The sequence below is a fragment of the Aquarana catesbeiana genome, linkage group LG10 (genome assembly GCF_042186555.1).
Source record: "Aquarana catesbeiana isolate 2022-GZ linkage group LG10, ASM4218655v1, whole genome shotgun sequence".
NCBI lineage: Eukaryota > Metazoa > Chordata > Amphibia > Anura > Ranidae > Aquarana > Aquarana catesbeiana.
The window spans coordinates 136,428,051-136,500,139 of NC_133333.1; the positions used below are offsets into that span (position 1 = coordinate 136,428,051).

The 72,089-nt window shown below is 45.0% G+C and overlaps 1 long non-coding RNA gene across 1 annotated transcript; it reads right to left on the reverse strand.

The window, feature by feature from the left end:
- Nucleotides 1–31,653: 31,653 nt before the first annotated feature.
- On the reverse strand, nt 31,654–38,735 carry LOC141110067 (uncharacterized). The gene is made up of 4 exons (XR_012236229.1): nt 38,553–38,735; nt 37,626–37,872; nt 33,724–33,862; nt 31,654–31,936 (listed from the first exon to the last, which is right to left on the reverse strand). It is a non-coding gene; the product is annotated as an uncharacterized lncRNA (long non-coding RNA).
- Nucleotides 38,736–72,089: the final 33,354 nt, after the last annotated feature.

The following is a 72,089-nucleotide window of genomic DNA, read 5'->3' on the forward strand; positions in this document are numbered from 1 at the left end:
GCATTGATGGGCATTTAAATGTAAGTAAGTTTTTTTCTATCTATATATCTATATCTATATATATATATATATTTTATGCACTGCAGCTCACTGAATCACTTGCCTGCCTGACAGTATATTAGAAAATGTACTCCAGTCAGGACTAGCTACACTGGATACAGTGGATATATATATATATATATATATATATATATATATATATATATATATATATATATATATATAATATATATATATATATATATATATATATATATACACACATACATACACACACACACAAGACTGTATATATATATATATCTGTTAAATGCACTGCAGCTAGCTGAATCACCTGCCTGAAGTATATTACAGTACACCAGGAATGGACTGCAGTCAGATCTAGCTAAACTGGATACAGTGGAGAGATATCTATCTATCTATCTATCTATCTATCTATCTATCTATCTATCTATCTATCTATCTATCTATCTATCTATCTATCTATCTATCTATCTATCTATATTTATATATTATATAGATAGATAGATAGATAGATAGATAGATAGATAGATAGATAGATAGATAGATAGATAGATAGATAGATAGATAGATAGATAGATAGATAGATAGATAGATAGACATATACACACATACACACACACGACTGACTAATTATATATATATATTATTAATTATAATTATAATAATAATAGTAATTTTATATATATATATATATATATATATATATATATATATATATATATATATATATATATATATATAAATATAATACACTGCAGCTAACTGAATCGCCTGCCTGCTCAGTCTAAATGAAATGACACTCTCTCGGTCAACGCCAGCAACACACTACACAGGGCTGATGTGCAGGCGGCCTTATATGGTGTGGGGCATGGACTTAACCCCCTGAGCCACAATTGGCCAAAGGCACCCTGCCGTTGGCCAATTATGGCTTTCTTTGCTGACAGCGCTGTGTTTGGCCAATAATGCATGCTTGGCCAATCATCAGACAGCAATGCACTGCGATGTTGCAATGCATTATGGGGCGTCAGGGGCTGCTTGAATTTGGCGCGCCCCATAATGTTCGTATTTTGACAAACGCTTGAACAGCCAATGTTCGAGTCGAACTCATGTTTCTTAAAAATTTCTTAAAAATTAAAAATTAAAAAAGAAAAAATCACATGTACATAAGTATTCACAGCCTTTCCTCAATACTTTGTTAAAGCCCCTTTGCCACCAATTACAGCCTCAAGTACTTTTGAGTATGATGCTACAAGCTTGGCACACCTATTTTTGGGCAGTTTCTCCCATTCTTCTTTGCAGGACCTCTCAACCTCCATCAGGTTAGATTTGAAGCGTTGGTGCACAGCCATTTTCAGATCTCTCCAGAGATATTCAATCGGGTTCAGGTCTGGGCTCTTGCTGGGCCACACAAGGACAGTCACAGAGTTGTCCTGTAGCCACTCCTTTGTTATCTTGGCTGTGTGCTTAGGTCATTGTCCTGTTGAAAGATGAACCTTAGCCCTAGTCTGAGGTTCAGAGTGCTTTGGAGCAGGTTTTCATAAAGGATGTCTCTGTACATTTCTGTATTCATCTTTAGCTCGATCCTGACTAGTCTCCCAGTGTATACCTACACCCAAGTAGGTATAATGGGTGGTGCATTTTCCAAGTGTCCCAGCACATTTCAACCAGTGTGATCTTCTTCAGGGTATTGCTCTTGGATAGCACATTAGAGGATTCTATAGCTTGTAAAATACACAAGATGCAGTAGATTGGTAATGCCGGAAGTCCTCAAGAGTGGAGATGCAGTTAGGGAAAGACACAGAGGGGGAAGGAACACTATCAGCCCATGTGTCCCAAGCACAAGGGATACCAGCTAAGGTATAGAAACAATGTGCCCTACTAGGCAGATGGGATAACAAGCGTATGGCCCAGCAGATGGTAGTTGCAATGCAGATCAAAAAAGTAAGTTACTAAAGCAATACAAGGTGGATCCATGGGCCCGAATCCAATGTCAAATGAAAAATCAGTATATAGGACACAGCTTCCTCGAGGAGATATGTTGGTTGAAGGTGCAGTACTGCTAATCAAGATTTTTCTGGGGTCTGATGCTGTGTCCTATGCACTGATTTTTCATTTGACAATGGATTCCGGCCCATGGATCCACCTTATATTTCTTTAGTAACTTCCTTTTTTGATCTGCAACTACCATCTGCTGGGCCATACGCTTGCTACCCCATCTGCCTATTAAGGCACATTGTTTCTATACCTTGGCTGGTATCCCTTGTGCTTGGGACACATGTGCTAATAGTGCTCCTTCCTGCCTCTTTCCTTTCCTTATGGCAGCAAAATTTAAATCCAGGGGTTATCCAATATCAACCATTAATAGAGGCCTTAAAATAGCCAATCAAGTTCCTAGAGATAAACTCCTTGCTGATAGACCCTCCAACAAACATGTCAAATCTAGAAAATCAAATTCGATCCCGACTTTTTCTACCCCCTAGTGAAGAATTTGATAAAATTAAAAAAATAGTCACAAAAGTACCTCCCAATTTTGCACCATGACCCAGCATATTTCCAGATCCTTCATAAAGGGATCCGTACAGTTTCCAGAAGACCCCCATCTCTAGGTAGTTTATTATCACCTAGTCTTTTTTCCAGTACAAATCCATCTAGCACATGGTTATCTTTTCAGGGCACATTTGGATGTGGGGGCCGTGAATGCACATATTGTCCTTTTATTCACAAAGGAAGCACCATCATATCAGCCTCCACTGGTAATACCCACAAGACAAGCTCCTTTATAAATTGTAATACACGGTACATCGTATATGTCATCACCTGCACAGTGTGCCAAATACAGTATGTCAGTAGAACTACTCGCAGGTTAAAAGATAGGCTCTATGATCACCTGTATGATATCACAAAAAATCACTCTACCAATGTAGCACGACACTGGAATGTCCACCATCAGAAGGACACGAAAAGTCTTGCTATTCAGGGGATAGAGAAAATCAAGAAACCACCTGGGGGGGGGGGGATAAGTTTAATATTTTGTGCAGACAGGAAGTTAAATGGATCTTCATTTTAAATACTAGACAGCCTCATGGTTTAAACTATGAATGGGACGTGTCACTATTGAGATCGTTGGAGGATCAATAATGGCATTGATGAGCATTCGAGTATCATTTATTATATTTTTATTAATATATTTTTTATTAATATTTTTATTATTTTAACCAATTGCTCACACATTATACTTAATCTTGTCATAAGATTGGAACCATGACTGGCAGGCTTTTATTACAGCCATTGTCCTCTCACGCCTATGTGGGGGTCCCCCCTTTTTGGGCCCCATTTCCAGCACTTAATAACATATGGCCGCGGATAAAAGCAGCATCTCTAACTTCAGTAGTAATTTTTACCTCATCTAAATGGACGGGTTACATTTAGACACCGTTATTACGATTTATAGCCCATTCCACAGGTCACCTGTCCACTTATACTGCATATCCAACTTTGTTTTTGGCCAACATGATGCAGCTTTGGGATGAATTTAAGTTTGCTTTGGTTTTGTGTGCTGCAGCATGGGGAGTGAGACTCTTGCTTTTATTACGCAATTCACTTTCCATGCTAAGAACACGATCATTCAGTTGAGATTGGCTCTTGTTTTTCTTTCTTGTTTTGTTTTGCTTTGGTTAAGCAGTGTTGCTACACTCGTCCTCTATAGATTGATACTTCTATTAAGTTTTTTTGCTACAATTCTTGTTTTTTTGCGGCATGTTATTGGAACGGTTAATATGTAGCAATTTTACCTGTTATCTTCCTATTTACGACATTTACCCAAGCATTATTTTCAAGTTTACTTCACATAGTATGGGGATGGGTTCATTCGAGATTTGTGTGCTGCAGCATGTGGAGTGAGACTTCTGCCTTGACAGCGTGATTTACTTTCCATGCGGAGGACACAATCTTTAGGTTGGGATTAGCCTCCCTTTTTCCCTTTTTGCCTAAGCAGTGTTTGTTTTTATACACGTCCTTTACAAAACTGACACTTGTCAGTTGACTTCAGATATAATCTTTAGCCTCCTGCTATATATCTGCGAGGTTTTGATATATACAGAGGGGTTTTGGTGGATTTCTCTTTTCCTTATTCTGAGTTGAAATACTCCATTTTAGGCTCTCCATTTTACATAAGGCTTTATGTCAGGCTAGTGCGATAGTAGGGTCCATGTATTTTTGGCTATTGGTGGGCTATTTTTCTAAACTCTTTTGGATATTTTTTTGAAGATCTTTTGGAAAAAAATTTTTGAACATTTTTGTTTGTTTTCTGATTTTTTTAAATTCGTATTTGCATATACTTACCATGTCATTCTGAGGGTTTATGATTGTCATAAGTTCAAGCTTTTATTGTACACATTCACATTCCTTGTGCGCATATTTGGACAGTCCATACAGGGCCCAAACGTTAGAATATAAGGGCAGTTTTTATCCTCTCCCTTTTTTCAATTCAATTGATTTGAGAGGGTGGGCACAGTTTTGGCATATTCCATACATATTTTGCCCTCTGCATACTCATGCATTACAATAATATAGGACATTTTGGTGGCGCACTATAATGTATATGTGTATAGCATAATCTAGTATGGACGATAATTACATCTGTTCCACACATAGTACCTTATTTTGATGTAGCTTTAATACAAAGTTTAAGTGTGCCTTCTCATATAGTAATAAGGAGAGCCGGCAAAAGTCATAGCTACGACTAAGGCTATTGCCGAAACACGTCAGATTTATTGTTTTATTGTCACTCTGATGTACCAATAAACGTCACTTCAAGGATTACATTTTTGCCGGCTCTCCTTATTACTGTTGCATTGGAGTGTGTTGGGACACATCGAGCCACGGCACCTGTGAGTGGACCTGGTGTATGGATTAAGTTGTCCCTGCAGAGAGCGCTGTTACCTTTCTTCTTTTCCATGCCTTCTCATATACACATTTATGTATTGGTCTATTTGGTATTATTTTTTTGGCATATATTTAGATTTACATATATGTTTATGTGTGGACATTATGTGATTTCCTTTAAATTTTTCTTTGGTTCCGTACTGATCAATGCGACCATCCAGAATTTTATTGATATGTAGAGATTTTAATCTCACATAATTTGTTATAAGCAATTTGTACTTTCTGGGCTTTCGAAGGTTAAACATGTAAAGGGGGTGGGGTTTTTCTTTTCTTCTTTGCACTTCACTTTCTGTCAGGTTTTTCAGATGGTTTTAATTACTTACCTGCTATATAGTCATGTTGCAACAACCTTCAATTTAGCTATGAATAAGCATCGGTTGATGTGAAACGCGTTAGCAGTATCCTATATCTTCCACTTCTGTGCTTTTTCTTCACAGAAGTGCGGCCATCCAGACTTTTCTCCAGCAGTATCCTATATCTTCCACTTCTGTGCTTTTTCTTCACAGAAGTGCGGCCATCCAGACTTTTCTCCTGTGTCTTCCACCACTTGTTATACCTACTTGGGTGTATTGTATCATTCTGTACATGTTCCATATTATACATTTTTAATGTTTAGCCATATCCTCTACTCATATGTAGATGGGATATTTTATCTTCTCCAAAAAAATTTGTTTTTATATTTATTCTGTGTGTATACGCAACTATTTCATTAGAAATAATAGTTGCGCTGATATTAACCCAGTCAATCTATGAACAATTAGTGATAATCTGTCAGGTCACCTGGGACCAGCGTGAGCTGTGATAGGGTCTCACAGCTCACGCTCACCGTAGACTACAGGAGAAGAGGAAGGAGGCAGCAGGCTGGAACGACAGGGAAGTAAGGGGTAAGTCAAAGGTCAGGGGCCAGGGCAACTAGCAGACAAGGATAAACATAACACACCAAAGGTCAGGGTAACAAGCAGACAGGGAGAGTCGAGAACAGGCCAAAGTCGGTAACAGGAATCAGACGTAGGAAACACAGCAAGTACACACGGAGGCTAACACACAATGGTTGATCAGCACTGCTGGCTTGCAGTGCACAGGTTAATATAGGGTTCCCTGATAGGGCCTGGGGTGGTGCCATGCTTAGAGGAGAGGTTATAAAACCAGTCAAGTGAGAGGCAGCTGGTCTTTAGAGATGAACACATGAAGACAGATAAGCTGACAGAGAAAACTCTATTGCATAACCATGACATAATCCCTTCACATTAAAAATAAATATATACATTATATGATAAATTATAATATATGCGGGTCTAGTCAGGTCAGAAACATTAAATCAAAAAACAATGATCCAATATCCACAATGTGAGTAACAAGCAAACCGCTGAGTGGGGCGTGGCTCGATGGTGGAGCGAGCGGCCGCATAGATACACCGCTCCGGCTCTTAACTGCCATCCTACAGGCATCCTGCGTCCTATCTCCTCACCGAAAGTCTCTAATTGTTCCCCACGGCGGTGGGCATCTGACAGGCTGGCAAACATAGTGAAATACGGGCCGGCTTGGGCCCCATCCACGTCGGACCGGCTGGCGGGATTCTGGAGGCAAGATGGCGCTGGGAAACAGGCTCCTCAGACAGCCACGCTGCAGACATTCTCACCTGCTGACCGGAGCTCTGCTAGTGGGGTGAGTGCTTCTACTCCAGCCATATTTCATACACAAATAGACTCCCAGCAACTGCATGACTCCCAATCAGCACAGGACCCCCAACACTTTGCTGACAATGACCCAGAGGAGGCTTCTCCCTCTGCTGAACCTACTTTAGTGACCATTATGCTGGCTATACAAGACTGCAAAGCCTCACTCACTACTCAAATAGCCTCTATAAGGATGGACTTTTCTCTCCTGAAACAGGACGTCCAGAATTTCTGTGATAGGGCTGGGGACATGGAAGAATGCATTAGCTCCTTAGAGGACACCGTGCACCCCCTCTCTCTTAAAGTGCATGATAATACTGGGGAAATGGCGGCCCTCCGCGCTAAAATTAATGATTTGGAGAATCGTTCCAGAAGGAACAATCTTCGCTTTGTGGGATTCCCTGAACGCGCAGAGGGCATGCACCCTGAAAAATTTCTTTACTCCTGGTTAAGGGACATTTTTGGCACAGATGCACCCTCATTCTCTTATGTGATTGAAAGGGCACACCGTACCCCTCCATGTCCACCCCCAGAAGGAGCACCTCTGCGCTCAATTATAGCACGTATTCTCAATTTTCAAGATAAGGTGGCTATCCTACATATTGCAAGAGAAAAAGGTCCACTTAAGTATAATGGCAATAACATATCAATCTATCCTGACTTCTCAGCTGAAGTTCAAGGCCAGCGTATCTCCTTCTCAGCAGTGAAGAATCGCCTACGCAAAGAGGGACTGAAATACGCCATGCTTTTTCCCACCAAGCTTCGCATCATACATGACAGTAAAGCACACTTTTACACCAGTCCTAAAGATGCCATGGCTTGGCTGAATGATCGCTATGGACCCGCAGCCAGACGCAGAGGTAAATGATGGCAAGCTCAATGATTCCTTTGCTGCCCTCCATATTGATACAGCACTGAAATCTTCTATCTGCAATGTGCCTGACCCATATTATAGCGGTCACTCACCTTTATTAAGAGGACTGCAAGTCCCATGATAACATATGTCTTTTCACATGCGTTTTTTTTTTTTTTTTTTAAGGCGCATAACTTCAACTTCCTTTTTTTTACCAGACCCTTCTCAAACAACTGGAATTTATTATCATTCTTTTTTTCCCCCTTTAATTGGCCTAGTGGTTTTTTCTTTTTTTTCTATCATATAGAAGGACTGCATGATTCCTGAACCTCTACATACCTGCAAGGATGAACATCCTGAATCGGTACACATTCAAGCTTCTTTTTTTTTTTTCAGTTGAGAGCCACACCGGACTCCACACTACCCCCTCACTGGTTAGTGGCGTGGCCACGGAATAGTTGGACCCTCGATAACGTTCCCCCTTTTTTTTTTGCTTACAGGGTAAGAGGGGTTCCTTAAGGTTTAGGGATCCAAGGCTCGCTAAGTTGGGGATAGCCGAGCGGGGTGGGGGATACGGGTTTTTCATGCAATGTTATTTTTTGGTTCCTTTTTTTCCTTTTTCTTTTTTTTTCTTTTTTTTCCCTTTTTTCATTTTTTCTAATTGCTGCTCAGAGCAGCTTATTGTTATTCTCTGATATATCGGTTAATGGTATCTTTAAAAGTAGATATTTGCAATACAATATGGATGTAATTAAGTGGGGGAGGACTGGTACGGCCTGTGAGGTATTAGAGGTGAAAGCATTTACATGTCTATGTGATTATGATATAAAGTCTGTCTTACAATGACCAGGTCCCTGAAAATAGTCTCCTGCAACACTAGAGGTATGAATGCACCTCAAAAAAGGTCCTTAGTCTTTTCAGTCCTAAAAAAATACAATCCCCACATCATTTGCCTCCAAGAAACTCACCTGACTGATACTAGGGTGAGGGCCCTTAAGCGTCCATGGCTGGCTCAATGTTACCATGCTATCCACACAAACTACTCTGGGGGGGTTTCTAGTTTATTGGCTAAATCCCTTCCAGCTGAAGCTATACAAGTAAAGACAGACCCAAATGGGAGATTTATTATACTCACTCTACAAATTTCTTCTTTGACACTCACTCTGGTAAACATTTACATTCTGTAGAATGTGAAGCCTTTAAAGCCACACTGAGGGGCACCTGAGGGGCACTTTTATGTCCATCACTGGAGTTATGAAGAAAAATAACCAGCAGCTTACTGCGGAACTAGAGACCGCCATGGTGCGGGCCGAGTCTGTCTACGCCACTGACCCGGCCCCTGACAAGAGAGAGGCATGGCTACAGAGGCGTAGGGAATAAGAGATTCGTTTACTAGACCTTACACAAAACGACTATTACACACCACACAGAAAGCATTTGAACACGGTAACAAAGCTGGATGTCTCCTGGCATATTTGACACGACCCGACCGCCCTCCTGTATCTATCCCACGTATCCAGACTGTACAAGGCCAAATTAGTGATGTTCCGGGAGATATTATGGACGCTTTTCTAAACTTTTACAAAGATCTATATACATCCAGGGCTGGATACACTGAAACTCAGTTAGACCTCAGTTAGATTACCTCGCTGACATATCCCTCCCCTCCCTATCTTCTGAGAGGAGGGATGAGTTGGAGACACCCATCTCGGTGGAGGAGATAGCCGCAGCCATTTCACAAATGCCAACCCATAAAACTCCTGGGCTAGATGGTTATCTCACCGAGTGGTATACACAGTTTAGGGATTTGCTATGCCCGCTTCTATTGCGTACATATCACAAAGCTTTGGACACTGGGGTTCCCCCCCACCATGTGAGAGGACTTCTGCTGAAACCCCGCAAGGATCCACTTAAATGTGAATCATACCGCCCAATATCCCTCATAAATGTGGACGTTAAGATACTGGCTAAAGTGCTTGCAAATCGTTTAAGTGACCAAGGGGGTTTTATACTGGGAAGATCCACCAGAATGAATATTCGTAGACTATTCCACAATCTGCAATATCCACATGATTGCCCTCCTACACGTGCCATAGTATCCTTGGATACTTGCAAAGCATTTGACAGTGTGGAATGGCCGTATCTTTTTCGGGTGTTGCAGTTGTATGGTTTTGGTCCTCGTGTGGTGACATGGATAAGACTCCTCTATGCTTCCCCCCAGGCCAGGGTTCGGGTTAATTCCTCGGTCACTGAGACATTCTCAATTACCAGGGGTACAAGGCAGGGATGCCCGCTGTCCCCGCTCCTATTCGCCCTGGCCATGGAGCCGCTAGCGGCACGTATTCATTCCTCTCCATCTATTAAAGGCCTTCCTATTGCTACCATAGAGGAGCGAATTTCGCTCTATGCTGATGACACGCTGGTGTATCTGGCAGATACCAACGGGTCACTTCAGTCTCTGCTGGCCGAAATCAATATATTCGGAGATTTCTCCAGATTCTGGGTGAACTGGGATAAATCGAGTCTTTTCCCCTTGGATTCAACAGCGATTCCCCAGATTCATTTGGATTCCAAACTACAGGTGGTGTCTTCTTTTCGATACCTCGGGGTCCTGGTACAGTCGCCCCTATCCACTTATATTACTAATAATCTAGATCCCTTATTCAGTCGTTTACAGGAGCAAACTAAACAATGGATGGATCTGCCCCTTGACCTTATGGGGAGATCAAATCTACTCAAAATGGTTTACCTTCCGAAATTGCTATATGTTCTGGCTAATTCCCCATGTAAAATCCCTAAATCTATTTTTAAATGTATAGACACGATCTGTACAACGTTCCTGTGGAGTGGGGGATCCCCTAGAGTGGCACTTGAGACTCTAAGGCTGCCGTCTCACATGGCAGACTTGGCGTTTCCAAATGTTTTTCTTTATTATTTAGCATCACAATTGGTGCATATTCATGACTGGTTACACCCAGCCTCGGCAAATGCATGTACCACCACTGAAGGAGCCATTGCAACTTCCATGGAAACTCTCCACAATATCATTTATAGGGGCAGGGTCCCAAATCGACCAGGCACCTCCATGCTGGCTACTTCACTTTCAATCTTCCGATATATAGTCAATAAAATTTCCAGACATACCTGGTCAGCATCCCCAAATAATCCTCTGTGGTTTAACCCCACTCTGCAGGAACTATACTCCTTGCCCGACACTAAGCACTGGTACGCCAAGGGGGTAAAATATGTATGCCATCTATACAATGACCAAGGCTTCAAATCTTTTCACCAAATGAGACTTGACTTTGACTTACCACACTCCTACTTGTTCTACTATTACCAGCTTAGACATGCTATCCGAGCTCAGTTTGGCTCCCTAAATGATCCCACTAACCTGCCCCCACTGGAGAGACTGCTAAGACAACCTGATCCTAACAAACTTGTCTCTGCCTACTATGCCGCCCTAATGACAGACTTTAACCCCAGATTCAGTAAAGCACAGGAAAAATGGGCAACCATGGACATTTCACTTACGGAGGAGGACTGGACTGAATTTGGAGACACATACAAAAACACCGTTATTTCATCTAAGGACCGGGTTATACAGATCAAGATTTTTCACCAATCTCACCTTACCCCAGTTAGGTTGTGTAAAATGGGGTTGAAGCCCACTGCTGGATGTTTCCGGGGCTGTGGGGGAGACGCTGATTTCCTGCACTGCTTCTGGACTTGTCCAGTGGTTCAGGACTTTTGGGGAGAGGTAGGTTCTTTCATTTCCTCTGCTTTAGGCCTCCCTAACATTATTCACCCCAAGAATGGTTTACTAGGGGTCTTTGGTGATTTACAGATATCATCACAAAGGGATCTGACCCGAAGTAGCGAACAGATAAGGTATGCCACATCCCATAATATAGAAAAACGAACAATGGGTTCCCCTGAGGTGGGATTTTAAAGGCATTACCGAGAAAGGTTCATAGTATATAAAAAAAATATTTTATTACAAAATACAAAAACATAATACAGAGATACACCAAGTGACATAGTCAAATCAAACATAAAAAATGCATAAAAACAAATGCATCGAGGACAGCATGTGGGGGACAAAGAATAGTCACAATAGACGAACAGTTAAGCATGAGATGAAGTAGGTCTCACTAAACCGACGCGTTTCGGAAAGTCCTTCGTCAAGGTTTGACAAGTGAGATTTATCATCTGTTTAATATTACAAAAGCAAAAAACATAAAGTGGTTAACATCGCATATACATGTGATATGATATGTCCCCCATACCTCATATGTGAGAATGAACTCACTTACCCAATGCAAGTGTTACAAAGAGATTCAAAGCAAGTAATCAGCTCTACTGTGGTATCCCAGGCCGTGTGCAATTCTAGAAGATCCAATTATAGGTAGATGGAATGCTAAGAGAGGTTCATGTGAAGGGCACCATTTCCCTAAATGCTGAGACACGTCACGCCCAAATTAGGGCGCAACGTCTGTGCGTGGGCTGGGGTCCACAGGAATCTTCGGACCTAAGACCAAGCAAACAGTATCATGAGGAATGGCAAATAGGTGGGGGTGAACACCCCCATTCAACTGGTACAGAGAACCTATATATATATATGTAAAAGCTAATGGCCAAAGAGAAACATACCTGGGGACTGGAGCCAACAAGAACACCTACAAGATGTAACGTAGGGAAAGGGGAGGAGGGTTCAAAGGACACCTTGCTGACCATCAGACTGACATCAAAGAAAAAATCTGGTATTAGGAGAAAGAGGGGGGATAAGAGTCATACAAACAATATATATATGGGTTGTGGTATATATAAACCACACCACATGTGAGCAAGTAATCGAAAGGGTAAAGAACCCCCCAATACCCCCAGTCCAACAAGTGACTTACTTTAGCAGCTAGGAGCCCAGCGTGAGTGCAACATCCTCCTCCGATCACAAGATCCGAGTGGATGAGCTCGACTATTTATCTCCACTGGAAGTGCTGCCAGCTGATTGCAACAGCAATCAGCTGTGCGCATCGTGTCCACCCTGAGCTGCCTCCTCCCATTAGGCTCCAGCTGACAAGGGATCCGCCTCTGGGCAGATCTCCTGTCATCCTGGTCCAATGGTGGGCCCCCTGGGAGTGGACCGCGCCACGCCCCCCCAAAAGAACGGAAGACGCCGGCCCCAACCCCACACCGCGCATGCGCACCAGTAACACTGGAGCGCATAGTCGCGGCTGACGTCACGGCGCCGCGTCCCGGAGGCGCGCGCCGCCGTTCACTCCCACCAGCACGGGAAGCCAGAGCCGGAATCAGCTGACGCTGATCCCGATCTGGAAAGGAGGAACACGGACCGTTCCCCTAGTGTGTCCCAAAAGGGACAGCCTTACCGTGCTGGGTCCACGCACACTGACAGCAAGGGGCGGTGCCTGAGAAAAACATGCCAACAAAAGTAAAAAAGGTGCAGGCTTGCACTCTCATACAATCCATAGTCATGTGAACACATTGGATATCATCCAGTGCTCCTAAGGCGTGAGATACCACAGCAGAGCCGTAACATGGGGAGAAATACAAATGAAAAGAGCATAAAGTCATGGAGCAAATGAATAAAAGGGGGAACAAGGCTCAATGCTCCCTCGCACCTGGGGCACGATAAGCAGAACAGGGGATAACCCCAATGTCCTGCCAAACCAGAAACATGGACATGCAAATAGGCCCCTGTCACCCAAAGCCCCAAGGTGGATTCCTAATTTGGACATAACGTACGGGCAAATAAAGCCCAAAAGTTGTAAGGGCATAGATTGGGGCAGGTCAAGGGCCTAGAATCAGATAACCTGCATACCATGTGGCAAGACCTGGGGCATGCATACAACCAGGTACTCAGGTAGGGATCTATCTTTCCATGCTCCCAGAGTCAAAACCCTCCAAAAAGGGCTTGAAACAAGTGGAGTCATTGAGTCCAGGGGGTCTGGTCGCCCGTAAATTATAGATCCACCTCAGTTCAAGTTGGAGGAGATCCTTGTTCCAATCTCCTCCCCTCCAACCTGGGTGGACCCGATCCAAGATCAAAAATTTGATTCTTGGGAATTCTCCCTGGTGGACCAGGGCCGTATGTCTCCCCAATGGTAAGTCGGGGTCACATGTCTGCATGCTTCTGATGTGGCGGTATGCCCTATGCCAGAATTCCAGCTTGGTTTTTCCGACATAGAAACATCCACAATCACACCAGAGCATGTAGACCACCCCCTTCGTCTTACAGTTCGCGAAGTGTTTGGGCCTGAAGACACTACCATTGGGTAACGTGGGATTTTTCGTGGTAAACATAAATCTGCAGTATCCACAGGCTCCACACATAAAGGTGCCCCTGTACTTACAATGCTGGGCAAACTTTGCATCCCTAAATTCACTTCTCACCAATCTGGAGGATAGAGAGGTGGCCCTCCTAAAAGTAAAGAGGGGACTTTCAGGAAGAAGTCTCTGTAGGTTAGGGTCCATAGTGAGAATGTGCCAATATTTGGACACAATTCTCTTGATTTCAATGTGTTGGTTACAATATATATTGTGCCACCTCTCTATCCTCCAGATTGGTGAGAAGTGAATTTAGGGATGCAAAGTTTGCCCAGCATTGTAAGTACAGGGGCACCTTTATGTGTGGAGCCTGTGGATACTGCAGATTTATGTTTACCACGAAAAATCCCACGTTACCCAATGGTAGTGTCTTCAGGCCCAAACACTTCGCGAACTGTAAGACGAAGGGGGTGGTCTACATGCTCTGGTGTGATTGTGGATGTTTCTATGTCGGAAAAACCAAGCTGGAATTCTGGCATAGGGCATACCGCCACATCAGAAGCATGCAGACATGTGACCCCGACTTACCATTGGGGAGACATACGGCCCTGGTCCACCAGGGAGAATTCCCAAGAATCAAATTTTTGATCTTGGATCGGGTCCACCCAGGTTGGAGGGGAGGAGATTGGAACAAGGATCTCCTCCAACTTGAACTGAGGTGGATCTATAATTTACGGGCGACCAGACCCCCTGGACTCAATGACTCCACTTGTTTCAAGCCCTTTTTGGAGGGTTTTGACTCTGGGAGCATGGAAAGATAGATCCCTACCTGAGTACCTGGTTGTATGCATGCCCCAGGTCTTGCCACATGGTATGCAGGTTATCTGATTCTAGGCCCTTGACCTGCCCCAATCTATGCCCTTACAACTTTTGGGCTTTATTTGCCCGTACGTTATGTCCAAATTAGGAATCCACCTTGGGGCTTTGGGTGACAGGGGCCTATTTGCATGTCCATGTTTCTGGTTTGGCAGGACATTGGGGTTATCCCCTGTTCTGCTTATCGTGCCCCAGGTGCGAGGGAGCATTGAGCCTTGTTCCCCCTTTTATTCATTTGCTCCATGGCTTTATGCTCTTTTCATTTGTATTTCTCCCCATGTTACGGCTCTGCTGTGGTATCTCACGCCTTAGGAGCACTGGATGATATCCAATGTGTTCACATGACTATGGATTGTATAAGAGTGCAAGCCTGCACCTTTTTTACTTTTGTTGGCATGTTTTTCTCAGGCACCGCCCCTTGCTGTCAGTGTGCGTGGACCCAGCACGGTAAGGCTGTCCCTTTTGGGACACACTAGGGGAACGGTCCGTGTTCCTCCTTTCCAGATCGGGATCAGCGTCAGCTGATTCCGGCTCTGGCTTCCCGTGCTGGTGGGAGTGAACGGCGGCGCGCGCCTCCGGGACGCGGCGCCGTGACGTCAGCCGCGACTATGCGCTCCAGTGTTACTGGTGCGCATGCGCGGTGTGGGGTTGGGGCCGGCGTCTTCCGTTCTTTTGGGGGGGGGCGTGGCGCGGTCCACTCCCAGGGGGCCCACCATTGGACCAGGATGACAGGAGATCTGCCCAGAGGCGGATCCCTTGTCAGCTGGAGCCTAATGGGAGGAGGCAGCTCAGGGTGGACACGATGCGCACAGCTGATTGCTGTTGCAATCAGCTGGCAGCACTTCCAGTGGAGATAAATAGTCGAGCTCATCCACTCGGATCTTGTGATCGGAGGAGGATGTTGCACTCACGCTGGGCTCCTAGCTGCTAAAGTAAGTCACTTGTTGGACTGGGGGTATTGGGGGGTTCTTTACCCTTTCGATTACTTGCTCACATGTGGTGTGGTTTATATATACCACAACCCATATATATATTGTTTGTATGACTCTTATCCCCCCTCTTTCTCCTAATACCAGATTTTTTCTTTGATGTCAGTCTGATGGTCAGCAAGGTGTCCTTTGAACCCTCCTCCCCTTTCCCTACGTTACATCTTGTAGGTGTTCTTGTTGGCTCCAGTCCCCAGGTATGTTTCTCTTTGGCCATTAGCTTTTACATATATATATAGGTTCTCTGTACCAGTTGAATGGGGGTGTTCACCCCCACCTATTTGCCATTCCTCATGATACTGTTTGCTTGGTCTTAGGTCCGAAGATTCCTGTGGACCCCAGCCCACGCACAGACGTTGCGCCCTAATTTGGGCGTGACGTGTCTCAGCATTTAGGGAAATGGTGCCCTCCACATGAACCTCTCTTAGCATTCCATCTACCTATAATTGGATCTTCTAGAATTGCACACGGCCTGGGATACCACAGTAGAGCTGATTACTTGCTTTGAATCTCTTTGTAACACTTGCATTGGGTAAGTGAGTTCATTCTCACATATGAGGTATGGGGGACATATCATATCACATGTATATGCGATGCTAACCACTTTATGTTTTTTGCTTTTGTAATATTAAACAGATGATAAATCTCACTTGTCAAACCTTGACGAAGGACTTTCCGAAACGCGTCGGTTTAGTGAGACCTACTTCATCTCATGCTTAACTGTTCGTCTATTGTGACTATTCTTTGTCCCCCACATGCTGTCCTCGATGCATTTGTTTTCATGCATTTTTTATGTTTGATTTGACTATGTCACTTGGTGTATCTCTGTATTATGTTTTTGTATTTTGTAATAAAATATTTTTTTTATATACTATGAACCTTTCTCGGTAATGCCTTTAAAATCCCACCTCAGGGGAACCCATTGTTCGTTTTTCTACAGATATCATCACAGGCTAAGAGACTATTATGTATCCTTTATTTTTATGTCAGAAAGGCTATACTATTATCTTGGAAAGGTATACAAACACCTTTGAAATCTCTATGGCTAAAATTAATTAATGACGTCATACCGCTGTATAGACTTACTCAGGAAATGAAAAAAAACATTCCATAAAATATGGGACAGGTGGCTAGTTAGCCCCATGACCCTCTCTCTATAATGTATAATCAGTTTGGACCACTTGCAGGCCGTGCCAGGAGATGTACCATATATGTGAATTACCTATATTACTATACATCAACAGAATGTATGTGTATGTACTTGTACAATCAATCTCAGATCGATTTACCATTATTTGTCGTTTTTTTATCCACATATAAGCAATGTACTTGACAATGTATGCTAATGCTTAACCAAGCTTTGTTTGGTGATTGTTTGTTGTGCTTGTTTTTGTACAACTGGTTTGTATTAAAATCAATAAAAATATCTTTAAAAAAAAAAAACAGGCAAACCGCCTGTGATATTGGATCTGTATAAATCAAAAAATATATAAATATCATATAGTGTAGGAAAAATGTCTATTGAAAGCCGTTCTCAATTGTATATAAAAAAATTAGTATCATTAAATTATATATAAATGTCTGTTAAAAGCCGTCCTTATTTATATATAGTATGCTTTATATTAGGGCAGGAGATAGATCTAGTCACAAAGATCTCCCAAATTTTCTCTGTATTCTGAGGATTTCCAGATGAGTGTTTTCAGGTATTGCAAACATGTGAAATAAGCAGAAAAGACATGATTGCGCAGTAACTAATTACTTTAAAATAGTAACACTTCACTGGATACACTCACATAAACATGGATGGTAAATGCCTGGATGAAGAGAAAGCCAACCAGGCACTTGGGGCGCGGTGAGTCCTCACACCGCTCGTAACACGCTGCTACCCGGCCTCAATACTACGTCACTGACTCCTCCGAAAAAACAATCAGCTGTTTGGGGCGCGGCGAGTCCTCACACATGACAAGCTGCTGACCGGCCTCAATACTGCACGTCACTGACTCCTCCTACGTGTTGTGTCACAGGACACATGACTTTTTCAAGGTAAGTCATGTGACACCTGAGTCTCCATCTATATATTGTGGCTAGCGTCAGCGTTGCTATAGATACAGCGGTATTCATTGGATCATCATTTTGTCTTTACACCAAACTTAACCTAAATATGCTACATACAAGCTTTATTAAGCAATCTAATACAATTAAAACTTTAACAATACTGTTATTAAACACTTAATGCATATCTGGATTACAAACATATTGATCTTCCGCCCTCTAGTGGTAATTTATATATATATATATATATATATATATATATATATATATATATATATATATATATATATATATATATATATATATATTTATATTTCGAAAATAAAAGAACGATCTTGATTAAAAACAATAAATAAATATAGGGCTAGGGTCCATTACTCCCCTGGCTTATTACACAGGGCTCACAAAAAACCCCTGCATAAAAGTCTAATTAGTTAACACCATCCTGTATGAATAAACTTGAACCAATCTAATAAAATAAGAAAGAAACAGAAGTTATATGATAACCCAAAAACAATCCCTAATTTGATCATAATGAACACAATACAATGTCCATAATTAGTATCTAAATCGTCACTTATATATTATTCTTTTGAATTCTTTTATATGTTAAAAATATATATATAAAAAATATATATGAAGCCCTCGACTGGTGATTAATAACTACACAATACAAGCCAATAACCTATCCACAATACCGTAGTTTATACTTGTCATAGACTAATAATCGAAAAACATATAAAAAGTAATCATTAAAAAAAGAAAGGGGGTAGATAAACATACCAATAAAAATCCTGTCAGAACAACTGGAAGATACAAATACGTATATAAAGTTAAAGGGGAATCCCACTAAGGAGTACAAGAAAGAATTGATGGATTTGGTACATAGAGGAAGTTTAAAAAATATTTTGACCAAAAAAGAAGAGAAATACTTGGTTCCTGAAACTTGTAAAGTACCCATTATTTATACAATAACAAAAATTCACAAAAATCATACACAGCCACAGGGAAGATCTATAATCAATGGCATTCAATCTATAAATGCAAGGCTTGGAGAATACGTGGATAGATACCTGCGACCTTTAGTACCCAACACTGAGGCTTATCTAAGGGATACTAAACACCTGATCCAAATTCTAAACGATCTAGAGTTAAGACCACAACAGAAATATTGGATAGCTATGGCAGATGTCTCATCACTATACACAATAATAGACCACGATGATGCAATTCAAGCCACGGAATGGGCCATGGAGAAATTTGGGAACCTTATCTCCAAGCAAATAAGATTTATTCTGAGGTGTTTAGCGTTTGAGATGCAACATAATTATTTTTGGTACAATGGAGACTACTATAGGCAATTGAATGGTATTGGAATGGGTGCAAAATATGCACCCAGCATAGCCAATATCTTTATGGCCAACTGGGAGGATCAAACTATTTTTTCCAATAAGCCTACAAATATGAAGCTATACAGAAGGTTCATTGATGATGGCATCATAATATGGGAGGGGGACAGGGAGAGTCTTACCCAATTTGTTGATCGACTCAATGATTATCAAAAAAACATAAAACTCACATATGAGATCAGTGATGAGGCCGTCAACTTTCTTGATTTGCAAATAAAGGTTGTGGAAGGCGCTATTTCTACAAAGACCTTTTTCAAACAGGTAGAGAGAAACAGCTATATACCGGTAGATAGCTGCCATCATGAACCCTGGCTGATTAACATCCCAAAAAGGTCAGATGATTAGATTAAGAAGAAACTGTTCAGATAATAATGAATACCTGGAACAAGCGAAGTGGATAGGAGAAAAATTTCTAGTTAAAGGGTACAATAAGGAATTTATCGATAACAAGATACAGGAAGTATTTCAAATGCCACGGGAAGAATTCATTCAAGACAAACAAAAAAAATCAGCAACAACAAAAGGAGGTCCCTCTTATAATGAGCTATAGTGTTCAACACAAACAAGTGGAAAAAATAATATATGCTAATAATAAAATGCTCCAAAATGTTTTACCTGACAAACCTCATTTTATTTATAGACGAGCACCTACATTGAGAGATTTAGTAGCAAAAAATGTTCCTGAACCCCCCAAAAAATCTGCAAGTGTAACTTTTTTCCAGGGTAAAGGTTTTTACCCGTGTAAAAGATGTTTTGCATGTACAAACACAAATTTCAATGGACAAAAATATACTAAATTTGGGTTTACAAGCACTAAGAATATGAAATTAAAGAATTTATGTCCTGTAGAACTGAGGGGGTGGTGTATGTACTCCAATGCGCATGCTCCCTGCAATATGTTGGGAGAACAAAACGGCCACTATGGAAACGATTTAGAGAGCATATCCAGAATATTAGAAATGGTTTTCCAAAGCACAGCGTTTCTAAACATTTTACAGCTCACCACAATAAAGATCCCACAGGTTTAAAATTTTGGGCCATTGATAGGTATAGGCCACACTGGAGAGGATCTAATAAAATTAGAGAATTAAGCAAAAACAAATCCAGGTGGATTTTTGAGATGTGTACACTTGCGCCAAGGGGGTTGAATATTGAGTTTGATTCAAATGGTTTTATATCAGATTTTAATTAATTTCTTATGCAGAATATTAAATTTCTGGTATTATAATAATTTTTAATTTTTCATATTTACACTTCCGAACAAGGATTTTTATTGATATGTTTGTTTATCTACACCCTTTTTTTAATGGTTTGTAGCAAGAGATATACAAATAAACCGCCCCTGAATCTCTCTTACTCCACTGCGCCAAAGAAAAGTGCAAAGCTATATAAAAGATGTGTAAATGAATACAAAATGTGTGTACATACACAGTGTACAGTGAAAAAAGCTGCCACTTAAATAAATACGTAAACTGATCAGAATCCCAAAACTATACCTCTCACACGTGTACAGATAGAGATAGCGGCGCTAATATAAATTGTGTAAAATAATGGGTCAGAGCAGCATAATGCCTATGACCCTCTACTTATACTTAAAAATAATAATAGTGTCATGAAAAATATTATTTTTATCATGAAAAGAAATTTCTTTAAAACCCAGTGAAAAGTATCACTATAAATAATAAATTACAAGAAATGAATGAATAAGTTCAACAGTTGTTTTTCAATCTTCTTGTGTGAAAAATCTTCTACTCTTCCACCACACCACCGTGATAGTGACACCACTCCCTCTGAAGAGCGCACTCACCAGATTGTATAGCCTCCCACTCTTGTGTTCGGCAAAACAGCAATTGAACCACACCTGGGTTGCATGTGATGAACCGTGAATCCAATCAAGCCAGCTCCATATGTGAAAAAATGAATAAAGTGCTCCACATAATGTGATACCATTTGACAGATTTATTAAAATCACTTCAAACACACTTCAATGGTTACACTCACTTTTAAACTGAAACATTAAAGCCTTTAAAAAAAATCCACAGCAAGCAACAGGATCAGTGATCCAACGGTGCACCGCGGTCACAGCGGACCTGAAGTGTAAACTGGTGTATCTCTCACCCAACCTTCTAAGGCCCAGCCATCCGATCGGTGTAGTCCTCCTCAGACAGTGGCATCTAATGTCAGTGCAATGGAATGCCGTGTAACCATGCCCAAGACATGTTTCGTCGAAAAGACTTCTTCAAATGGGATTGGCTACACGGATGGTTCATCAATCCTTATATACTATCTGTGATCAGTCATGTGATCATCATCAGTCATGTGATCAGTCATGTGATCATCATCAGTGATGTGATCAGTCATGTGATCATCAGTCATGTGATCATCAGTCATGTGACCTCCTGCTCTGCACATGCTCACACTTCATGTCCCCCTGACCGTGAAGCACAGGTACAAAGACTGAATAAATTAGTGGATCCCAAACATTTTTACGGTGTGTAGTTAGAATGCTCGGTCCAGCATTACCATATATGACATATGACATATCCTAACTTATAATCCACCACTAATTACCCTTTTTTTTAATAATCACTTTTTATATGTTTTTCAATTATTAGTCTATGACAAGTATAAACTACAGTATTGCAGATAGGTTATTGGCTTGTATTGTGTAGTTATTAATCACCAATCGAGGGCTTCATATATATTTTTTATATATAATTTTTAACATATATATTATTCTTTTGAATTCTTTTATAAGTGACGATTTAGATACTAATTATGGACATTGTATTGTGTTCATTATGATCAAATTAGGGATTGTTTTTGGGTTATCATATAACTTCTGTTTCTTTCTTATTTTATTAGATTGGTTCAAGTTTATTTATACAGGATGGTGTTAACTAATTACACTTATATGCAGGGGTTTTTTGTGAGCCCTGTGTAATAAGCCAGGGGAGTAATGGACCCTAGCCCTATATTTATTTATTGTTTTTAATCAAGATCGTTCTTTTATTTTAGAAATATATATATATATATATATAGAAATTACCACTAGAGGGTGGAAGATCAATATGTAGTGTTTCCTTGTTTGTAATGCAGATATGCATTAAGTGTTTAATAACAGTATTGTTAAAGTTTTAATTGTATTAGATTGCTTAATAAAGCTTGTATGTAGCATATTTAGGTTAAGTTTGGTGTAAAGACAAAATGATGGTCCAATGAATACTGCTGTATCTATAGCAACGCTGACGCTAGCCACAATATATAAATGGAGACTCAGGTGTCACATGACTTACCTTGAAAAAGTCACGTGTCATATGACGCAACGCGTAGGAGGAGCCAGTGACGTGCGGTATTGAGGCCGGTCAGCAGCTTGTCACGAGCGGTGCGAGGACTCACCGCGCCCCAAGTGGCTGATTGGCTTTCTCTTCATCCAGGCATTTACCATCCAGGTTTAATCTGAGTGTATCCAGTGAAGTGTTACTATTTTAAAGTAATTAGTTACTGCGCAATCATGTCTTTTCTGCTTATTTCACATGTTTGCAATACCTGAAAACGCTCATCTGGAAATCCTCAGAATACAGAGAAAATTTGGGAGATCTTTGTGACTAGATCTATCTCCTGTCCTAATATAAAGCATACTATATATGAATAAGAACGGCTTTCAACAGACATTTATACATAATTTATATACAATTGAGAACGGCTTTCAATAGACATTTTTCCTACACTATATGAAGTTTGAACACACTGAAGTTTAATCGACAATTACACTTCTACTGAGGATTACTTTGTTTGTGTCTTGGTGTAGAATTCTGTATTCCTTTTGAGATTTACTATCCCCACAAGTACACCTTCCTTTGTGCAAGCACTCCATTGTGTAGGTTTTTAATTTGGAATGTACACATAGACTTTGATTCCAAAAACTTTTAGATGGTTCAAATTCAGAGCCCTTGCTTTCCACAGTTCATATGGAGTTTTCTCAGTTGATTTTTCTGGTAGTCGATTTTGGAGATAGCGTGTGGTCATAATTGCCTCCATCCAGTATGTAGTTGGCATATCTGCATTAAACAGCATGGTTCTTCCTCTTTCACATAGAGTACAGTTCAGTGGCGGCTGGTGAAGTTTTAGGATGGGGGGGCGCCAGACCCCGCCCTTCCTTTTTAACCCCTCCCACTTGGTGAAAATGGGCGTGGTTTCAGCGGAATAGTGGGCGTGGCTCTAAGGTGGTGTGGTTAGCGTCTGAGATGAACGAGGGATGGAGGGAGAGGGAGAGGGAGAGGGAGAGAGGGACAGCAGGCCTAGATCCTACACAACAAAAGAAATGTGTATTCTACAAAGTTTAACAATCAGCAGATAAAGATACTCCAAACACCTGGTGTTAGCGCTTCAATCATCCCATCACCATGGTTGTTATGGTGTCAGGATGATTGAAGCTCATTATTACTATTATTACATTGTAATATAAAATGAAATCGTTCAACTCACCATAATGCAGAATCAGTGGGAGCCCCGAGCGTGTCACTAGCCACGTCGCCTACAACCAGATGCCATCAGGTGTCCCCAGCAGTCCCTTCTTACATGCAGCCTCTGTCACATCAAATGCAGCCTCTGTCTCCCCCCCAAATCCAAATGCAGCCTCTGCCCCCCCCCAAAATGCAGCCTCTGCCCCCCCCCCATACAGCCTCTGTCCCCTTACATCAGAGTTGCCATCAGTGTCCCCCCACAGCATGTGTCCCCATCAGAGCCCCCCACAGCAGGTGTCCCCCACAGCAGGGTGTCTCCATCAGAGCCCCCCACAGCAGGTGTCCCCCACAGCAGGGTGTCTCCATCAGAGTCCCCCCACAGCAGGGTGTCTCCATCAGAGTCCCCCCACAGCATGTGTCCCCATCAGAGCCCCCCACAGCAAGTGTCCCCCACAGCAGGGTGTCTCCATCAGAGTCCCCCCACAGCATGTGTCCCCATCAGAGCCCCCCACAGCAGGGTGTCTCCATCAGAGTCCCCCCACAGCATGTGTCCCCATCAGAGCCCCCCACAGCAGGTGTCCCCATCAGAGCCCCCCACAGCAGGGTGTCTCCATCAAAGCCCCCCCACAGCGTGTGTCCCCATCAGAGCCCCCCACAGCAGGGTGTCTCCATCAGAGCCCCCCCACAGCAGGTGTCCCCATCAGAGTCCCCCCACAGCAGGTGTCCCCATCAGAGTCCCCCCACAGCAGGTGTCCCCATCAGAGTCCCCCCACAGCAGGTGTCCCCATCAGAGTCCCCCCACAGCAGGTGTCCCCATCAGAGTCCCCCCACAGCAGGTGTCCCCATCAGAGTCCCCCCACAGCAGGTGTCTCCATCAGAGTCCCCCCACAGCAGGTGTCCCCATCAGAGTCCCCCCACAGCAGGTGTCCCCATCAGAGTCCCCCATCAAAGCCCCCCACAGCAGGTGTCCCCTATCAAAGCCCCCCACAGCAGGTGTCCCCTATCAAAGCCCCCCACAGCAGGTGTCCCCCATCAAAGCCCCCCACAGCAGGTGTCCCCCATCAGAGTCCCCCCACAGCAGGTGTCCCCCATTAGAGTCCCCCCACAGCAGGTGTCCTTCATCAGAGCCCCCCACAGCAGGTGTCCCCCACAGCAGGTGTCCCCATCAGAGTCCCCCCAAAACAGGAGTCGCCCATCAGAGCCCCCCACAGCAGGTGTCCCCATCAGAGTCCCCCATCAAAGCCCCCCACAGCAGGTGTCCCCTATCAAAGCCCCCCACAGCAGGTGTCCCCTATCAAAGCCCCCCACAGCAGGTGTCCTCCATCAAAGCCCCCCACAGCAGGTGTCCCCCATCAGAGTCCCCCCACAGCAGGTGTCCCCCATTAGAGTCCCCCCACAGCAGGTGTCCTTCATCAGAGCCCCCCACAGCAGGTGTCCCCCACAGCAGGTGTCCCCATCAGAGTCCCCCCAAAACAGGAGTCGCCCATCAGAGCCCCCCACAGCAGGTGTCCCCCATCAGAGCCCCCCAACAGCAGGTGTCCCCCATCAGAGCCCCCCAACAGCAGGTGTCCCCCATCAGAGCCCCCCAACAGCAGGTGTCCCCATCAGAGTCCCCCATCAGAGCCCCCCACAGCAGGTGTCCCCTATCAAAGCCCCCCACAGCAGGTGTCCCCCATCAGAGCCCCCCCAACAGCAGGTGTCCCCCATCAGAGTCCCCCATCAGAGCCCCCCACCAGAGCCCCCCACAGCAGGTGTCCCCTATCAAAGCCCCCCACAGCAGGTGTCCCCATCAGAGTCCCCCATCAAAGCCCCCCACAGCAGGTGTCCCCTATCAAAGCCCCCCACAGCAGGTGTCCCCTATCAAAGCCCCCCACAGCAGGTGTCCCCCATCAAAGCCCCCCACAGCAGGTGTCCCCCATCAGAGTCCCCCCACAGCAGGTGTCCCCCATTAGAGTCCCCCCACAGCAGGTGTCCTTCATCAGAGCCCCCCAAAGCAGGTGTCCCCCACAGCAGGTGTCCCCATCAGAGTCCCCCCAAAACAGGAGTCGCCCATCAGAGCCCCCCACAGCAGGTGTCCCCCATCAGAGCCCCCCAACAGCAGGTGTCCCCCATCAGAGCCCCCCAACAGCAGGTGTCCCCCATCAGAGCCCCCCAACAGCAGGTGTCCGCCATCAGAGCCCCCCAACAGCAGGTGTCCCCCATCAGAGTCCCCCATTAGAGCCCCCCACAGCAGGTGTCCCCTATCAAAGCCCCCCACAGCAGGTGTCCCCCATCAGAGCCCCCCAACAGCAGGTGTCCCCCATCAGAGTCCCCCATCAGAGCCCCCCACCAGAGCCCCCCACAGCAGGTGTCCCCTATCAAAGCCCCCCACAGCAGGTGTCCCCATCAGAGCCCCCCACCAGAGCCCCCCACAGCAGGTGTCCCCCATCAAAGCCCCCCACAGCAGGTGTCCCCCATCAGAGTCCCCCACAGCAGGTGTCCCCCATCAGAGTCCCCCCACAGCAGGTGTCCCCCATCAGAGCCCCCCACAGCAGGTGTCCCCATCAGAGCCCCCCACAGCAGGTGTCCCCATCAGAGCCCCCCAACAGCAGGTGTCCCCCACAGCAGGTGTCCCCATCAGAGTCCCCCCACAGCAGGTGTCCCCTTTAGAGCCCCCCACAGCAGGTGTCCCCATCAGAGTCCCCCCACAACAGGTGTCCCCATCAGAGTCCCCCCACAGCAGGTGTCCCCCACAGCAGGGTGTCCCCATCAGAGTCCCCCCACAGCAGGTGTCCCCATCAGAGTCCCCCCACAGCAGGTGTCCCCATCAGAGTCCCCCCACAGCAGGTGTCCCCATCAGAGTCCCCCCACAGCAGGTGTCCCCCATCAGAGTCCCCCTTTAGAGCCCCCCACAGCAGGTGTCCCCCACAGCAGGGTGTCCCCATCAGAGTCCCCCCACAGAAGGTGTCCCCATCAAAGTCCCCCCACAGCAGGTGTCCCCCATCAGAGTCCTCCATCAGAGCCCCCCACAGCAGGTGTCCCCTATTAAAGCCCCCCACAGCAGGTGTCCCCCATCAGAGCCCCCCACAGCAGGTGTCCCCATCAGAGCCCCCCACAGAAGGTGTCCCCCATCAGAGCCCCCCCACAGCAGGTGTCCCCCATCAGAGCCCCCCACAGCAGGTGTCCCCCATCAGAGCCCCCCCACAGCAGGTGTCCCCCATCAGAGCCCCCCCACAGCAGGTGTCCCCTATCAAAGCCCCCCACAGCAGGTGTCCCCCATCAGAGTCCCCCACAGCAGGTGTCCCCCATCAGAGCCCCCCCACAGCAGGTGTCCCCTATCAAAGCCCCCCACAGCAGGTGTCCCCCACCAGAGCCCCCCACAGCAGGTGTCCCCCATCAAAGCCCCCCACAGCAGGTGTCCCCCATCAGAGTCCCCCCACAGCAGGTGTCCCCCATCAGAGTCCCCCCACAGCAGGTGTCCCCATCAGAGCCCCCCCCACAGCAGGTGTCCCCCATCAGAGCCCCCCCCACAGCAGGTGTCCCCATCAGAGCCCCCCACAGCAGGTGTCCCCATCAGAGGCCCCAACAGCAGGTGTCCCCATCAGAGTCCCCCCACAGCAGGTGTCCCCATCAGAGTCCCCCCACAGCAGGTGTCCCCATCAGAGTCCCCCCACAGCAGGTGTCCCCTTTAGAGCCCCCCACAGCAGGTGTCCCCCACAGCAGGGTGTCTCCATCAGAGTCCCCCCACAGCAGGTGTCCCCATCAGAGTCCCCCCACAGCAGGTGTCCCCATCAAGGTCCCCCCACAGCAGGTGTCCCCCATCAGACTCCCCCTTTAGAGCCCCCCACAGCAGGTGTCCCCCACAGCAGGGTGTCCCCATCAGAGTCCCCCCACAGAAGGTGTCCCCATCAAAGTCCCCCCACAGCAGGTGTCCCCCATCAGAGTCCTCCATCAGAGCCCCCCACAGCAGGTGTCCCCTATTAAAGCCCCCCAAAGCAGGTGTCCCCATCAGAGCCCCCCACAGCAGTTGTCCCCATCAGAGCCCCCCAACAGCAGGTGTCCCCCCCATTCTCCACACAGAGGTACTTACCTTGGGTCTCCTGCGGTGTCCTCCTCCTCACACTGGCACCAGCATTCTTCCTGCTTCCTCTCTCGGGCGCAATGAGAGATAGAACCAGGAAGTGACATCTGACTCAGGGCAGATGTCAATCAAATCTGAAGTGCCAAGTAGCTTCCGCCCGGCGCCTGTAGTATGTATTACTATGGCCGGGCGGAAGCTATTTGGTGCTTCAGAAAACGCCCCAAGGCGGGCTAAACGCCCGCAAATGCAGCGCCACGTCTGCAATCTCGTGATTGCATAGACGTGGCGCTTCCTATAAGTGCACTGTGTCCGGCGTCGCACTGTATCCGGCGTCCGAACACAGTGCACTTAAAGTGGAGTTCCACCCACTTTTACAACTCTTCAGAATCCCTCACTAAACTGTGCACTGTAAACAAATTGGATATTTTTATATTTTTTTTCTCAGCACCTACGGTATATCTGCTGTATTCATTTTTCACTTCCTCCTCCCTGGCCGCGGCCCATCGCATCATTTCCTGTTTGCAATGCCTTCTGGGAAGGGGCAGCAACTTCCTCTGAAACTGCCGTTGCTATGGAAACCTGACCTGAAACCTATTACACTGCTTGTGCTGCACTGAGCATGTGCGAGATCTGCAAGGATGAGTTTCAGGAAGAAATACAGTCTGGCTTCAGATGCCCACACTTAAGATGGCCACGGCCTGCTGTAAGTTTATAAAAAAACTACTGCTATAAACTAACAAAACAGACCTTAGTTTACAGACTAACTTTACTAGAATACATTAAGCTTGTGTATTATAGGGGTATTTTTATTTAAAAAGTATAATTTCGGCCGGAACACCACTTTAAGGACCTTTTTTTTCCTTTTTTTTTTTTTTTAAAGGGCCAGTATTAAAAAATTTTTTTTTTTTTTTTTTTGCTGCCTGGAGGGGGGGGGGGGGGGCGGCGCCCAGGCGCCCCCTATGGACGGGCCGCCACTGGTACAGTTCCTTATTTTTGCAACTCTGTTTTGTTCTGGGTAGTATGGTACAGTAGTTTGAAATATTATACCATGCTTTTTGAGAATTGCCTATGTGTTACCTGTATATTCCATTCCATTGCCTGTGTGCAATACATTCAACATTTTGCTACATTTGTTGTTTCCTCTGGTACTTCACTTTTGTAGTTTAGTTTCTTTATCAATTCTAGCTTTCCAGATTCTGCAATTTGCTTTTAAATGACCTTGTTTCTTGTATGCAAAACATTCACAGGTTTCTTGTTGCACATTACTGTTTTTATTTCTATTTTTCATCTTCAGCTATAATAAATATCCCCAATATATATATATATATATATATATATATATATATATATATATATATATATATATATATATATATATATATATATATATATATATAAAAATCTTCCTCCAGGATTTCTAACAGGTTATGGGCCTAGGCATAGCTCAGACACCCAGAGACGGCGGCACAGTGGTGTAGTGGGTAGCACTTTCACCTAGCAGTAAGAAGGGTCACTGGTTTGAATCCCAACCACGACACTACCTGCCTGGAGTTTGCATGTTCTCCCTGTGCCTGCGTGGGTTTCCTCCGGGTACTCCGGTTTCCTCCCACACTCCAAAGACATGCTGGTAGGTTAATTGGATCCTGTCTAAATTGTCCCTAGTATATGTATGAATGTGAGTTAGGGACCTTAGATTGTAAGCTCCTTGAGGGTAGGGACTGATGTGAATGTACAATGTATATGTAAAGCGCTGCGTAAATTGACGGCGCTATATAAGTACCTGAAATAAATAAAAATAAATAAATAAAAAATAAAAAAATCAATTAGCGTATATTGATTGGCTTGCGCAAAAGTTATCATGTCTACAAAATAGGGGATAGATTTATGGCATTTTTTATAATGACTGCGACATTGCGGCGGACAGATCGGACACTTTTGTCACACTATTTTGGGACCATTGACATTTATACAGTGATCAGTGCTATAAAATGCACTGATTACTGTGTAAATGTCACAGGGCAGGGAAGGGGTTAAACACCAGGGGGCGATCAAGGGGTTAAGTGTGTTCACTTAGTGAGTTCTAACTGTAGGGGGGATGGGCTCACTAAAACATGAAAGAGATCACTGCTCCCGATCACTGGGAGCAGTAGATCCCTGCCATGTTGCTAGGCAGAACAGGGAAATGCCTTGTTTACATAGGCATCTCCCCGTTCTGCCTCTCCGCGCCAGGATCGCAGGGCCACCAGTGGACAGTGAGTCCGCGGAACCCACAGGGACGCTCACGCTGCTGGCAGCGTGCCCATGCACGCGCCCGCTAGCAGCCGATGATGGAGAGATGTACGGGTACGTCATTTTGCACACCCGTGCCATTTTGCCAACGTATATTGGCGTGAGCCGGCCGGCAAGTGGTTTAAGTGGACTTTACGACAGAAGCACTATTGTTTTTAGTTTTACAATTATATTCAGCTATAAGCTTGCCCTTAACATATTTCAATGTTAGTTAATCATCCGGATCTGTACAAGTGCTCTGACAAGCATTTCATAACGTTCTGGTAAACCACTAAGTAATAGTGATGTGACATGAAAATCTTTTTTTTCTTCTCCTATACCTCTCAGGCGTTCAACAATTTCCAAGGTGTGCCTTATGTAATCCTGCATATCCTGGCCTTTCATCAGCTTGGTTTGGTATAGCTTTCTAATCAAATACAGTTTATTGTTGAGATTAGCTCTTTCATGCATCTAAAATCCTTCCCACATTTCTTAAGCAGTTTTACACTAACATTTATGTATGATTTGATCATCTTCAATGCTAAGAGAGATTGTGCTCTGAAATTGTTGGTCTTTATCTACTCATCTGAAGGGTGTTCTGGCTCAACTTAATTTATACATCTCCATGTACCTTCTGTTATTAGCAGCATTTTCATCTTAAATTTTGGTTTGACAAATTTGCAAATGAAAGCGTTGTTGCACCTATGTTAGGCCACTTATGCATGGGATAGGCTTCATTAGAATCCGCAAGGAAGCTGTCCTCTGATCTCCTCGGAGCAGGAGCATGGCTGGTTCATGCCCACTCCGCTTATGCAGAGTGGACACAGGCATAGCCCGTTCTCCTCTATGGCCAGTGGGATATAAATGAAATGCCTAGCCATTTACACTGAACTGCCATCCAATCTGATCCACCAGACAGATGGGGAATGGATCCCCATCCATCTGTTTTTAGTGGACAGGATATCGATGGGTGTCAAAGTACAGTCGGTCTGTTTACACCCAACTGCCCAAAGAGGAGACTGGAGGGCAGACCCAATCGGTCTGCCTGTGTGAAAGGGCCCTTACTGGCCATTTTCTCTTGTTCTGTTGCAGTCTTCTTTCTTTTGCTATATCTTGCACTTATTTGCTGCAGATGGCTATGACTGGGCTCTCAGCTTGTCTCTGGGTGTCTGAGCTATGCCTAGGCCCATAACCTGTTAGAAATCCTGGAGGAAGATTAGAGAGGGAGAGGTTATAATAGACTTTGATGGTACCATATACCAACTGTAGTAAACAGTAATTTTCTAGCAAAAAAAATGTTTTTAACTTGTAAACAACAAATCTCAGAAAGCGGCTCGGTCCTTAGGTGGTTAAGCAGAACACATGGAGAGGTAAAATGACAAACATTACTGCATACCCATGACCACCAGCTAACACTAAACTCCCCACAGATATTGATTTTTTTTAGATCCTGTGACCTTGGCAGAAGCCAAAGTCTAGAGCAATCTAAACACTTTTGTGGTGAGAGCACCTCAAACACCAAACCCTCAGAGCTCAACATAATTAATCTCACAGACTTACACTTGACCGAGACACAGATATCTGTTCTTCTAATGGGTTTATGGTTTTGTCCCTCCCATGAGATTGATGTAATGGAAACAATTAAAGACTTGTATTTATTTGCTCATAATTTGACGTATAAATACATGTTTGATTCAGAACAAAGTCAAGAAAACTGAAAGAGAAATATCAAGTAACAAGTCAAATGTTTCACTATGAAAGTCTTTAGAGCTCTGATCGTCGGATTTGATGATTTTATATGATGAGGGGAAGATAGACCTTGACCCCCCACTCAAGACAACAGATGACATATCCAATATACACAGGGTGAAAAGATTCAAGTCCAAATCAGGTCACTTTCCTAAATTATCCCTCTGCCCAAATGTCTGGATGTTCCTCCAGAAATCCATCAGGGATCTCAAGAATGCGCACTGGATATCGCCTTCTTCTCTTTCTTCCTTTAATCTTTCTGCCGAATAGCAACTTGCACTACAACAACTTAGGACACAGACACAAATAGTAATTAAACCATCTGATAAAGGTGGCAACATCGTAATGATGTCCCACCCAGAATACAAAGGCATGTGCTACGATATACTAGATAATAGGGAATGGTATTGCCCTATTGATTTACAAATGGTCTCATCATTTGAGAGCGAGTTTAGAGACCTATGTACCCAGGCCCACATGAAAGGACTAATTCATAAAGACACTTTAGAGTATTTGGTTAACCCTTATCCGCGGACCCCTACGTTCCACAAAAATTTGAGAGGTCCACCAGGGAGACCTATTATTTCTGGTATTGGATCCTTATCAGAATGTGCAAGCAGATTTGCGGATTTATTTCTCCTTCCACATGTGACCAGTCTACCATCCTTCATCAAGGATACACCCAATTTACTCAGACACGTGCATGGGTACTCATGTCCCCCTGGGCGCCCTGCTCATTGCAAATTAATATAAAATCTTTGTATTTGAATATCCCGCATGAGCAGGGCATCCGAATGGCAGAGGACAGACATTCCTGGCCACTAAACTGTTTCATTCTGAATCTACTCACTTTCATTTTGACAAAAAACGATTTTGTCTTCATGGATCAATTGTACTTGCAGGTGCAGGGAGTAGCCATGGGCACATGTTGCACTCCATCCTATGCAAATCTCTATCTGGGCGAATGGGAGAGAGAGGTTTTCTCCAGTGACATATATGTGCCCTGGTTCCCCTGCATCCTATGTTGGTTTAGGTACATCGATGAACTTTTGGTCATCTGGACCGGCACAGAGAGGGACCTGTATATGTTTATGGAAGAATTGAATTCCAATTGTTACAATCTAAAATTTACCTACATGGTGAGTGAGCCAGAAATACCTTTCCTTGACCTTAATATTTCAATGGACCCAGATGGTTATATACAATCTGATCTCAACTGCAAGCCAAGTGCTGGCAACACTCTACTCCGTGCCAGAAGCTCGCACCCAAGCTCGCTGATTTGGAGTATACAATATGCCCAGTATTTCTGCTTGCGTGAGAGGTTACTAGCACAAGGCTACTCCCGTACACTTTTGAAGCATTCCTACAATAGGGCATGGACAAAAACAAGAGGGTCCCTATTATATAATACTCCATCCAAACGTAGTCTCCAAACTGTTGGCCTGGTTACAAGGTTCTCTACTCATGAACCACAATTGCGAACTCTGATCACAAAGAACTGGCATTTCCTTACTGAGGATTACACAATTCCCAAATATAAGATCCACTCCAAAGCTGATTTTTAAACGAGCGACAACTTTAAGACAACAACTTACCTCTAGTCATTATGTGCCACACAGAAATAGCAATTCCTCAATACGAGGTACTTACCATTGTGGCAGCTGTCCATGTTGTCCCTGGATAAAGGAAGGTCACTAGGGCACTAGATTACCAAATGACCAATGGCATAGATCTAGAACTTTTGCTGACTGCTCTACCAGAGGAGTCAATTATATCATGTATTGCCGGTGTGGTGTATTCTACATCGGCAAGACGAAACGTGAATTTAGACTAAGAATTAGTGACCATACATATTATTCAGAAGGAGGCCAGATTGTTACGCCTGTCACTAGACATATAGGCCTATATAATAATTATCACACCAAAATGGTATCTTTTTTTGTCCTTGAAATTGTCCCTATGAATCCCAGAGGAGGGAATTGGGATAAACTTATACTTCAAACGTGAAACGCTCTGGCTAGAGCATTTGAATGCTCTGACTCCACCTGGTTCGAACAAGGCCAACTCATACCAACCTTTTCTCTAATATAAATCCCCAATGTGCATTTGTGGCCCTTTGCATTTCTTTCCTGTTCGTTGAATTTCTTCATTTTCTCTCGCTGTCCTTTTTCTTTTCCATGATGCTTATGAGTTCGGGTCCTCTTTTAGACATACCTAAAGTAATGCATTATATTATATTTTTCCATTAAAGATTTATTATAATTTAACATCTTTGTAAATTTATTGTTATTCATGTAATGAGCTGTTATATAGCTGAGGGCGGGGCCACTCGGTGATGTAAATGGGCGACCCTGAGTTCCTCTGACATCACATGGCATCAGATAGGGGTCAGGGTCACCCGTTTACGTCACCGGGTGGCCCCGTCCTCAGCTATATAACAGCTGTCACAGAGAAGAAGCATCACTCGGCGGGAGCCTCCCATGGAGGCAGAGCTGTTGCAGATTTTTTTTCTTTTTTTGGTCCGTCGGGCAGCGTGAGATGGATCTATATCACGGGACATTTTTATTTTTTTATCTTTTAATAAAAGACTTGTCCCAAAGTGTCTGTCTTTTTTACTATTTGACACTTTTTTTGTGAAATGGTAGGGGTACAATGTACCCGTTACCAATTCACATAGAAGGGGGGGGCAGGATTTGGGGGTCCCCTTGTTAAAGGGGGCTTCCAGATTCTGCTAAGCCCCCCGCCTGCAGACCCCCACAACCACCGGGCAAGGGTTTTAGGGATGAGGCCTTGTCCCCATCAACATGGGGACAAGGTGCTTTAGGAACCCCAAAGCATCCTCCCCATGTTGAGGGCATGTGGCCTGGTACGGTTCAGGAGAGGGGGCGCTCTCTCACCCCCCCTTTTCCTGCAGCCTGCCAGGTTGCGTGCTCGGATAAGGGTCTGGTATGGATTTTGGGGGGACTCCTATGCCTTTTTTTAAATTTTGGTGCAGGGTTCCCCTTAATTTCCATACTAGACCTGAAGGGCCTAGTATGGATTTTGGGGGGACCCCCCCCGCAATTTTTTAAAAACATTTTTGGTTTGGGGTTCCCCTTAATATTCATACCAGACCCGAAGGGCCTGGTAATGGACTGGGGGGAAACCCATGCCGTTTTTTTTCAATGAGTTTTATCTATATTGTCGAGACCCGACAATTCATTACAGCCACGATCAGTCTTCAATTACTTTTTTCCTTTAGAAATGTTATTTTGCTGTGGTACTGTTCTAAATACGGGAAAACTGCGCCACTTTACAGGCATACTATACACACCCCCAGGCACGATATTTAAAGGAATATTTCATTTTCATTGTTTCAATTTAAGCATTATTAAAATCACTGCTCCCGAAAAAACTGACTTTTTAAAACTTTTTTTTGCATTGATACATGTCCCCTGGGGCAGGACCCGGGTCCCCAAACACTTTTTATGACAATAACTTGCATATAAGCCTTTAAAATGAGCACTTTTGATTTTTTAGGTTAATGTCCCATAGACTTTAATGGTGTTCGCGTGTTCGTCAGAATTTTTTGCATGTCCTGTTGAGAACCGAACTGGGGTGTGTTCAGCTCATCCCTAGTCATGAGAATAAGACTTGTGTTTCAACATACTCCAAGTGTACATTTGTATTTGTAAGCATGATACCTGACTGTGAAATACATATTTTAGGGAAAAAAATAACTTCAAACATCAAAGTATATATAAATATTCAGACCATTCTAAAACTGCATATGACAGCACATTGGTATGCATAGACCAGCTGGGAAAGTGAGAAACAGAAATTGTTGATAAGGCAACCGGCTTATATGCTTGAAAAATATAATTCAGTAAACATGCTGGGATGTGAAAGTATCTATCACCCTAAGACACCAAAGAGATACAAGTGGTATTTGTAAGGGTGCTATGGGGAGCAGCAGTTACATCATTATTAGCAAAGCTGAATAGTCAGGTGTGCCGCTGGAAGCTATGGTAATATTACCAATACCAAATTGCATACCCAGTGGAACTAGCACTACAACACATCCAAAGCTGGGGTTCCCAGCACCAAGTGGCCCCGAGATACGGGGCCCCAAATTTGGTTCGGAAAATGTCAAGCACTTTTCTGCAGCAGAGAATGACATTTTCTGAGCCGATTTTGGGGCCCCATATCTGGGGTCCACTTGGTGCTAGGAACCCCAGCTTTAGATGTTTTGTAGTGCTAGTTCCACTGGGTATGCACACCAAATTTGGGGTTCCTAGCACCAAGTGGCCCCGGGATACAGGGCCCCAAACTTGGTCAACTGTCCATCTACAGCAATGTCATTTCGGGACCCGTTGGGTCGAGACCCCAAATTTTGTCTGCATCTAGGGGGCATCTAGGAACCCTTAACTAAGGAGTTTGAAGTTTGGTGGACCTATGGCTGCAAATGGACACAGTGAGGCATGCAAATGGACATTGTTGACCCTCTTTTCCACTTACAGTAGCTGCGCATTTCTCACCCTAGGCTTTTAACCGATTTTGGGGCCCCATATCTTGGGTCCACTTGGTGCTAGGAACCCCAGCTTTAGGTATGTTGTAGTGCTACTTCCACTGGGTTTGCCTCCCAACTTTGGGGTTCCTAGCACCAAGTGGCCCTGAGGTACAGAGCCCCAAATTTGGTTCAGAAAACTCAGAGTTCTTTTCTGCAGCAGAGAATGACATTTTCCGAACCAACTTTGGGGCCCCATATCTCGGGACCACTTGGTGCTAGGAAGCCCAGCTTTGGATATGTTGTAGTGCTAGTTGGGTTTGCACACCAAATTTGGGGTTCCTAGCACCAAGTGGCCCCGAAATATGGGGCCCCAAAGTCAGTTCGGGAAATGTCATTCTTTGCAAGTGCTTGACTCAAGTATAAGCCGAGGGGGGCACTTTCAGCACAAAAAAAATGTGCTGAAAAACTCGGCTTATACTCGAGTATATACAGTACTCTTCATTTCATTTATGCTATTTTGCTTACCCGTATTTATCGGCGTATAACATGCACAGGCGTATAACACGCACATTCATTTTAAGAGGGAAATTTCAGGAAAAAAACTTAAATTTTAAATAAGGAACTTTGAAGCAAAAGAAGGGTCAGTGCCCATCTGCAGCCTCACCATTGCCATCAATGCAGCCCGATCAATGCCCATCTGCAGCCTCACAAGTGCCATCAATACAGCCTCGCCATTGCCATCAATGCAGCAGCCTTGCCATTGCCTTCAATGCAGCAGCCTCACCATTGCCTTCAATGCAGCAGCCTCACCATTGCCTTCAATGCATCAGCCTCACCATTGCCTTCATTGCAGCAGCCTCACCATTGCCTTCAATGCAGCAGCTTCACCATTGCCATCATTGCAGCCTGATCGATGCCCATCTGCAGCAAGAGGGGACAGGGAGGGGGGCGGGACAAGCGCCAACAGATTACATGCAGTGAGAATCCTATGATAGACAGAACAGTGGTCCAATGGTGGCCCAGGAGACAGGACTTCCTATTACAGAGGCCGCCAAGTAAACAGGAGATTCTCACTGCATTTAATCTGACGGCGCTCGTCCCTGTCCCCTCCGAGGCAGCTAAAATTTAAGTATTGGTGTATAACACGCACATGTTATTTGCACCCGATTTTCTTGGTGAAAAAGTGAGTGTTATATGCCAATAAATACAGTATCTTTTCTTTAGAAAGGCATGAAATCTGTTTTTAATAGATACTATAAATAACCTGATTTTGCCTTTATACTGAGTTGCTATATATATATATATATATATATATATATATATATATATATATATATATACTGTAAATGCACGGGAGAAAGGCAGAGGTAACTAAAAGGGACTTTGTCACTAGATAACAATTTTTATTAAAGTGGAACTACACTGCATTGAAACACCACAAACCAAAAACACTATTAAATTCATTTTTAATATTCAAAGAAAACTCACCCATCTATCCATGTCTCCATGCTTTGTTTTGCTAAGGAATCACTTGGAAAAAAACTCAACCCCCAGCAATTATTCTGGCCGTGGCAATCTTGATTAAAGACAGATAATTTGTGTAGCGTTTAATTCCTGCAATCCATCTATCCTTAGTTCGGCATGCAGGCAGGAGGGCGTGCTCAGCTGAGAAAACCCCTCCTTCACTCCTAAGATGTCTGACATCATTTGCCTAGGCCTGGAAACCAGGAAGTAACTGAAAATATGTAAAAAAAAAAATATGTTACATATTATATACTTTCCTATTTACTAATGCTAGCATCATAGGATTAAAAATAGTCAATGTTGATTGAGAGAATGAAGTACAGGCACCTGTAAAGAAAAGGTTTAATACCCGTTCTGTTGCCTACACTGCTGTCCTGCTGTATACAGCGCTCCCAAATCGCTCCTGCCCATTTCAATGAATAGGCAGCGCTTCCAAAGTGCCTGAAAAGCGCTTCAGAAGCAACACAACACAGGAGTTTTTAACCCCCTTTTTTGGGGTTGAAAGCACCCTGCTAGCGGCCAAAAAGAGCCGCTTAAACAGCGGTAAAGTCCCTTTAAAACGAGCAGCTCTTTGTATAATTATATACACATAATTGGTAAAATAAATTCATATTGTGCTGATACATGATGGTATATGCATGAACAAAAACATGATGGATGTAAATTGTAAGAAACAGGCCGTCTTGACACCCAAAAAACTCTATGTGTTTCATGGATCCTGTCCACTCATTAGGAGAATGTTATAATAGGAAATATCTATAATTGTGAGTAAGTAAACAAAAAAAAATTATATATATAATATATATAGGCACATATTAAAAAATAAATAATTTCCTATAAAGGGGAAAGAAAAAAAAAGTATCTTAAAGGGGCAAGAAATCTGATACTTACAAGTCAGCTTTAGAGAAAAGCCCAGCTTCTAAAAAGGGGAATAAGGATGTCAGATGCAGTGTCTGACCTGGGGCTGAGACAGGAAAAACCCATCCAAACCAGGGGTACAGCAAAAGAACAGGCCAGGGAACCACAGTGTAGTCCATGGAAAAGATGGAATAGAGGAACAGCTCAGGTCCACACTAATCTGAAAAAAAAAAATGAATATATATTATATAATGTGTAAGGATAGATATAGATAAGAGTATAAAATATACACTTTCCTCTGCTGACCAGCTTTATGGATATGCCGATTTAATGTTGCAGCAGGACTTGGCACCTGCCCACACTGCCAAAACTACTGATACCTGGTTTAATAATCATGGTATCACTGTGCTTGATTGGCCAGCAAACTCGCCTGACCTAAACCTCATAGAGAATCCATGGGGTATCGTCAAGAAGAAGATGAGAGACACCAGAACAAACAATGCAGATGAGCTGAAGGCCGCTATGAAAGCATCCTGGGCTTCCATAACACCTCAGCAGTACCACAGGCTGATCGCCTCCATGCCACACCGCATTGATGCAGTAATTCATGCAAAAGGAGCCCCGACCCAGTACTGAGTGCATACTATACTGTACATGGACATACTTTCCAGTAAGCCAACATTTGCTGTATTAAAAATCCTTTTTTTATTATGTAATATTCAAATTTTCTGAGATACTGAATTTTGGGTTGTCACTAAGGATGGGCGAACGGTTCGGCCCGAGCATAAGTTCGGGCTGAACTTTCGCTGTTCGGACGTTCTGCGAGCAGCCGAACAAACGGGTCGTTCGACTGTTTGTTCGCCCCCCCCCCCCCCCCCTGTTAGGTACCTGGTAGTAGAGCCTGACTTTGTAGGAGAAGACCTCTCATACAACGCTGGTTCAGGAGCCACTGGAGTGGGGACAGTGGTCTCCTGAGCACAGTGGGGTAGGAGTGCCTGTTGAGCTGAGTCTCTGATGCTGAAGTGATGAGAGATTCCACAGGGATGGCTGGACTGCAGATCAGGTGAGACTGGAGGCAGCAAACTGGAACACTTGGAGATGCAACAGCAAGGACTAAACAGGCACAAGCAGGGTCAGACGGTCCGGGTCAGCAAGGATATGAAACAGGCAAAAACAGCAGGCAGAGGCAGAGTCGGTAGGCAGGCAGAGATCGGCAACGGTATCAGGCAGGTAGTAGAAGAGTAGTCAGACAGGCCGGGTCGGATTGGAGCAGGACGGATGGTCAGACAAGCCGGGTCAGATAGGTAGCAAGCAATCAGGTTCAAATACAAGAATCACGAAGCTGAGACGAAGCAGCAATGTGCCAGAGGCACAGGGGGACTTTTATGTGTACTTTGGCGCCAAACCGGCGCTATCGCGAACGCGCGCACGCCCGTACGCGCGCACGTGCACAAAAGCCTTTTCTTTTCCGGATGGTTAGAAAAATAGGCTCGCACTAAACGCCTAGCATGCACATTACTATCTGGTTCCCATGAATTACTTTCTGGGCCGTAGCCCCTCCACTTAATTAGGAACTGGATCTGCCCTTGTCTTTTCCTGCAATCAAGAATAGCCTCGACCTCAAATTCCTCATTGCCATCAATCACAATAGGTTCAGGAGGTCTAGTTCCTCTACCGGGGAAGGGATCAGGTACAGCAGGTTTGAGCAATGACACATGAAACACGGGGTGTATTTTAAGAGAGTCAGGCAAAGTCAGTTCATACAAAACTTCATTGATCTTTCTTTTAACCGGAAACGGTCCCATAAATCTAGGTGCCAACTTCTTAGAAGGACATGCTAGTTTAACCACTTAAGGACCGCCTAACGCCGATTTACGTCGGCAAGGCGGCACGGGCAGGCAAAATCACGTACATGTACGTGATTTGCCTCTCGCGGGTGGGGGGTCCTATCGGACCCCCCCCCGGTGCCCGAAGCGGTCCCGTTCTGTTCCCCGGCGATCCGAGATGAGGGGGAGGCCATCCGTTCGTGGCCCCCCCCTCGCGATCGCCGCCGGCCAATGGGAACACTCCTTTGCTGCTGTATGCTAAACAGCAGCAAAGGAAATGATGTCATCTCCCCTCGGCTCGGTAGTTTCCGTTCCAGCGCCGAGGGGAGAAGACGTCAATGTGAGTGCACAACACACACACACACAGTAGAACATGCCAGGCATACAAAACACCCCGATCCCCCCCCCGATCGCCCCCCGATCCCCCCCCAATCACCCCCCCCCCCTGTCACAAACTGACACCAGCAGGTTTTTTTTTTTTTTTTTTTTTCTGATTATTGCATAGTGTCAGTTTGTGACAGTTACAGTGTTGGGACAGTGAGTATTACCCCCCTTTAGGTCTAGGGTACCCCCCTAACCCCCCCTAATAAAGTTTTAACCCCTTGATCACCCCCCGTCACCAGTGTTGCTAAGCGATCATTTTTCTGATCGCTGTATTAGTGTCGCTGGTGATGCTAGTTAGTGAGGTAAATATTTAGGTTCGCCGTCAGCGTTTTATAGTGACAGGGACCCCCATATACTACCTAATAAATGTTTTAACCCCTTGATTGCCCCCTAGTTAACCCTTTCACCACTGATCACCGTATAACCGTTACGGGTGACGCAGGTTAGTTCGTTTATTTTTTATAGTGTCAGGGCACCCGCCGTTTATTACCGAATAAAAGTTTAGCCCCCTGATCGCCCGGCGGTGATATGCGTCGCCCCAGGCAGCGTCAGATTAGCGCCAGTACCGCTAACACCCACGCACGCAGCATGCGCCTCCCTTAGTGGTATAGTATCTGATCGGATCAATATCTGATCTGATCAGATCTATACTAGCGTCCCCAGCAGTTTAGGGTTCCCAAAAACACAGTGTTAGCGGGATCAGCCCAGATACCCGCTAGCACCTGCGTTTTGCCCCTCCGCCCGGCCCAGCCCACCCAAGTGCAGTATCGATCGATCACTGTCACTTACAAAACACTAAACGCATAACTGCAGCGTTCACAGAGTCAGGCCTGATCCCTGCGATCGCTAACAGTTTTTTTGGTAGCATTTTGGTGAACTGGCAAGCAAGCACCAGGCAGCGTCAGGTTAGCGCCAGTACCGCTAACACCCACGCACGCACCGTACACCTCCCTTAGTGGTATAGTATCTGATCGGATCAATATCTGATCCGATCAGATCTATACTAGCGTCCCCAGCAGTTTAGGGTTCCCAAAAACGCAGTGTTAGCGGGATCAGCCCAGATACCTGCTAGCACCTGCGTTGTGCCCCTCCGCCCGGCCCAGCCCAGCCCACCCAAGTGCAGTATCGATCGATCACTGACACTTACAAGGCACTAAACGCATAACTGCAGCGTTCGCAGAGTCAGGCCTGATCCCTGCGATCGCTAACAGTTTTTTTGGTAGCATTTTGGTGAACTAGCAAGCACCGGCCCCAGGCAGCGTCAGGTTAGCGCCAGTACCACTAACACCCACGCACGCAGCATACGCCTCCTTTAGTGGTATAGTATCTGAACGGATCAATATCTGATCCGATCAGATCAGATCTATACTAGCGTCCCCAGCAGTTTAGGGTTCCCAAAAACGCAGTGTTAGCGGGATCAACCCAGATACCTGCTAGCACCTGCGTTTTGCCCCTCCGCCCGGCCCAGTCCAGCCCACCCAAGTGCAGTATCGATCGATCACTGTCACTTACAAAACACTAAACGCATAACTGCAGCGTTCGCAGAGTCAGGCCTGATCCCTGCGATCGCTAACAGTTTTTTTGGAAGCTTTTTATTGAACTGGCAAGCACCAGCGGCCTAGTACACCCCGGTCGTAGTCAAACCAGCACTGCAGTAACACTTGGTGACGTGGCGAGTCCCATAAGTGCAGTTCAAGCTGGTGAGGTGGCAAGCACAAGTAGTGTCCCGCTGCCACCAAAAAGACAAACACAGGCCCGTCGTGCCCATAGTGCCCTTCCTGCTGCATTCGCCAATCCTAATTGGGAACCCACCACTTCTGCAGCGCCCGTACTTCCCCCATTCACATCCCCCAACGAAATGCAGTCGGCTGCATGAGAGGCATTTTTATGTGCTCCCGAGTACCCCTACCCAACGAACCCCCCCAAAAAGATGTTGTGTCTGCAGCAAACGCGGATATAGGCGTGACACCCGCTATTATTGTCCCTCCTGTCCTGACAATCCTGGTCTTTGCATTGGTGAATGTTTTGAACGCTACCATACACTAGTTGAGTATTAGCGTAGGGTACAGCATTGCACAGACTAGGCACACTTTCACAGGGTCTCCCAAGATGCCATCGCATTTTGAGAGACCCGAACCTGGAACCGGTTACAGTTATAAAAGTTAGTTACAAAAAAAGTGTAAAAAAAAAAAAAAATATATATAAAATAAAAAAAAATAGTTGTCGTTTTATTGTTCTCTCTCTCTATTCTCTCTCTCTATTGTTCTGCTCTTTTTTTACTGTATTCTATTCTGCAGTGTTTTATTGTTATTGTTATTGTTATTGTTATTATGTTTTATCATGTTTGTTTTTCAGGTATGTAATTATTTATACTTTATTGTTTACTGTGCTTTATTGTTAACCATTTTTTTGTCTTCAGGTACGCCATTCACAACTTTGAGTGGTTATACCAGAATGATGCCTGCAGGTTTAGGTATCATCTTGGTATCATTCTTTTCAGCCAACGGTCGGCTTTCATGTAAAAGCAATCCTAGCGGCTAATTAGCCTCTAGACTGCCTTTACAAGCCGTGGGAGGGAATGCCCCCCCCCCCCCACCGTCTTCCGTGTTTTTCTCTGGCTCTCCTGTCCAAACAGGGAACCTGAGAATGCAGCCGGTGATTCAGCCAGCTGACCATAGAGCTGATCAGAGACAAGAGTGGCTCCAAACATCTCTATGGCCTAAGAAACCGGAAGCTACGAGCATTTTATGACTTAGATTTCGCCGGATGTAAATAGCGCCATTGGGAAATTGGGGAAGCATTTTATCACACCGATCTTGGTGTGGTCAGATGCTTTGAGGGCAGAGGAGAGATCTAGGGTCTAATAGACCCCAATTTTTTCAAAAAAGAGTACCTGTCACTACCTATTGCTATCATAGGGGATATTTACATTCCCCGAGATAACAATAAAAATGATTTAAAAAAAAAAAAAATGAAAGGAACAGTTTAAAAATAAGATAAAAAAGCAAAAAAATAATAAAGAAAAAAAAAAAAAAAAAAAAAAAAAAAGCACCCCTGTCGCCCCCTGCTCTTGCGCTAAGGCGAACGCAAGCGGCGGTCTGTCGTCAAACGTAAACAGCAATTGCACCATGCATGTGAGGTATCGCCGCGAAGGTCAGATCGAGGGCAGTAATTTTTGCAGTAGACCTCCTCTGTAGATCTAAAGTGGTAACCTGTAAAGGCTTTTAAAGGCTTTTAAAAATGTATTTATTTTGTTGCCACTGCACGTTTGTGCGCAATTGTAAAGCATGTCATGTTTGGTATCCATGTACTCGGTCTAAGATCATCTTTTTTATTTCATCAAACATTTGGGCAATATAGTGTGTTTTAGTGCATTAAAATTTAAAAAAGTGTGTTTTTTCCCCAAAAAATGCGTTTGAAAAATCGCTGCGCAAATACTGTGTGAAAAAAAAAAATGAAACACCCACCATTTTAATCTGTAGGGCATTTGCTTTAAAAAAATATATAATGTTTGGGGGTTCAAAGTAATTTTCTTGCAAAAAAAAAAAAACTTTTTCATGTAAAAAATAAGTGTCAGAAAGGGCTTTGTCTTCAAGTGGTTAGAAGAGTGGGTGATGTGTGACATAAGCTTCTAAATGTTGTGCATAAAATGCCAGGACAGTTCAAAACCCCCCCAAATGACCCCATTTTGGAAAGTAGACACCCCAAGCTATTTGCTGAGAGGCATGTCGAGTCCATGGAATATTTTATATTGCGACACAAGTTGCGGGAAAGAGACAAATTTTTTTTTTTTTTTTTTTTTTTTTGCACAAAGTTGTCACTAAATGATATATTGCTCAAACATGCCATGGGAATATGTGAAATTACACCCCAAAATACATTCTGCTGCTTCTCCTGAGTACGGGGATACCATATGTGTGAGACTTTTTGGGAGCCTAGCCGTGTACGGGACCCCGAAAACCAAGCACCGCCTTCAGGCTTTCTAAGGGGCGTGAATTTTTGATTTCACTCTTCACTGCCTATCACAGTTTCGGAGGCCATGGAATGCCCAGGTGGCACAAAACCCCCCCAAATGACCCCATTTTGGAAAGTAGACACCCCAAGCTATTTGCTGAGAGGTATAGTGAGTATTTTGCAGACCTCACTTTTTGTCACAAAGTTTTGAAATTTGAAAAAAGAAAAAAAAAAAAAGTTTTTTCTTGTCTTTCTTCATTTTCAAAAACAAATGAGAGCTGCAAAATACTCACCATGCCTCTCAGCAAATAGCTTGGGGTGTCTACTTTCCAAAATGGGGTCATTTGGGGGGGTTTTGTGCCACCTGGGCATTCCATGGCCTCCGAAACGGTGTTAGGCAGTGAAGAGTAAAATCAAAAATTCACGCCCTTAAAAACGCTGAAGGCGGTGATTGGTTTTCGGGGCCCCGTACGCAGCTAGGCTCCCAAAAAGTCCCACACATGTGGTATCCCCATACTCAGGAGAAGCAGCTAAATGTATTTTGGGGTGCAATTCCACATAGGCCCATGGCCTGTGTGAGCAATATATCATTTAGTGACAACTTTGTGCAAAAAAAAAAAAAAAAAAAAGTGTCACTTTCCCGCAACTTGTGTCAAAATATAAAATATTCCATGGACTCAATATGCCTCTCAGCAAATAGCTTGGGGTGTCTACTTTCCAAAATGGGGTCATTTGGGGGGGGTTTGTGCCACCTGGGCATTCCATGGCCTCCGAAACTGTGATAGGCAGTGAAGAGTGAAATCAAAAAGTTACACCCTTAGAAATCCTGAAGGCGGTGATTGGTTTTCGGGGTCCCATACGCGGCTAGGCTCCCAAAAAGTCCCACACATGTGGTATCCCCGTACTCAGGAGAAGTAGCTGAATATATTTTGGGGTGCAATTCCACATAGGCCCATGGCCTGTGTGAGCAATATATCATTTAGTGACAACTTTTTGTAAATATTTTTTTTTTTTTTTGTCATTATTCAATCACTTGGGACAAAAAAAATAAATATTCAATGGGTTCAACATGCCTATCAGCAATTTCCTTGGGGTGTCTACTTTCCAAAATGGGGTCATTTGGGGGGGGGTTTGTACTGCCCTGCCATTTTAGCACCTCAAGAAATGACATAGGCAGTCATAAACTAAAAGCTGTGTAAATTCCAGAAAATGTACCCTAGTTTGTAGACGCTATAACTTTTGCGCAAACCAATAAATATACGCTTATTGACATTTTTTTTACCAAAGACATGTGGCCGAATACATTTTGGCCTAAATGTATGACTAAAATTGAGTTTATTGGATTTTTTTTATAACAAAAAGTAGAAAATATCATTTTTTTTCAAAATTTTCGGTCTTTTTCCGTTTATAGCGCAAAAAATAAAAACTGCAGAAGTGATCAAATACCATCAAAAGAAAGCTCTATTTGTGGGAAGAAAAGGACGCAAATTTCGTTTGGGTACAGCATTGCATAACCGCGCAATTAGCAGTTAAAGCGACGCAGTGCCAAATTGGAAAAAGACCTCTGGTCCTTAGGCAGCATAATGGTCCGGGGCTCAAGTGGTTAATATTACTTGTAGACAGCCATACCTGATCGCCAAGCTGAAGCTTCAATTCCCCTCTTCTCTTCCGGTCAAAGATCCTCTTGCTGTCCGCCTGAGCCTTGGATACTGCTTCCTGCAACATCTGGTTGTTATGATTGATGAAGTCTACCGTACTCTGTACTGCCGGGACTGAGGACTCTGGAAGGAAATCGGGTAAAAAGGTTAGATGGAAACCATAATTAGCGAAAAAGGGGGATTGACCGGTGGCTGAATGTTTGGCATTGTTGTAGGCAAATTCTGCCAAAGGCAGCAAGGATACCCAATCATCTTGTGAGAAAGAAGTAAAACATCTGATATATTGCTCAAGAGTCTGATTGGTCCTCTCCGTCTGACCATTGGTCTGAGGGTGATAGGCCGAAGACAAGGCCAGTTTAATTTTTAAAGACTCACACAGGGCTCTCCAGAAACGTGAGGTAAATTGTACCCCTCTGTCAGAGGTTATGTTTACAGGGATTCCGTGAAGTCTAATGATTTCCTTAATGAAGATGTGAGCCGTTTCAATAGCTGACGGAGTTCCTTTTAATGGAAGAAAGTGGGCCATCTTGGTAAAACGGTCTACTACCACGAAGATAGCAGAACACCCCTCAGAACATGGAAGCTCTACAACAAAGTCCATGGATATCATCTTCCAGGGCCTATCGGGTACTGGTAAAGGTTTTAACAGGCCCCAAGCTCGACTCCTGGAAGTCTTATTCTGGGTACAGGTAGGGCAAGATTTGACATACTTCTCAGAAAAGTCCTTTAAATTGGGCCACCAGAAGGTACGCTGTACCAATTCCAGGGTTTTACGAACCCCAAAGTGACCTGCCAGTGGGTGATCGTGAAGGAGTGCCAAGACCTTGACCCGAACCTCCTCAGGAACAAAAATTTGGCTACCTTTCCAGAACAGTCCGTCCTTGTTACTTAAGGTAACCCCTGTGGGTCTGGCTGATTCAGAAGATGCTTCCTTAATCTGAGAGAGAAGATCAGTTTGTATGAGCAAAAAATTGTTTGCAGGTAAAATGGTGTCCGGAGCAGATAAGTCCCTTGGGTTGTCATGCATTCGTGATAATGTGTCTGGTTTGACATTTCTTGAACCTGGCCGATACGTAATGTGGAAGGAGAAGCGTGAGAAAAACAGCGCCCAACGGGCTTGACGGGGTTTTAGTCTTTTAGCAGATCGTAAGTATTCTAAATTTTTGTGATCAGTATAAATTAGTACTGGATGCACAGCACCCTCCAACAGGTACCTCCACTCCTCTAATGCAGTCTTGATGGCAAGAAGCTCCCGATCACCGACATCATAGTTTCTCTCCGCAGAGGAGAGTTTTCGGGAGAAGAACCCTACGGGGTGCATAACATCTTTACTGCCCTTTCGTTGCGAGAGTATCGCACCGACCGCTATCTCTGAAGCGTCCACTTCTAAAATAAATGGCAAGGATGGTTCAGGGTGACTGAGAATAGGTGCTAAGGTAAAAAGTCTCTTGAGGTTCTCAAAAGCCTCTTGGGCTAGATGATTCCAGGAAAAACGGGTATTCTGTTTGGTCAGTTGTGTGATTGGTGCGATTATTGCAGAGAAACCCTTGATAAACTTCCTGTAAAAGTTTGCGAACCCGATGAATCGCTGAACCCCTTTCTTGTCCAGGGGTACCGGCCAGTCCAGAACGGCAGAAACCTTCTGTGGGTCCATCTTGATGCCAGTTGAGGAGATAATCAAGCCCAAGAATTGGATGCTCTGTTGTTCAAACTCGCATTTCTCCGCCTTTGCATAAAGTCTGTGTAAGCGGAGACGACCCAACACTTGGCAAACATGTTTCCGATGGAGATCTAGGGATTCTGAAAAGATCAAAATATCGTCTAGATATGCGATCACAAACAGATCTAAGAAGTCTCTAAGCACATCATTAATTAGGTGTTGAAAGGTCGCAGGGGCATTGCAGAGTCCAAAAGGCATGACTAAATATTCATAATGCCCGAATCGGGTCCGAAAAGCTGTTTTCCACTCATGCCCAGCCCAAATGCGGATCAGATTATAGGCCCCTCTTAGATCAAGCTTAGTAAAAATGACGGCAGTCCTTAATTTCTGGAAAAGTTCGGGTATCAAGGGTAGGGGATAACGATTTTTGACCGTGATTTTATTCAATTCTCGGTAGTCAATACATGTGCGGAGAGATTTGTCCTTCTTAGTAACAAAGAATATTCCTGCACCTGCTGGAGAAGTAGAATGGCTAATGAATCCTTTGGCCAAGTTTTCATCTATATATGTTTTCAACACTTCTTGTTCCTTCTCAGATAGGGGAAAGATGTGTCCAAAGGGAATTTCGGATCCTGGCAGCAATTCCATGGGGCAATCGTAGGGACGATGAGGTGGAAGAGAATCTGCCCCCTTTTTGCTGAAGACATCAATGTAGTCATGATAGTGTTTGGGAATGACCTGACAATTTGTCTGGTCGGAGTCCAGGCAAAGCAGGGTAGCTTGGGGATCTGAATTTTTCACCAAACAGTGTTCCTGGCAGTAGGATGACAGAAATTTTACTTCTCCTGATGCCCAATGGATGTGTGGATTGTGGGCCTGTAGCCAGGGAATGCCCAGGATAATGGGAAACATAGGGGAGGTGATGGTGTCAAGGATCAGCAATTCCTTGTGTTGAGAAGAAGTTGTAGTGGATAATGGCAGGGTCTCCTGTGTCACTTGTCCGGATCTGATACGGGAGCCATCGGCAAGAAAGACAGAAAGTCCATGGGCTTTAGTCCGTAAAGGGATGTTGTGCTGATTGGCAAAGTTTAAGTCTATAAAGCAGCTGCATGCCCCGGAGTCAATAATTGCATTGACTTGGAGTGTCTTTTCTTGAAGCTGTAACGAGAGAGGAATGGCAAGATGGGTAGAATTTGTAGATAATGCAGAGAGACTGGTAAGTATAGGAGATGAACACTTACTTATTCTGACTGGGCTATTATGGACATAATGCCCGGTTCCTCCACAGTAAAGACACAGATTTAATTGTGGACGTCGGGCACGTTCTTCGGAAGACAGGGCAGGTCGCATCAGACCTAACTGCATTGGTTCGGAGGTATCTGGTGTGGTATTGACTGAATTTGGACTGGGCACAGGTAAGTAGCGTGATGCAGGAATCGGAGCTCGTGGTGTCATCCAGGTCGGGCGGTTTGGTTGAACTGATTGTTCATATCGGCGTTCTCGGAGGCGACGATCGATCTGAATGGTTAGGGTGATCAAGGCCTCCAAGGTATTTGGAATACCAACTCGAGCAAGTTCATCTTTTAAACTTTCAGACAGTCCAATGCGGAACTGATGACGCAGAGCCGCGTCATTCCACTGGGTGTCCGCGCTCCAACGTCTGAATTCAGTAACATAGTCCTCCGCAGGTCTGCGGCCTTGTTGGAGCGCGAGCAGAGCAGATTCGGCTGTGGCAGTCTGTTGAGGATCCTCATATAATTGTGCCATGGCTTCGAAGAAAGCGGATAAGGATTGAGTTAGAGCAGAGTCCCCTTCAAGTAAACGATGTGCCCAGGTCTGTGGTTCCCCTTGTAGGAGGGAAATTACAAATCCAACTTTAGTGGCTTCCAGTGAAAAGGTTCTGGGCTGTAAGGCAAAAAAGAGCTGGCAAGCATTGCGGAAACCTCGAAACTTAGCCCGGTCTCCGGAGAACCTTTCAGGAATGGGGACCCGTGGTTCAGGCGGAAGCATTACCACTGAAGGTCCTGGAACAGTCTGTGTTGGGACAGCAGCTGAAGAGGAGGTTGAAGGGTTAGACCCTGCAAGATTCTGAACTTGTCCCTCCAGTCTGTTATAATTGTCCTGAAGGGCTTGCACTGCTTGGGTGAGAGCCGCCAGGTGTGTGCATATCTCCTTCATTGGAGAGGTATCTCCTGCAGGCTCAGACATGGCTGCTTCGTACTGTTAGGTACCTGGTAGTAGAGCCTGACTTTGTAGGAGAAGACCTCTCATACAACGCTGGTTCAGGAGCCACTGGAGTGGGGACAGTGGTCTCCTGAGCACAGTGGGGTAGGAGTGCCTGTTGAGCTGAGTCTCTGATGCTGAAGTGATGAGAGATTCCACAGGGATGGCTGGACTGCAGATCAGGTGAGACTGGAGGCAGCAAACTGGAACACTTGGAGATGCAGAGGTCTCTGGAGCTGAAGCTGAAGGTGCAACAGCAAGGACTAAACAGGCACAAGCAGGGTCAGACGGTCCGGGTCAGCAAGGATATGAGACAGGCAAAAACAGCAGGCAGAGGCAGAGTCGGTAGGCAGGCAGATATCGGCAACGGTATCAGGCAGGTAGTAGAAGAGTAGTCAGACAGGCCGGGTCGGATTGGAGCAGGACGGATGGTCAGACAAGCCGGGTCAGATAGGTAGCAAGCAATCAGGTTCAAATACAAGAATCACGAAGCTGAGACGAAGCAGCAATGTGCCAGAGGCACAGGGGGACTTTTATGTGTACTTTGGCGCCAAACCGGCGCTATCGAGAACGCACGCCCGTACGCGCGCACGTGCACATGTGCGCACAAGCGCCGCGTACCCGCGCACGCCCTAGCGCCGTGCCGATGCCCGGGAACAACAGGGATTTGCTGAACAGCGCATAACGGAGCGCGCCGGCGCATAGGCGTACGCCGACGCCCCGGTTCGGTGCTAATGGTACCCTGACACCCCCCCTGAACCGACCACAACGCATTGCGGCGCTGAACAGTGCATTGCAAGCACTGATTCGTTGAAGCAGTGAAAGCATCAGCCAATCAGGGCACAGAGCACCGTCAGAGTCATGTTTGGACACTGTCATCATGACTTTATCCAATCGTGGCTCATTCCCGCCCCACAGTATGAAAAGTATTATTTTAATGGCAGCCATTTTCAGTGTGATTTTGGCGTGGAGAGAGATAGAACAGGGCTCTGTTTATTGCTATTAGTTAGTGTGCTATACTGTACTATTTTGCTTCAATTGTCAGTGTAGAATATTAGTTTAGTGTCAGTCTAGGGATAATGTGAGTGTAGTGAGGACCATCATTCAGCTTTGCATAGTGTGCAGCTAGAGTAGGGACAGCTCAGAGAGTTTCACTGTAGCGTAGTGAGACCGTGTCATTCATACATACATTAGTGTAGAGTAGGGACAACTCAGATAGTTTCAGTGTAGTGTAGTGAGACCGTGTCAGTAATCTTTACATTAGTGTATAGCTAGAGTAGGGACAGTTCAGATCAATGCAGTGATGGCTGAACACCATCTATTTGATTGTGTTACTGCCAGTTTAACGCCATTTACTTCTGTGTGCATTACTGCCAGTTTAACGCCATATAGTTTTGTGTGCGTTACTGCCAATTTAACGCCATTTACTTTTGTGTGTGTTACTGCCAGTTTAACGCCATATAGTTCTGTGTGTCACTGTACGTTTGGCGCATTATATTGCAGTATATTATAGTGTATTCGTGGAGTGTGTCTGTGTAGTGTTAATACTCAAATTAAAGTGCACCAAACACCTCTTTACATTGATTAAAGTGCATCTACGTACAGATTTCAACTTCTTCTTTACATTTGCTTATGCACCGCCCCCTCCATCCCAATAATGTTCGGGAGGACAACAAGGAGAGTCAGACGTTCCCTTGGCACCGTAAGGGGGCCAGCAACAAATGTGTTCACAGGCAAAGGTGGACGTGGTGGTCAGTCCTCAGGCAGGGCATCATTTCTTCTGTTTAGTGAGTTTGTCCATGCTATCCAGCCACAACATGCAGAGGAGGTGGTGGACTGGCTTACTAAACCTTCCTCATCCTCCTCATCCTCTCTCACGCAAGCAGAGACAAGTGTGCAGTCTCCTGTAGTTGCCGGAGTAGATAAACCTGTCTCCTTGTCCACATCTATTTCTGCCATAGCCCCAGCATCACCCATTTAGGAGTCAGCTGAGTTATTTGACCACAGCATCAGCCACTTGCTCCTTGATGATGCCCAGCCATTATTGGATTTAGATGTTCCTGTCATCCTTAACCTCAGAACCAACATGTGCCTAGAGAGAGGGAGGAACACTGGTAGACAAATTGACATTCATGTTCCCCTATGTTGCCGATGTGAATGATGAATGATGAAAGATGAATGATGATCCTTGGGTGCCAGATAGAGCAGAGGAGGAAACTGAAAGTGAAGCAACACAACCCCAAGGAGGCTGACATCAAGAAAGAGTAGAAAGGGGGGGCGTGTCCAGATGTAAACAGGGGAGGACGTGTTGCTGAGAAACTCCGCAAATCCTGCCACAATCCACTGCCATCCTGAACAGAAACTACCCTGGTGAGCCTCCAGATTTTCCCTACCTGTCCCTGGGCATCCCCTGCCACGAAAGAAAGTTGAGTGTGGGTGTGGCGCTATTCTGGTATCAGGCGAGGTACTATACCTCTGTGATTGTCACCTCTAATAAGTGTAAAATGTTAAGATGGCTTGATTTCCTAAAACACTTTATCAAAAGAGGGGAATTTCCAAACAAAAATAGAAAATGATGCGTATGTGATTTCCTTCAGATAGTGGCTGACTACTTTCAGCTCTTCATCTACCATGTGATACTAATAACAAAGTATACCCAATCATTTATAACGTGCATTAGTCAAAAATGCTGAAGTGAATTTGGAAGGGAGGGGGGGGGGGGGGGGGATGAAGGAAGGAAGGAAGAAAAAAAATGGGGGGGATGGGAAAAAAGTTCAGACTATGATAAAGTGACTTGTGCTCAAAAATAAACGAGTGTTTATCCAAAAAAACAAATAGCCCAAATTGAAAAAGCACAGATGATGCTGTGCTTGAAAAAACAATATTGTGAAATACAATCTTCTTATTCCAGTGTTCTTTAGTGACTGTGCCTTTTAAACGTGCTCCTACTGTGCAAACACTCACCGGATACTGTCACCCCTGCAGGGGTTTTTCGTGGTCACAGTTTGTGCCACTGTGCAGCAATTCCTGGCTTTCCGGATCGTGTTTATGTTAACATAAAAAAGAAGGGGTGCCCATAGCGTAAAAACGTTTAAAACTTTTATTCCAAAATAAATAGAATGGTACTCACATTGTAAAAATGCAAATTAAGCATGAAAGGGTTTAAACCGTCAAAAATCCTATGTACGATATTTTGGGTTGAAATCTTCTAATGGGAACACTAGTGCTGGTGACCCTGGTGACAACCACTTTGGAAGGATTTCCACTCACTTCCTGTTTTGGCTGCAGACAATAAGTCAAGCCTTATTGTCTTGACTGGCTTGACTTATTGTCTGGCTTGACTTATTGTCTGCAGCCAAAACAGGAAGTGAGTGAAAATCCTTCCAAAGTGGTTGTCACCAGCACTAGTGTTCCCATTAGAAGATTTCAACCCAAAATATCGTACATAGGATTTTTGACGGTTTAAACTCAGATCTTTCATGCTTAATTTGCATTTTTACAATGCGAGTACCATTCTATTTATTTTGGAATAAAAGTTTTAAACGTTTTTGCGCTATGGGCACCCCTTCTTTTTTATGTTAACATAAACACGATCCGGAAAGCCAGGAATTGCTGCACAGTGGCACAAACTGTGACCGTGAAAAACCCCTGCAGGGGTGATAGTATCCGGTGAGTGTTTGCACAGTAGGAGCACGTTTAAAAGGCACAGTCACTAAAGAACACTGGAATAAGAAGATTGTATATCACAATATTGTTTTTTCAAGCACAGCATCATCTGTGCTTTTTCAATTTGGACTATTTGAAACAATATTTTTTTTTGGATAAACACTCGTTTATTTTTGAGCACAAGTCACTTTATCATAGTCTGGACTTTTCCCATCCCCCCATTTTTCCTTCCTTCCTTCCTTTCCCTTTCCCTCTGCCCCCCCCCCCCCCTTCCAAATCCACTTCAGCATTTTTGACTAATGCACGTTATAAATGTATGGGTATACTTTGTTATTAGTATCACATGGTAGATGATGAGCTGAAAGTAGTCAGCCACAATCTGAAGGAAATCACATACGCATCATTTTCTATTTATTAATACCATTTTTGGAAATTCCCCTCTTTTGATAAAGTGTTGTTTTAGGAAATCAAGTCATCTTAACATTTACACTTATTAGAGGTGACAATCAAAGAGGTATAGTACCTCGCCTGATACCAGAATAGCGCCACACCCACACTCAACTTTCTTTCATTACAGCTTTTTCCACTTTGGTGGTAATTGCATCTGTGGAGGCAGCAATTCTGAACCATAGTTGCACCTATCTCCACTACGCTGATTCATTATTACTTTTCCATCCCCTGCCACGGCCCCAGCCTCAATTGCGGAGCCCTTCTGGGCAATCGTACTTTTACCAAGCCGCGGTCGGCTCCATACAGCCGGGACCCGCCGCCATTTTGAGGCCTATGGAGCCTCCGGCATCCTTCGAGCTCGAGTGCCGTGATCCCTGGAACGAGCAGTGAACCATCTTCACCCACCTGTGGCGGCTTTCCCCCGGGAGCTTAATCAGCTGTGTGTGTGTCCGGAGGACCACCTGGGGATCCATAGAGGCCGACTCCGGACACCCGCGGCCCGCCGCCATCTTGAAGCCTACAGAGCCAGACCCATCCTCCCCGCTCGGGTGCAGCAATCCGGCCATCTCATGCTCCTTCCCCTGTGCAAACATCCCTGAGGGGGACATGTCCTACTAGAGCCCCAACCCTGTACCGGCACTCAGCTTTACCGCACCTTCCATCCTGCTCCCTGGACCCGGTGCCTGCCCAAGGGCTCCCCAGGACTCTCCACCATATCAGGGTACACTTTGGATGGGCAAGCACACAAACCGGTGCCGAGTGAGGGGCAGCGGAAGCCCCCACGGGAGCGGAGATCCTGGCGGCCATTACGGCATGCAAAGAAGCCCTGACTACCAAGATAGGACTTCCTGACAGTAGATGTCGGTCTCATCCGTCAGGATATGGATAAATTCTGGTCCCGCATCATAGGGGTGGAGGACAGGGTCTCCACGGTGGAGGATACAGTCCGGTCGGATTCCAGAGAGGTGAGGGCCCTGCACCTCCAAGTAAAAGTGCTCCAAGAGCGGGCCATAGACACTGAGAACCGCCTCAGGCGAAATAACATTCGCATGCTTGGTTTACCCAAGAGAGCTGAGGGCCCCAGACCAGCTGAGTTCACTGAACAGTTATTGTCCACCCTGTTTAATCTGGACAATATGCCGCCCACATTTGTAGTGGAAAGAGTCCACAGGGTCCCACCACTCCCTCCAAGACCTGGGGCCCCTGCACGTCCCTTCCTGCTGCGGTTATTAAATTACCGCGACTGAGACCACATCCTAGCGGTGGCCCGAGCCATGCCTGAAATTAAATATGAGAACACCAGACTGTTTTTTTTCCCAGATTTCTCTCAGGAGGTGCAGCAACGCCGCAAATCTTTTACGGATGTGAGACGCTGACTTCGAAAAAGGAATACGATTTGGCATTTTATACCCCAGCAGGCTGAGGATCACTGATGGTGGCAACACCCGCTTTTTGACACTGCAGGCTGCTGCGGCATGGCTGAATACCCGCTAGTGACATACTGCCAACAGGAACTATGGTTGAAATACAACATCCTCCTATACTGACCTACCTTCTGCCTCACAATGTCTTCCAGCATTACCCACTATCTGTCCTTATGCCTTTCTTCACTGCTACATCTCACCATCATCCTAACTCTTTGATATCCACTGTTAACTGGACTAACGCCCACTCCTTCTGCCTGAGGAGCTCCAGCAACTACCACTGATTTCTTTCTTTAACCTCTGAACTGTGATCCGTCCCATTCTCCCACTTGAACCCCTCACTCTGGTCCCTGCGAGGACCTCTGCTAGTTACGGCAGACCCCTCCTCACCTCAGTCTATGGACGGGACCCTACCCTGCAGTTGCCAGGACCTGCAAGAGAATTTTTCCTAATTTTTGTTTTTCTTTTCTTCAAATTGTTGGGCAAAATACTACATTTTGATTTAACAAAACTGGTAGAGACCCAAGTCATAGGGTCCCTCTACTAAGTATAGGATACTTTTTTTGGGGGGGGGTAAAAACTATTCCTATTCCCTTCCTCCATTTTGCGAGGGCAATGAGAACTAGTAGGATAAGCACCCTGGTTTGTTTGATTTTTTTGTTAGATTTAATGTATCTAAGTGCTAACAAACAATGGTATGTCATGACCAAGATTATGCTGCTCATAATTAGTCTCTTGATTCACCTTCCTCGTCATCAGGTCATCCAGATGAGATCTAGACCTAATGGCTGATGAAAAGGCAAACTCCTTTACCATTCTTTCGTGGAATGTTAGAGGCCTAAATTCCAAATTTAAAAGAGCCCTCTTATTCCAATACCTCAAATCCAATTCTCCCCAATTTATCTTTCTCTAGGAGACCCACCTTATGGGCAGCAAATTCCTAAAGTTAAAAAAGCTGTGGATTCAAAAAGCGATTCATGCCACATACTCCACTTATGCAATGGGAGTATCAGTTCTGATACATAAAAACTTCCCATGTGTAATTGAAGAGATATGCACAGATCCCCATCTCTGAAATTCAGTGAGAAATCCACCTGCCTGTAAACCGCCTGATTTGTGACATGCCCACCAGGTGGAATTACGGCACACTGACAGGCTCAGGCCACCTCTGCTTTTTTTCCCCCATGCCAATGGCTGATCATTAAGGATGCATGCACTGTATTGTCACCATTTGAGGAGGCCACAAGGATGGTGAGCCATGACAGTGCATGCATCAGTGACAAATCCTGTTGTGTCCTTGCTCAAGCAGACTGCGTGACATTATGGACAGGGCACTGGAGGCAGAGCAGCAGGATGAAGAGGGGGACTTCCTTTCCTCTCAAGGCCCACTTTATCCAGACACCATCATTCCTATGTCCCAGAACACACAGGAGGAGAGAGAGGGGAGGAGGATGAGGAGGAGGATTCTGGCACTTCCATAGGCTTCGAAGAAGAAATGCGTCAATCTGTAAGTGATAGCTTTCCAACCCCAGGACCCTTGGGAGTAGTACATGGCTGGGAGGAGGAAGTTCCAGATGCTGTCATCCTGAGTGACCCAGAGGAGTCTGCTTCTCAAGACTCTGCAAATTTGAGGCACATGAGCAACTTCATCTTTCAAAGCCTGCTAAAGGATCCAAGAATATGTGGCATAAAGGAGAAGGATGATTACTAGTTGGCAACCCTCCCTGACCACCATTATAAGGGGAAGATCTCAGAACTCATCCTGTCCCCACAGAGTGCAGAAGATAAAATCTCTTGAGGACACATTAAAAAGGGATTTTATTGAACGCTTTTCTTGACTCCAGTAGGTTAGTGTTGCGGAAAACGTTGTTTAAGTCTTCTGTTGGTCAAGAGAGGAGCGTTGGAGAAGGCGTCCGCCTAAGTGAGGCATTTCAGAATTTTTTTAGTCCTTACCACCCAGGGCTGTCAGCTTCCATATCCCATCGGCAGCATCTCACGGGCATTCAGTGCTGCAGGAGGTTCCATTACTGATCATAGAACACGTCTGTCCACAGACTCCATGGACCGTTTGACTTTTATAAAAATAAATCAGTCCTGGATTACCAGCAATGAAGCCCCTGATGCCGATGTCACTGATTAAGCCTTTTTGAGATGTGGAATCTCTGCAGGACTTCGAGGCTGCCTAGCTTTGAGGGCGTTCAATCATTTTATCTGGAAGAATGTTTTTGCTATAGGTTTCATGGGCACAATTAACACCCAAAGACCAATTTTTCAGCACCTGTTTTGCAATTTTTTTTGCCTTCATCAAGATCACCTCTATAGGGTTACGATGGGAAAGCACCCCCGACACCCAAAGAGTAAATTTTTCTGCACCTGTTTGAAAGGTACTTATTGCAATTTTTTACAGCAAGGTCAATTCTTGCTTTCATCAAGATTACCTCTATAGGGTTACGGTGGGAAGGACCAACACCCAAATTTTAATGCACCCGTTACTTCTATACAAAGTCAAAGTGACACGAATGTATCCAAAAAAATCTCTAATCTTGTTCCCAGTGCACTACATTGTGGCCTCATCATACACACTGGCTCCCCAGCTGTTGCTGAACAAAATAAAGGCAGCTTGCAGGGAAAATTTCTTTTTTTTGGCTTTATAAGTGCAATTATTGCTGCAGCAGATTCTGGACATGGTACAGATCTGCCACTTTACAGGTAGACTAAGGGGACCCCCAGGCACTATATTGGAAGGAATTTTTCATTTTTAGGCTTTCACTTTATATAAAAATCACTCCTCAGTTAAAAATGAAGTTTTTCACACATGTCCCCCAGGGCAGGACCTGCACCCCTATAACCATTGTATGCCCAATGACTTGCATATAAGCCTTCAAAATGGACACTTTTGATTGACATTCAGGTCCCATTAACTTTAATGGGATTCGTTATTCAAATCCGAACGTTCGAGGTGTTCGGAAGTTCTGGTGTGAACCAAACAGGGGTCCATTCAGTCCATCCCTAGTTGTCACTAGCTGTAAGCCATAATCATCACAATTAAAAAAAAAGAAATGCTTGAAATATATCACTCTGTGTGTAATGCATCTATATAAAATTTACGAGTTTCACTTTCTGAATTGAATTACAGAAATAAATTAACTTTTTGATAATATTCTAATTTTATGAGATGCACCTGTATGTATATGGTTGGATCTCTCCAACCGAGATAGATGTGAAACCACATAAAAGGCGCCATAAGACACACAACATAACGTAGACCTGAGGTGTTCCCTGGTCAGCTGGTCGGTATGCCAAAAAAGGTGACAAAAATACCAGGATAGGGAAAGCTGTTTTATTGGTATGCATGACATTTATTGGGCAAGCTTGGTGAAGGCTTGCGACATCTCAACCTGGGGATTCAGAATGTACCGTGTAAAGCAGGCAGATTTCCATCTGCCTAACCTGATAACATGACCCGAGAATGCAAACATGTCTGATGAACTGCCTAGCTGTTAGTGGGCTGGAAGGAAAAGGTAACAATGGGCTGGACCTAGACTGGCTCGGCAGGTGTGATAACAACTGGTCCAGAACCGCTACTGGACAGCATTCGTTGTGGGTCTGGAAGAATTTGTTGTCGACCCCAGTGCCTGACTGATGAGTTTTGGACACTGCCAGATGTAGGACAAAATTGTCTTGGAGGCGGGCCAGATGGTACCTGCGTAGCACCTGGCAACCGGGGCCACTGTAAGTGAACTCACCGGGCCGTAGGAAGCCATAGAAGGCCAGGTATATACCTACTTGGATGACCAGGCTGGGTAGCAACCCAAAAGGGGACCATGACAGGATGGCTGACATGTCCCGGAACGTGGAACTTGATATGGGCAACCATTTGCTACTGGCTATGGGTTGATGTTTCTGGATGCCACGCAGCAAGGCTTTGACCGCATGGATCGTGAACAACAAGGGAGATGAAATGCTGGATGCCAGCTAGGTACAGTCTGACAGTGTTGGGACAGGTTAAGATGAGTGTGGCAGTAAGACACAAAGACCAGGATGTGCTTGATGTGGCCTGTGCCTGTCCCGGGGCATGTGGCTAGGAAATTGCCATAGGCATTCCAGGCGGTGCGGTAGGCCTTCAGTGTGTTGGGCGACAGTGACCGGTTTATGAGCAGCATTGTGAAGGTGGTTTCTTAGCCCATCGTTAGCTGCGACCAAGGCGGGATAGGAAATGAGGTCAGGTCGGCCCCGGGTCTCTGTAAGAAATACAAAGGAAAATTGAGGCGGGACAGTGTGTCTGCTGCGAGATTGCACTCGCCAGGTATGCAAGTACAGTGCACATTGAAATTGTAGTGAAGGGATATCTGCACAGCCTGCGTAGCAAAGGACATGATGGCCATGGACTTGAACCTGCCTTTTTGACAATCTCAGCCGTGGCTAAGTTGTCTGTGGAGAAGACCACGGTCTGCCCTGCCCAGGTTTCTCCCCAAATCTGAGCTTCTGCAATGATAGGGTAATGCTTGAACAGTGTGGTTATCTTGTGGTTTATTTGATCTCAATATGATTGTTGTGTGCTTAATTGGTCACTTTATATTTAATTCAATATTATTAATGATCACATAGTTGAACACAGAAATTAGCGCTCCATTCATATTATTATGAACAATGAGGACATCTGGCTGAACTCAGGGACCAGGAAGATTTCCTGTGGCCATGGACCTGCAAATCAATGGGTGCCAAAAATGGCCCGTGGAGGCTGCTGCATCTGTTACTATATGAAATTAGGAGGCTGAAGCTGCCATGATGAACATGGATACGTTGTTCCAGTTCTCAAGGAAGTTGTCCCACATTGCTAGATCTGCAGTAGCTGCCTGGTCTACCCTGATGGTTTGATCGGCGTCCTGTGCGTGGGAAAGGAAGACCAGGAGGCAAGAAATGAAGAAACACCCCTGAGGGACAATCCTCATAGCAAAGTTCAGCATGCCTAACAGGGACTGCATCTGTCTCTTGGTGCAACCTTGTGAGGTGGTGAAGGCGTGAATGACCACCCTAATCCAGGACAGCTTGTCAGGGGGTAGGCTGGCCTGCATAGAGCAGATGTCAAATCTGATTCCTAGGAAGGTGATGGACTGCGTGGGGCCTTCCGCTTTATGCTCCATTATGGACACATTGAGTTTGCCAAACACTACCCTTAATTTGTCTAAATCTGAGGGGGGCTCGTAGGGCCATTCGATCAGTAGGAAGTCGTCCAGGTAATGAATGACTTTCTGGCACTGCGCCTGGTGAGTAGTTAGGATCCAGATGAGGGACTGAGTGAATGTATCGAAGAGCCATGGACTGCTTTTTGAGCCGAAGGTCAGTTTGGAAGCAAAGTAGTATGAATCTCTCCATATGATGCTGTGCCACTGTCACTAGAAAGGTTCAATGAGTAAGAGCTTAAAAGCATCTGAAATGTCTGTCTTGGACAGCCATGCACCTGTGCCTACATGAATGATGGACTGTATAGCCAAGTCAACAGACTCATATTTGAGAGAGAACTCTTCAGAAGGAATCAGTGAGTTAAAACTGGGGATGTGGGAGGAATAAGGCGCAGACAAGTCTTACACCAAAAGTAATTTGAGAATTTGCCCTTGAGAAGCCCAATGGGGCTAACCCTTCATGTCTCAAATGGCGACTCAGCGAAGGGGCCGATAATGAATGCCCGGTGCAGCTCATTCTGCAACAGATTGTCAATAGACTGCTCGTCAGTGGAGGCTGAGCGTAGGTTCCTGCACTCATGGGTGGTGTGGAGTAGGGTGATGAGCCCCGTGTGGAATCCGGAAACAAATCAGTGCACCAGGAATAGTGTGTATGTGGGTGACTGGTGAGAGGAAAGGTAGAACTCCAGCCATCGTACGTTCACCCGGCTCAGTCAGGATGAGTTGGGACACTTGAGGGTGCATGTACTCTTGGGATGAGCTCTATGACAATTGACACAAATGTGGAGCAGATGGCATTGGTTGAAGCTGCAGGTGCCATAGTTGAATTTGTTGCAGATAGGCATCTTGCCTAGTAACTGGATGGGCCGTCCCAACTTATCCACCTGAGGATGTTGCATAGGGGTAGGCATGCCTTAATCGGGACTAGAGGTAGAGGGGAAGGCGTCCGTGTTAGAGTACCAGTTTGCCGTGTGCGTGGAGGACTGGCAAAAGGCACAAAGCGGGGTACGTAGACCCGCAAAGTGGTAGCAGAACAACTCGGTGTCCACGATGCTCCAATTCATGCTGGTTTGGAACTGGGTGAGTTTGGCTATGGCTCTGGCAACGAACGAGCAGTGGTGGTAGTCGTAAAATGCAGAGCCTCCATATTTGTACCCTAAGTAAACCACAGCATGGAGGTACAAATCCATCTCTTCCCTCCTGCCAAGGTTGGCCAAGCAAAACATGTCCCTAAACATGGCAAAGGCCAGCACAAACTCGGTGATCGACAGTTTGTCTTTGACCTTTAGAACCACGGACACGTCCCCCCAGGTGTAGGACTTATTTTCGGTCAGATGGTGGACCGAGATGAGCAGAGAGGCCAGGTTAACATCCTTTCCCTCCAGGATGTCCTTCGTGATGCCGGCAGGGATGAAGTGTGCAAGAAAAATAGTGCAACTAATCTCCGGCGTACGTGTGGGTGGTAGTGTCAAGACTGGAGCTGTGACCGTGTCTAGGGAGGTCACCGCTGGGCGCACCTCTAGGACTCCTACTCTCGCCTGTATGTTGGAGACTGCTGTGGTCAGCGTGCCGATCATAGTGTACAGCTGGGCGAGAGCTAAGGAGATGGACTGCAGGGATGCCTGCTGGGTGCTCCTGCTGCTGGTGTTGGGAACAGCAGCCTGAATAATTCAGCTTTCCTGGCCGGGACAGGGTAGGGAATGGCCCTATGCTGCAGCACTGGTGCTGCCTGGCTCTGAACCAGTGGTGGGTGACAGAGGGGCGGAGGCAAGGTCCTCGCTGCTGGGCCGTGACATAACTCCAGCTATAATGAGAAAAGAGGGGAGGGTGTATGTTTAAGAAGAGTTTTTGGAAAATGAGAACAGCAGAGGAGAGACAGAGTACGTAAGAATAGTAAGAATAAGTAAGAAGCAACGGGGGGGGGAGAACAGCAAAGAGAACGACGAACGAAAGGCGTAGTGAAGAACACAATGAGTTCCGGCAAACAGAGGAGTGGAAATTTAGAAAACTCCAAGAGTGCGGGTGACCGAGTTTAGCCAGGAGGTGACTGGCCAATAACCGATAGCTCGGGTGCCTGGTCAGTGTCATGCATGGACCTGTGAACCAGAGCGTACTGGGGTGGGAAGCTGCAGTCCAGTTGTGGCTCAAGTAGAAATGTTGCGTTCTGCAGTAGGTGACGTATGGTTGGCCTGCTAATGCCTGCGCTGTCAGCAAGCAACTGTTTAGCAATCGTGTCTGCATAGTTTGAAGGTGATGTCCTTTCAGAAAAAAGGTAAGAAAGTAAAATGTGACAGTAGCTAAATGCCAAACCGGCAGCCCAGTTCATGTATATGAGGTATCAAGATGAATAAAGGGTGCTGCAGGTTGATGTGGGAGAATGTCCCGTGTACTACCCACCTGACTCGTGCCATGATAGAATAGAGGTCCTAGTTGTGGCCGACCAGGAACCTGAAAAAAGGTAAATTGGAGGTCCAGGTTTAACCTGGCGTGAAGAAGAGCCCTAAGCCCGCCCCCTCTCCCTAAAAAGGTGACCCCCCCCCCCAGTAAAAGCATGCAAAGCCCTGCATGTGTGTATGTATGTCATGTGTGTATGTATGTCACCTGTGAGAAAAAAAAAAGTAAAAGTCCTTGTGCAGGATGGAGCAACCTGACCTATGGAGAAAGACAAAAAAACATTAGTGGCTGGGTTGAGTGCCACAGAATACGAGCTTGCAATGCGTGTTGCAAGAAAGTAGCTTCAAAGGGAGGCAAAAACAAGCAGTAGAAAAAAGTGGAACATGTATGGGGGTAACCAAGGCCATGCTGACCGAGTGACATAAATAAATGAGCTGACACTGAAATGAGGCGTGCTGGAGCATGTCGGTGTTTGCAACCTAAGAAGTCGCATGAGTTGTAGATGTGAACAGGCAAATGAGTGGTATAAGTGGTGACTGAGAGCTTGTGGCAGGAACCTCAAGAGGGAGGCCATGCTGCAGAAGCTTGTGGTGCCTGAAAACGGGTAATGAGTGGCCACTGAGAGCTTGTGGCCCTCAAGAAGGAGGCCGTGTAGCAGAAGCTCGTGGTGCCTGTGAATGAGTAGTATGAGTAGCGACAGCGCTTGTGGCAGGGACCTCGCAGGGGAGGCCATTTTGCGGAAGCTTGTGGTGCCTGTAAACGGGTAATGAGTGGTATGAACTTCATGTGGGAGACCTTGATGCAGAAGCACGTTGCCTGTTGGAAGAAAGATATAGATATAATTTTAATTATTTTACATTTTTATTTTTTCGTTCGTTTTTTTTTTGTCTTTTTTTAGAAAGCATGTCCAACCTAGTGCAGGATGGAACAAACTGAACACGACTGACCTAGGAGAGAAGAGACAGACAAGAAAGCGTGAGTGGCCAAATCGTGTGCCACTGGAGTCAATGAGTGGTCGGATTGTGTACCACTGGAGACATGCTCGCAACGATTGCAAGAAATTAGCCTCATCAGGGAGGCGAAAACAAGGACAAATTGTGCCGACTCGGGTCAGAGTTATGAAGCTGGAGTATTGTATGTGTATGAGTAAGTGTGACCATATGAATAGTCTGAGTGTAGCAAGGACCCAGGCCTCCTGTGGTCTGATGAGAATCCCCAGGGCCAGGGATAGCTGACATCCTTCTGTATGTGGTGGGTTGTGAGGCATGGTGGGTGCAGAGTAGTTAAGTTGTTGGGCGCCAGACACTTCTTGAATGCAAAAGAAAGTGTATTTCTCTTAACAATCTGTTTAGGGGAAAGAGGGTTAGGACCAGGACACCCTTGCGTAGTTGCAAGTTCAATTAGCAGACTCCGAAACTTCAATAGGAGGACAGCCGTGCAGGGAAAGACCTCCAGCGACAAGCCACATCTGCACGTGCAGGAATGCTGTCTATGGCAACAGTCTTTAACAGTTCCCAACACAAAGCTTAACAGTTCTTTCACCTTCACTACAACTTCTCCTTGTAGTTTTTCAGCCCACTGAGCTCCTGGTCTCACTAGATCCACTGATTCACTGTCACTGAATCCCTTGAGCTCCTCCAATCTTCACGGTAGTATCTTCCTCAAGCCTTGCTTCCGCCTCTCTGCTGGGTCCCTAGCTTGGCACTCCCAATACTTCTCAAGCTTCCCCCCTGCTGGGTGCTTGGTCCCTGGCTTGACACACAAGGCTGCTCTGCAAGCGTTACCTCCGCTGACTGGGTCCCTGACCTGATCACCGCCTGAAGTGTCCCGATTCTCCACCGTGCTCGTTTGCTCTGGTACTTGCTTCCGTTACTCACTGTGGTTCCTGGTAATAATGCGATTGGTCCCTTAGTGGCAACAGCTTCCCTTCTACCTCCGACCACTGACAGGTTCTCCGGCCAGCAGAACCGTCACTTCTGGTTGGACTGCAAGCTGCAATCCCAACCCCGCGCTGCTCTCTTGCTTCTGGATAGGCCCTCAGACAGCCTAGCAGCCAGACACCCCTGGGATAAGCCCAATCTCTGGCCTAGCAGCCCAGGGCACATGACAAACGTCCACCCAGACAGCCGTCCAGGTAGCACAGAACATAGATCACCTGACTCCACCCGAATATATAGGTTCTCCCAGCAGGCCAAGGGATTCAAGAAAACCATTGGCTGAGATACCCCATATACCCATAACCTGATCTTGGGTTATCCTTATATCTAGTACCACCAAGTACCCGGCCACCTAGTGGTAGAAGAGAAAAGTGCAACAAGGCCAAACGGGGAGAAATCAATGGATCTCTAACAATCAACCAGGATAACTACTCCTGGAAAGTAAATTTGTGAGGAGCATCCCTGCCTAAACTCCAGGGTGCTACATGAGTAACATCTGGTTGCTTGTGGCAGGAGCTTCAAGAGAGACAGAGCTTCAGGAAGCTTGTGATGTGTGTGACAACTGGAATCGGCTTGTGTCGTGCCAAGGATATGAAATACTATCGGCGACGCGACCAGGATTCGAACCGGAGACTAGAATCTATGAACGAATCGCATGTTTGTGGATGGGATGACAAACAAGGCAGAGGGAACCTACAAATCTACTATGCCTCTGCTGAATGATGTCAGGACACGACCAACAACAATTCAGAGGCTAAGTGGGAATGGGATGCGGGATAGGAAACATAATGAATCGTAATATTGCGTATGAAACAAAAAACATTTGAATCCTACCTGCAGCAGCAAGTGAGAACTGCTGACGAGGACCATGAACTGAGAAGCCACAACACACTTGTAATCGAACGCTCAGACTCACGAACATGAAGGGAGCTGGGGAGAGTCGGCCTAGTGACATGTAGTAGAGCGCACTGGAACAAGGAACACAGGTGAGTGGGCTGCCTAAATACCCCCTCTCCCCTGAGCTCCTCCCATAAATTCAGGTCACCATACAGGCCTTCTAATATATACACACTATCTATCTTTTTTTCTTTTTTTTTTTAAAGGTATGTCCTGTGAATGAAAACACTTAAACATATAGTGGGGCTTTCTCAAATTGTAATGCACAAGTAGAATTATGCTTTAGGCTGCTTTTGTTTTTCCCATATACTGTAGTGGAGACAAAACCAGTTCTGAAGCAAACAAAAGACCATATACAATACACAGGCCATAAGATCCTCAGTCCTCCCAACAAGCAAAGTTATTCCTCGTACACACGGTCGGATTTTCCGACTGAAAATGTTCGATGGGAGCTTTTTATTGGAAATTCCGACCATGTGTAGGCTCCATCGGACATTTTCCATCGGAATTTCCGTCGCACAAAATTTGAGATCTGGATCCCAAATTTTCCGACAACAAAATCCGTTCTCGTAAATTCCAATCGTGTGTACACAAAGTGCCACACATGCTCAGAATAAATTACAAGACGAAAGCACTCGGTCTGGTAAAACTAGCATTCATAATAGAGATAGCACATTCGTCACGCTGCAATTTTTAAAATATTTTATTGCAGCACATTCTCTTCTTCTTTATAATGTTAGAATAATGAAGTTGTTTTGCTGCTCATATTCACACAGAGTTCTGACAACCTGATTTCTTTATTATTTCTTGTGACCTCATAAATCATATTATATTTTCTTTCGTCAGATCTCCATAATAATGAGATAGAGAGAATATATATATATATATAAATTTATATATATTTTTTTAAATCAAGGTTTTTTTTTTGTTTTTTTTATAGTGATCTCCCTCATATTTTTTCTCGTTTTGTGTGTCAAGTTACCACAACACCATTATTATCTTGTATTTTTTAATCTCAAGGAGGTTGGTTGGTGTTGGTGTCCCTTGTTAATTTGACATTGTATTTTTGAAATGTACCTGCCTACTCACAAACAAACTGTCCTTTTTGAAGTAAAACACATAGGCAAGTATTTCTGAAAAAAAGGGGCACACATCAACTATTTGCCAGCCAAAATTGGTGGCTTGAGGAGTCCATATAATAGTGGGCACAATCCGGTCCAGGACTCCAAGAGATTGGGAACAGCAGCAGATGACATGTATGTCCCCGGGCTGTGGTCAGACAACAGCCTGCATCTTTTGCCAGACCAGACTGAACTGAGGCCATAACTTTTGTCTTCCTTACACACTTCCTTCCAGGCTGTGGTCTTGGAGGTGTGGCAGGTGGTGGAGGAGGAACATGGTCCAACTTACACAGGTGTTTTGGGTGTGAGTTGGCCCCTCAACCCCTTATTTTGGGTGATGACCATAATTTCCTCACACAAGAGGCACACGTTGGCCCTCCTCCATTTGCTGCATTTTGTATGCAATCATGCATGCAAAGGCCTCTTGGAGAGTGGGGTTGGCTTTGAGGGCCTCATTAGCCCCCCTAATCAGCCTGAGCACTGCCTCCTCCACGTTACTCCCCTTCCTGACCCTTTTGATTTGAAGGCAGAGGGGAGGGACCTGAGATTCTGTGAGGCTCCTACTGGGCACAACCACCTCCTGGCTGCCACTTACCCCTGCCACCTCCTGGCTGAGGCTTTCCTGTGTATGAAAAAGGGACATAGTTTTAGTTTATTGTTCAATCAATCACACGCAATTTTCAGCTCATGACTGTTGCAAATTGAATGCTAATAAATAGAAAAGACTATCATTTTGACCCCAGCATTTTTCATTCTTGTCACAAACCTTTTTGGCTACTACTGTATTGATATATCAAACACTTTATTAAAGCAGCAATTAGTGATCAATAATAACAACATCTATTTTAGGACAAGAAGTATGTTGAGCAATGCTATACCTGGCTCAAGCTGGGCTCCTCCACTTCTTCCTGGCTGGAAGGCCCAGGGTGGGCATCAGAAGCCTCAGCTGGGGTGGAAGGAAGGGTTGAGAAGGATTCCCTGACTTCAGTCTGGGCTGCCAGAAAATGAAGTCTGTCATAGCACCACAGCCTGGTGACATAAATGTCATCTGCTGCAGCTCCTGATCTCATGGATTTCTGGACCTTAGTACGCTCACGATTATATGTGCTCCTCAGGCCACCAATTTTTTTTTTTTTTTTTATAGGTGATGTCTGCTGTGGGGACCTGCAGCTTCACCAACTCCAGCAGTTTCTCCAGTGCTGCCTGCCTCTTTATTTTGTTATTATAATGCGGGTGTTTGACCTGCCACAGACAGGGCAGCTCCCTGTACTTGTCTATGAATATTGGGAGAAAGTTGTGGTCTTTGAACCCATCCATTTTCTCTGCAAGACACAACACAAGACAAACCACAATGTCAGGCGAAACGCTCTTAATCTTGACCCAATATAGGCCTCAATCTATAAGCAGTATAGGCCACTGATGCACCAAGTTCAAATTGTACCTTCCTTATAACGATCGTCACTTCCGATACTCCATCCTCCGCTCACAGATCGTACATACGACACACGCGTGTTACGCTTTATGTACACTCCACATGCGTGAAACTCCACCCACCCCTGACATTCTTTCTAGTCTATTCCCCCGCCCCTTCTCTTTCGGCGCAGTGGGTAGAGAATATCGCGGAGACACAGCAGGTGCATGCAGAGGAGAGCAGCAATGACAAAAGCCCGGAGCCACAAATGTCCCGATCTCGGAGGAGATTTAAGGCCTCAAATATGTCCTTTGAAGAGATGGTGGACATCTTGAAGCGGGCAGAATATGATGGGAAGTATGGACCTTACCTAAACCCAAATGTGAGAAAGGCCAAGATCATGACTAAAGTTGTGAAGAGTCTGCTCCGGAATTTTGGGGTACAGTGATCCAAGGATCAACTGAGGAAACGCTGGTCAGACCTGGAACTGAGGGAGCAGGATCAGTACAGAAGGGTCAAGAGAGTTCTTCAAAAAAGTAAGTAGTTGTCGTGTGTTCCTATTATAATTATTATTACTTACATGCTGCTCCATGTGCTTTTCATTACTGTTGTACATTTTAAAATGGCAACTTTCATGTCCATGGGCACAGTAATCAGTCGTAGGAAACATCGTTCATTCGCCCACTAAAATATGATGTTTTGGGCAGATTCAGGTTAACTACATTTGTTCAGGCCTATTTGTATTAAAAGAAGTTTGTTGTCTAGATGGGTTTGTAACTAGAATGACATGGAAAAATTGATTCAGTGTAAGGAGAGGACACTCACCAGGTGTTTACACATCTGGATGCAGGAGCATTAGTGTGGGACACACAAAAAAAAAAAAAAAAAAAAAAGAAAAGGAACTAAAAATTTCTTCAGCTTGGCACTCAAAACAAAACAATTGTACACAACACTTCAAGCAAATGTTTCATATTCCTATTTCTGCCCTCAGATACCTGTGTGCTAAGAATACATTTTTTTATTCACATAGGGGAGAAGACTTGGGACCCCAGGGACCCCACACCTCCTAAAGAAGGGGAAATCCCAAAATCACAAACAGAGGATGAGGAGGGAGACCTTTATGAAGTGGGTGAAATAGTGATCACAACAGGTGAGTGTCTGAGACCACAGCTTCAGGTAATAGATGTATGCCTGCATATTTATAATATATGGTGTGTGTTTTTATTTTAGGCAATGTGGATGTTGTGGAAGAAGAATCCCATTTCACAAGTGAAAGTGCCCAGATCCTCATCGGGGAGATAATGGGATGCAATCGTGATTTAGAAAAGATAAAGGAAAACATCAATGATGTTCAACAAAAAATGATCATCATTGATGTTTTAGGCAGAATATAAAACACACGAAAATTGTACAGTTTTATCGTGTATTTTTGCTTTAAAAACAAGCATTTTAAAAGTCAAATTTTGAAGATGCACACAGGTGTGTCAACATGTGCTATCTGCCATCACGGGATATCAATGTACACGTTTTGTGGGTGCAACCGCTTCCTCGCAACTGAAGTAGGAGAGAGGAAGGGGTTGCACCTCCAAAACAGGTCCATTGATCACCCATGATGGGAGCTAGCACATGTTGACATTAGGCATGGGATCAGAGGTAAATCACCCATTTTGAATCCCAATTTGTGTGCATCTTCAAAATGTGGCTTTTACAGGGGTGACATCACCCCATCTGATGAAGGCAATAACACAGTTTGGACATACTAATGTCTGATATTGCCTTCACTTTGTCACAGTTGAACTTTGTAAGTTCCTGAGTTGTGTATGTGCTATTTGGAAACATGAAAGTATATAAGGCAAGAGAGCGCATGCCAGCCCTAGTGTATTACTGTTTAATTGATAAAATACAATGTATAGAAACGAGGGTCGCGCTCACAAGCATCCGATGTAAAAAAGCATGAACAGCTCCATAGAAGCCTCCCCTTCTGGTCTGTAAGGATCAGTTGGCTCACAGCGACTTGCAGCGTGGTGAAGGGTTGTATCTGTAAGCACAAGCTGCCTACTTCCTTGTGTCACACACCGCTCAAACGCTCGCACGGACCAGCCGGCGCTGCATGGCGTCACTCGTGGCCAGGGAGGGGGATGTGCGGTGATACAGCTATCTCCTCTAGCACACTTCATGCTGTTGCTATGACAACATGTTTGAGCCGTGGCCTCCTTCAGGTAACGCCCTCAACTCCTATGATGATCTTATATACTAGAACCTCCACCCCTCCTCACGGTCAGCCAATGGCATCTCACAGACTAGGAGCACGGAGTACACAGCAAGAAACATCTACAAAGTGGAGGGGGTTATATAGCAACAGCATCCTAAACTAAATATATGTACAACTGTATATAGATTAATTACACTAACTTTAATAAAAAACCTAAGAATGACAAGAATAATCTTATCTCTAATCATATTATTAGAATCTGTTAAAAACACTTAATTAGAAAGTACTATATAAAATATAAAGCAAAACATACTATATCTATATTAATAGCATCAACAGAGAAACACATCGTGGGAACATTGTCATACATTTCAATGAATTAATAACGGAAAATTGTTATCAAATACTTACCGTAATTTTCCTTTCCTGGCCCATCCTCACGTCAGCACACAATGGGTTAACATCTCCTCTGGAGCCCCACATTACCATCTGTATAGCTGAATAAAAAGCAGCTCCTCCCCAACTAAGACAGTTCAATAACTTAGCCTGCGACAGGCCACTAGGGAGGGAGTCGTGTGCTGACGTGAGGATGGGCCAGGAAAGGAAAATTACGGTAAGTATTTGATAACAATTTTCCATTTTCCTGGCCCATCTACCCATCAGTACACAATAGGATATATCAAAGCTTAATATTAGGGTGGGAGAGAACAATTAAGAGAGACACCAACATCCAAAGAAAAGATGCTAAAACCAGAAGGAATTGATCTCTCTGGTCCCAAACATGCTGGTCACATATTTAGTTTGTAAGGTTGAATGAAGGCCGCAACCGACCTTCAAGCTAGCCCTTACCTATATCCTCCAAGCAATCCTGGCATAATTGCCTCAAAGGCTGCCACCCCCCTAGTCAAATAGGCTTGCAATTATTTCAGAGCAGAAAAGCGTACTTCCTGCGTGCCAGTTTAATCATCCTGGCAACCCAAGAGTGGATGACTTTAAGGGCCTGATGGCTAAATGAAAGGATTTTTTTTTTTTACACTTTCTTTCTTTGACCAAGTTTCCCTACTTGCCAGTTTTCCTGGAAACTGGATACCACTTTAAAATTGAACTTTGGGGATAGACGTGGTATCCCTATTTCTTTTAAAAAAGAAAAAAAAAAAAAAATAATATACC